This window comes from Miscanthus floridulus, chromosome 9 (assembly GCF_019320115.1).
Source record: "Miscanthus floridulus cultivar M001 chromosome 9, ASM1932011v1, whole genome shotgun sequence".
Classification (NCBI taxonomy): Eukaryota; Viridiplantae; Streptophyta; class Magnoliopsida; order Poales; family Poaceae; genus Miscanthus; species Miscanthus floridulus.
Window position 1 is genome coordinate 66,862,746 of NC_089588.1, and position 61,635 is coordinate 66,924,380.

Sequence of the window (61,635 nt, forward strand, 5' to 3'; positions counted from 1 at the left end):
GCTATTGCGTATTTAATTCTGTGACGGGTGTTTTATTCAAATGCTAAAAGATTCTAAAAACCTTTTGAAAATGAGTTTGAAAATTTTATTTATAAAAAGAAAAAGGGAAAATTTCTTCCATTCCTCCCTTCCTCACATTCGGCCCGCTGGCCCCTCTCTTTTTTTTCTTCCCGCGGCCCAGCACCGCAGCCAGCAGCCCAGCTCGCCTCCCCCTTTTCCCGCTCGGCCCAGCTCGCGCCAGCCGCCCGACCGCGCCGGCCCAGCCGCGCCAGCCCAGCCGCGCGCACCGTGCCGGCCCAGCCTCGCCGCACCAGGCAACTGCCGCGCCCAGCAGCTGACGCCCGGGTCCCACCTGTCGGCGCCGTCCCCTACCCCGCGCGGCTCGGCAACCGCCCGCTCCTGCCGCTGCGCAACCGCCGCCCGTGCCCGCTCCTCGCGATGTGGGCGCGTCGCCCCGCTCCTCAGCCTCGATAAAAAGAAGCCGAGCCCCCCCGCGCACTCCCCTACTCTCCCCACTCCATTTTCTCTCCCGCGTTCACGCCTCGGAGGCCACGACCGTCGCACGGAAGAGCTCCGCCGGCGCCCCTTTCTCTCTCCCTCCCATCTGTTCCGGGCCGTCCGATCTTGATCTAACGGCCACCGTTGGCCGATACCCCTTCGCGGGTGGTTTTGCTAAAGAGCCCTCCTGTTTTCACGTAATAGAACCCGCAGTCCAAAGCGCATTCCCCCTAATACGCATTCTTGTTTTGAAAGCGTAAAGTCATCGGCTTAAGTCAAAAGTACGCTTTCAGTATTTACAGAAATGCCATTTGAACTGTTTCGCTTATAAAATTGTCGTTTTAGCTCCGAATTGATCCATTCAAATCGCGTTAGCTTCGTAATTTCATAGGCTACATGTTAGAACTACTGTTAGTCAAGTTTGGAACTTTTTAATTTCATGATTAGAATTAATTAAATATAGGGCTATAGGAAAACCCGTTTTAATCACAACTTTCTCATTTTAGCTCCGTTTTTCGTGAACTTCGCGTTGACGTGATCGTAGAGAAACGTAGATTAGTTTTACAAACATTTTATCTTGTTTTCAATACTGTTGGTGTACTGTTCTAATGATAGGAATGTTTGCTTTGCATGAATGCTTTTGGAATGTTGTATGTTGCCGTGTTGGTCGCGTTCAGACGGTGAGGAAGACGTTGGAGACCAAGAACTCTTCGACGACCAGCAGGACCAGCACGAGTTTGTGAACCAAGGCAAGTATAACATGGGCCTTCCTTGATGTCCTATTTCACTTTAATCAATTACTCATTTGCATGTGTCTAATTTTGATAACCGTAAGGATATCCTAGTGATTGTTATCCTGTTCCTTGTCTCCTATGGGTTAAATGCATATGGGTAGATTGCTAGTGCTCTAACTGAACTTGATATACATATAGATGAATGATACTATGGAACAAAGTGAGTAACATGAATTATAACAACTGTTCCATAGGGCGAAAGTGCAAATGACCTTTGTTCATGTTGCTCCCGGCCCTCCATAAGGACTTATCTGTCGGCAAAAGCTGGGACTGACAGTGCAACCGGGAGAGTCATATGGCTCTGACTTTAGCTCAGTAATAGGACCTTTCCTAGCTGGTTAGAGGTTACCTTTTTGGCGCAAATGGGGCTTGCCACTTTGGGTATAGGGCTGCCTCTGTTCCTATGAGTATAGCCGCGATGGATTTGTGCCATAGGAAAGGGGGGTCCCTACATCTGCCTGCCAAGGAAACCTAGCGGCCCTAACTTGTTAGGGAAACCTATGAAATGGCTTCATAGTGTACCCTGCCCGCTCACCTTGGTAGTGACATGGGAGTAATTAACCCGGGCGTATGGGGATCATGACTCGCAGTGAATGTGCACCACCTCTGCAGAGGGTAACAAACTGTTATAACAGCCATGCTCACGGTTACGAGCGGCCCGGAAAACTCACAGAATAACTGGATACTTGATGATGATCGATTAAGTTGTTCTATGATGAAATATGGTAAACCTGACCTTGATATATGTTCTTATGGGTTTAAATGGGAGCTTAAGCATAACTTGATAATACTTGAGAATAAAAGTTTGACCTATTAAAAATGCTAACTGCAGTAAACCAGAGTCTATCCTTTTTGAGCTTCATAACCCCATGTTAGCTTGTTAAGTACGGAATGTACTTACACTTGTTTATTTTCTTTACTTGGATAAAAATCCCGGATGGGTAACAGATGACAACGGGTATGAGGATTTCCCGGAGGATTATTAGGCTTGTGGTCAACCAGTTGACCTTCCCTGTGATGACGGCCACGAGAGTTCATTCTATTATTATTATTCCGCTGTGATGTATGAGACTAAGTTCTATTATAACTCTGATGTATGAGACACTATGATGATACTATTGTAATTTGTCAGCTTGTGTGTGTGATTGATTCCTGGGCACACACGAGTTTTGTGCATTCAATTTTATCCTTAAAATTGGGTGTGACAAATTGGTATCAGAGCCGTGTTGACTGTAGGACGCAAGCCTAGTTAGAAAATGGTCGTTTTTGCAGCTTTGCTCCTCTAGTTTCTTGCTTACTGACTTATCCTTGTTATTTTATTAAAACATTTATGCTTTTCATACCTTAATCTATTATTTAAAATTGTTGATTCTAATTTCTATCTCACTTTAAATCTATAGATGTCTCATAATCCGAAGACTGCTCGACTCAGCACCGCCGGTTATCGTGCCATGTTCACCCCGCGTGCCCCACCAGCGGAGAGGGAGATTGTGATCATCTCCGACGATGAGGAGATGGCTACACCGACACCTACACCTACCCCTACACCAGTCGCTGTGCCCGTCTACCCTGTGGTAGCTACACCTGAGGAGTCGACGGCTACTTCCCCTACACCTGCACCCGCCCCAGCTGCCCCCGTGGAGGAAGATGAGATTGGCTGGAAGTGCAAGTACTACTTCAAGCCAGCTCCAGAGACAGCCTACTACCACACTCTTCTCACCCACGTGCTGGACGACTACTTCCCCGACTTGCACGCCTCCATCAGCTACCACTGCGCTGAATACAAGCACCCACTGGAGGCTACCTTCTGGAAGGTAGAGCTGGTGGTCACCGCATGGAATGATGTCATCAATGGACATGAGGTGGAGACTGTCCACAGTGCCCCTGCCAGGAGAGCCCATGCTTTGGATGGCATGGAGGATGCAGCACAGAACGCCTACATCCACTACCATGGTCGTCGCTTCGAGGCCATGAGGGAGGATCGTTTCAGGTTCCTTCCTCGAAATGATCATGAGGGTGTTTGGCAGGTTTTGGCTCCACCAGAGAGTGACCCAACTCTGGAGGCAACGGTGCAGCATGTCCACGCTATGCAGGGAGTGGATGATGAGATCAAAGGAGAACTACGTGCATCTCAGAGGGCGCAGAGACGTCTTCAGAAACAAGTGGATGAACTTCGAGCACATCTGGGATAGCCTTCCATCTACAAGAAGAAGCGCCGTTCCTTCACCATGATTGACACCGCTCCATAGGTGTTAGGTGCCTTGATCTAGATTATCACGTCGTAGTTCGTGTCCTTATTTAGTCTTGTTGGTCTTGTGAACTTGGTTGATTAGATGTTTGATTTGTGAACTTGGTTGAGTTGGTATTTTGCTTGATTGCTGGGAGCTTGTGGGCATGTCCACAACTTCTTTAGATTGGAACTTTAAATTTAGAATGAAATCTTAATGCAGAAGTATCATTTTACCTTATCTCTGCTGTGCTGATTTCTGGAGCAGCCTGTGTTCTTTATCTGGTAACTCGAAATCTGGGATGATAAAAATTCTGAAATTTTTGTGGAGATAACTGGACCTCTGTATCTCTCAAGTGTCTTTGGAATCACGTCAATATCTATTCTGGTTTGGGAGATCTAGCTGGCACAAGTTGATGTTCCTGCGCTGTCTGGAACTCAAAACAGTTTCGGTTTAGCTCTATTTTTGACTATGTGCGAGTTCGAATCTGTAAAAGTGGTCTAAGTGAAAGTTGTAGCTGATGTCCTAAGCTTTCTAACAAATCTTGGAGCACCTCTGTTGGATCTCTGAAACTCGAGTTATAACAGTTTTACTGAACTGCTGAATTTGAGTCTTGCCCAGAAAAATTTCAGCATTGTTTCATATCTCTTGTAAGTTCTCTATGATTGGAAAAAAAAAATCTCTAAACTTTGCACATTTGTTGGACAACAGATGGCCGCAAGAGGAGGAAGAGGCAGAGGCCGTGGTCGTGGGCGTGATGCTCTTATGAATCCGCCACCGCCACCTGTGACCATGGAGCAGATCTTGGGTATGCAAGCGCAGCTGATGCAAGCTATGATGCAGCGTTTGGACAATGAACCTGCAAGAGGTCCACCGCCTGTCCAGGTTAGGGATAAGCGTGGAGAGTTTATGAAAGGTCGTCCACCGGTGTTCACACATGCCACAGACCCTATGGAGGCCGATGATTGGTTGCGTGCTGTGGAGAAACAACTGAACATAGCACAATGCAACGACCTGGAGAAGGTGTTGTATGCTTCCGGGCAACTCCAAGGAGCTACTCAGGATTGGTGGGAATCATTCCAGTTTGGACGTCCCAACAATGCTCCTGATATCACTTGGCAGGAATTTAAGGACAGTTTCCGATCATACCATATTCCTGATGGACTAGTGGAACTAAAGCAGGAAGAATTCAGATCTCTCAAGCAAGGATCAATGACTGTGGCGGAATATCGGGACAAGTTCGCACAACTATCTCGCTACGCTCCTAATGATGTGGCAGATGACAAGGATAAGCAACGCCGTTTCCTCAAGGGACTCTATGATGGACTGCAGCTCCAGCTGATGTCTAATACTTATCCTAATTTCCAGTCTTTGGTGAATCGCGCAATCGTGATTGATGATAAGCGTAAGGAGATGGAAGCTAAGAAGAGAAGGCTCCAAGGGCAAGCTTCTGGAAGCAACACACGCCCACGTGCTTTTCCCCAGCAAGGTTTCCAGCAGAGGAATCAAGGACCAACTCATCAGGGAAACCGTGGTCAGTATCCTCAGCGGAACCAGTTCCAGCAACATCCTCAGTATCAGCAACAGTTTGGAAGTCAGCGTCCCCCGCAACAGACTAGCAATCCTGCAACACGCCAGGGAGTGCCTAACAATGCTCCTGTGAAGAGTGGCGCATCCAACAATCCCAATGCCTGTTACCGATGTGGAGAAGTAGGTCACTATGCTCATCAGTGTCCTAAGAAGCAGAACCAGCAAATACCTCAGAATTAGGCCAACAATCAGAAGTTCAACGCCCGACCACCTCTCACAGCGAAGGTGAACTATGTGTCATCTGATGCAGCTCAGGAGACGCCTAAGGTCATGTTGGGTACGTTCAGTGTCAACTCTATTTCTGCTACCGTACTTTTTGATTCTGGTGCTTCGCATTCTTTTATCTCCCAAGCTTTTGTTAGAATGCATAGCATACCTTTGTGCGCCATGAAAAACCCAATACTAGTGAATTCCCCGGGAGGTAGTATGCCCGCTTCTTATTGGAGCCCCTCAACTAGCATTTCCTTAAGGGGGGTAGACTTCAAGGTGAAGCCTATTGTGTTGAGAACAGCGGGAATTGACCTTATCCTGGGAATGGATTGGATGAAACAACACCGGGCAGTGATACAGTGTCAGGAGAAATCTGTGGTTGTGACATCACTCAATGGGGATAGAATCTGTGTAGAAGTAGTAGTGCAAGCTCAGCCTACAGCCACAGTGAATCAGCTAGATGGTGAAATCAATGAACAAGATCGGGTCGTGGAGGAATTTCTGGATGTCTTCCCCGATGACTTGCCAGGTATGCCACCTGACCGAGACATTGAATTCATTATTGAATTATTACCTGGAACTGCACCAATAGCTAAACGTCCATATAGAATGGGAGTTAATGAATTAGAAGAGCTTAAGAAACAACTAAAAGAGTTGCAAGAAAAAGGCTTCATACGCCCCAGTTCTTCCCCGTGGGGGGCACCTATAATCTTTGTGGATAAGAAGGATGGTAGTCAACGGATGTGTGTGGATTACCGCTCACTTAATGAGGTTACCATCAAGAATAAATACCCTTTTCCTAGGATAGATGATTTGTTTGATCAGTTGAGAGGAGCTCATGTGTTCTCCAAGATTGATCTCCGATCTGGTTATCATCAGCTTAAGATTCGGAACTCAGATATACCTAAGACAGCATTCACTACACGGTATGGATTATATGAGTACACCGTTATGTCTTTTGGATTGACCAATGCACCTGCATACTTCATGTATTTGATGAATAAGGTGTTCATGGAGTTTCTGGATAAATTTGTGGTAGTATTCATAGATGACATACTAATATTCTCCAAGACTGAAGAAGAACATGCGGAACACATAAGGATGGTCTTGCAAAAGCTTAGAGAACATAAGTTGTACGCTAAGCGGAGCAAGTGTGAGTTTTGGTTAAAGGAAGTCTCTTTTCTGGGTCATATTGTCTCCAATGGTGGAATAGCAGTGGATCCAGGCAAAGTGCAAGATGTACTGAATTGGAAACCACCAACTACTGTACGTGAGATTCAAAGCTTTTTGGGATTGGCTGGTTATTACCGAAGGTTCATTGAAGGCTTTTCCAAGCTAGCCAAGCCTATGACAGCTTTGTTGGAAAAGAATGCTAAGTATGTATGGTCGGATAAATGCCAGGCAAACTTTGAAGAGCTAAAGAAGAGATTGACTACAGCTCCAGTATTAATTTTGCCCGATTTAAACAAGAATTTCTCTATATATTGTGATGCATCCCGTTTGGGTCTTGGATGTGTGCTTATGCAAGAAGGAAGAGTGGTTGCATATGCATCCAGACAACTAAGGAAGCATGAGTTGAATTATCCTACTCATGACTTGGAATTAGCAGCTGTGGTTCATGCTTTGAAGATCTGGAGACATTATCTGATTGGACATAAGAGTGATATCTATACTGATCATAAGAGTTTGAAGTATATATTCACCCAATCAGATCTGAATCTAAGGCAACGTCGTTGGTTGGAATTGATCAAAGACTATGATTTGGAAGTGCATTATCACCCGGGAAAGGCAAACGTCGTAGCTGATGCACTTAGCAGAAAGAGCTATGCCAATGGAATTCAGACAACACCTATGTCAGCAGAGTTGTGTGCTGAAATGGAGTATCTCAACTTGAGCCTGGTCACTAATGCAATGGAATTGGTAATAGAGCCTACACTGGAGCAGGAGATACGCAAAGGTCAATTGGAGGATGAAAAACTTTAAGAGATAGCAGAGAATGTAGTGCTTGGAAAGGCACCTAGATTCAGAATGGATGAGAATGGAACTCTTTGGTTCGGAAAACGGATATGTGTACCGGAAGTGAAAGCTATCCGTGATGCAATTCTACAAGAGGCCCATGAGTCTGCTTATTCTATACATCCTGGAAGTACCAAGATGTACTTGGATCTCAAAGAAAAATATTGGTGGTATGGTTTGAAGAGAGATGTGGCAGAATATGTGGCTTTGTGTGACACTTGTCAAAGAGTGAAAGCTGAGCATCAAAGACCTGCAGGGTTACTACAACCAATGAAGATCCCTGAATGGAAATGGGAAGAAGTTGGCATGGATTTTATTGTAGGATTACCCCGCACTCAAAGAGGTTATGATTCAATATGGGTAATAGTGGATCGACTCACCAAGGTCGCTCACTTTTTACCAGTCAAGACTACTTATAATGGTGCAAGATTAGCAGAGTTATACATGGAACGAATAGTGTGCTTACATGGTGTTCCCAAGAAAATTGTGTCGGATAGAGGCACCCAATTTACATCGCAATTCTGGCATAAAGTACATAGATCTTTGGGAACAAAGTTGAATTTTAGTTCTGCTTACCACCCGCAAACTGATGGACAGACTGAAAGGATCAACCAGATTTTGGAAGATATGTTGAGAGCCTGTGCACTTCAGTATGGTGATAGTTGGGATAAGAGTCTGCCTTACGCAGAGTTCTCGTACAACAACAGTTATCAAAAGAGCCTCAAGATGGCACCTTTCGAGGCATTGTATGGATGTAAGTGTAGAACACCTTTATTCTGGAATCAGACTGGAGAAACTCAAGTGTTTGGTCCCGATGTCCTTAGAGACGCGGAAGAACAAGTGAGAATGATTAGAGACAATTTGAGAGTAGCTCAGTCTCGACAGAAGAGTTACGCTGATACCCGCAGAAGAGAGCTGACTTTCGAGATTGGTGATTATGTGTACCTGAAAGTGTCACCAATGAGAAGTGTGAGAAGATTCAATATGAAAGGAAAGTTAGCCCCAAGGTATATAGGACCTTTTAAGATCCTAGAGAGACGTGGAGAAGTAGCTTATCAGTTGGAACTGCCTGAGAGCTTATCCGGTGTGCACGACGTGTTTCATGTTTCCCAGTTGAAAAAGTGTCTGAGGGTACCAGAAGAACAAATTCCTTTGGAAGAACTTGTTATCAAGGAAGATCTTACTTATGAAGAGTATCCGATAAAGATTTTGGAAACTGCCGAAAGAGTTACGAGAAGCCGAACAGTAAAGATGTGTAAGGTGCAGTGGAATCGTTACACAGACGATGAGGCTACTTGGGAAAGAGAAGAGGATCTGAGAAAGACTTATCCCCAATTGTTTGAGTAAGCAATCACCCGAATCTCGAGGACGAGATTCATCTTAAGGGGGGTAGAATTGTAACACCCTAAAATTTGAAATTCTTTTAAAAATAGTAAATTTGATTTAAATATGCAATTATATGTGCAATTCAAATTAGGAAGTAATATTTCTTTTATAAAATTAAAAGAAAATGCAAGAATAGAAACATGTGATGCATTCATGCTATTGCGTATTTAATTCTGTGACGGGTGTTTTATTCAAATGCTAAAAGATTCTAAAAACCTTTTGAAAATGAGTTTGAAAATTTTATTTATAAAAAGAAAAAGGGAAAATTTCTTCCATTCCTCCCTTCCTCACATTCGGCCCGCTGGCCCCTCTCTTTTTTTTCTTCCCGCGGCCCAGCACCGCAGCCAGCAGCCCAGCTCGCCTCCCCCTTTTCCTGCTCGGCCCAGCTCGCGCCAGCCGCCCGACCGCGCCGGCCCAGCCGCGCCAGCCCAGCCGCGCGCACCGTGCCGGCCCAGCCTCGCCGCACCAGGCAACTGCCGCGCCCAGCAGCTGACGCCCGGGTCCCACCTGTCGGCGCCGTCCCCTACCCCGCGCGGCTCGGCAACCGCCCGCTCCTACCGCTACGCAACCGCCGCCCGTGCCCGCTCCTCGCGACGTGGGCGCGTCGCCCCGCTCCTCGGCCTCGATAAAAAGAAGCCGAGCCCCCCCCGCGCACTCCCCTACTCTCCCCACTCCATTTTCTCTCCCGCATTCACGCCTCGGAGGCCACGACCGTCGCACGGAAGAGCTCCGCCGGCGCCCCTTTCTCTCTCCCTCCCATCTGTTCCGGGCCGTCCGATCTTGATCTAACGGCCACCGTTGGCCGATACCCCTTCGCGGGTGGTTTTGCTAAAGAGCCCTCCTGTTTTCGCGTAATAGAACCCGTAGTCCAAAGCGCATTCCCCCTAATACGCATTCTTGTTTTGAAAGCGTAAAGTCATCGGCTTAAGTCAAAAGTACGCTTTCAGTATTTACAGAAATGCCATTTGAACTGTTTCGCTTATAAAATTGTCGTTTTAGCTCCGAATTGATCCATTCAAATCGCGTTAGCTTCGTAATTTCATAGGCTACATGTTAGAACTACTGTTAGTCAAGTTTGGAACTTTTTAATTTCATGATTAGAATTAATTAAATATAGGGCTATAGGAAAACCCGTTTTAATCACAACTTTCGCATTTTAGCTCCGTTTTTCGTGAACTTCGCGTTGACGTGATCGTAGAGAAATGTAGATTAGTTTTACAAACATTTTATCTTGTTTTCAATACTGTTGGTGTACTGTTCTAATGATAGGAATGTTTGCTTTGCATGAATGCTTTTGGAATGTTGTATGTTGCCGTGTTGGTCGCGTTCAGACGGTGAGGAAGACGTTGGAGACCAAGAACTCTTCGACGACCAGCAGGACCAGCACGAGTTTGTGAACCAAGGCAAGTATAACATGGGCCTTCCTTGATGTCCTATTTCACTTTAATCAATTACTCATTTGCATGTGTCTAATTTTGATAACCGTAAGGATATCCTAGTGATTGTTATCCTGTTCCTTGTCTCCTATGGGTTAAATGCATATGGGTAGATTGCTAGTGCTCTAACTGAACTTGATATACATATAGATGAATGATACTATGGAACAAAGTGAGTAACATGAATTATAACAACTGTTCCATAGGGCGAAAGTGCAAATGACCTTTGTTCATGTTGCTCCCGGCCCTCCATAAGGACTTATCTGTCGGCAAAAGCTGGGACTGACAGTGCAACCGGGAGAGTCATATGGCTCTGACTTTAGCTCAGTAATAGGACCTTTCCTAGTTGGTTAGAGGTTACCTTTTTGGTGCAAATGGGGCTTGCCACTTTGGGTATAGGGCTGCCTCTGTTCCTATGAGTATAGCCGCGATGGATTTGTGCCATAGGAAAGGGGGGGTCCCTACATCTGCCTGCCAAGGAAACCTAGCGGCCCTAACTTGTTAGGGAAACCTATGAAATGGCTTCATAGTGTACCCTGCCCGCTCACCTTGGTAGTGACATGGGAGTAATTAACCCGGGCGTATGGGGATCACGACTCGCGGTGAATGTGCACCACCTCTGCAGAGGGTAACAAACTGTTATAACAGCCGTGCTCACGGTTACGAGCGGCCCGAAAAACTCACAGAATAACTGGATACTTGATGATGATCGATTAAGTTGTTCTATGATGAAATATGGTAAACCTGACCTTGATATATGTTCTTATGGGTTTAAATGGGAGCTTAAGCATAACTTGATAATACTTGAGAATAAAAGTTTGACCTATTAAAAATGCTAACTGCAGTAAACTAGAGTCTATCCTTTTTGAGCTTCATAACCCCATGTTAGCTTGTTAAGTACGGAATGTACTTACACTTGTTTATTTTCTTTACTTGGATAAAAATCTCGGATGGGTAACAGATGACAACGGGTATGAGGATTTCCCGGAGGATTATTAGGCTTGTGGTCAACCAGTTGACCTTCCCTGTGATGACGGCCACGAGAGTTCATTCTATTATTATTATTCCGCTGTGATGTATGAGACTAAGTTCTATTATAACTCTGATGTATGAGACACTATGATGATACTATTGTAATTTGTCAGCTTGTGTGTGTGATTGATTCCTGGGCACACACGAGTTTTGTGCATTCAATTTTATCCTTAAAATTGGGTGTGACACTATAGGTGCAGTTCTAGGTAATAATTCAATAATAAACTCAATGTCACGGTCAGGCGGCATACCTGGCAAGTCATCGGGGAACACATCTGGAAACTCATCTACCATAGGGTCCTCCTTGTTGATGTTATCATCAAGCTGGTTCACTGTAGCTGTTGGCGGTGCTCGTACTACCACATCGACACTGATTCTATCCCCATTCGGTGCGGTCACAACAACTACCTTCTCTTGACACTAAATGACTACTTGTTGTTGCTTCATCCAGTCCATACCCAGAATCACATCAATACTAGATATTCTCAACACAATGGGGCTCACTTTGAACTCTACCCCCTTAAGGATAGACTAGTCGGAAGACAACGATAAGAAGCTTGCATACTACCCCCTGGTGAGCCTACTAATATAGGATCTTTCATGGCACATAAGGGTATGCTATGGTCTCTAACAAATACTTGTGATGTGAATGAATACGAAGCTCCAGAATTGAAAAGAACAGTGGTGGGAGTTGAGTTAATATCAAACATACCGAGCATGACTTCTAGTTCCACAAGTGTCGTCTCTGTAGACACATGATTCACCTTCCTATAATGTGATGGCTTCTGGTTGCTATTCTGCCTCTGGGGGTTTGCTGGCTTGGCTTCTTAGGGCAGTTATAAGACATGTGACCTTCTTTACCACAACGAAAACACTTCCTAGGAGTGCTAGGGGCACTAGTCTTTATAGGAGTATTGTTAGGCGCTCCCTGTTGTGGTGTCTGCTGGCCACTCCGCTGCTGAGGACGTTGACTGCCACTCTGCTACAAGTTCTGGTTGCGCTGAGGGTACTGACCATGATTCCACTGATTAGGTGGTCCCTAGAACCTTGGCGGGTGTAGGGGACCATGACGCCTAAGAGGGGGTGAATTAGGCAACTTTAAAAATCTAACTCTAAACTATGGTCTCTTTTTCTAACCCTAGCAAAACCTATGCAAAAGATAAACTATCTAAATGTGCAACTACAATTTTGCTAGTGTATTGCTATCTCTACCGCAAAAGGAGTAATGTAATCAATGTAGATGAGGAAACTTAAAGAGCATGGTAGAGATATGCAAACTCCCAATGATGACTCTAGTATTTTTACCGAGGTATCGAGAAGCGCGCAAGCTTCCCCCTAGTCCTCATTGGAGCCCCTCGCAAGGAATCCCTCGCAAGGGCCAAGCTCATGGTCAGGTAACTCCATGGATAGCCTCAGGCCTTCCCCACGCGCAAGTGGGTCTCTGATGTGCCTTCCGACAAGCCTCTCCTAGATGCTCCCCGCCGTCTTCACTATCAAGCTTCCGACCAAAACACCACGGGCCTTGTTCCCTTTCGGTACATGGTGGTGGCCACACCACAAACGCGGTTGTTGTGATCTCGCAAGACTACAAGCCCTCCAATGTACAACACTGGTGCTCGCTGTCGACGAAATATGGTCGGCAGTCTACCTAGGGGTATGCCCAAGGTAGTAGATTATTGGCAGACAGATGCGCAAGACCCAAACAAGACGGTGACGCAAGATAGACATGAGGTTTTATCTAGGTTCGGCCGCCAAGAAGGCGTAATACCTATGTCCTGCGTCTGATTTGTATTGCTGTATGTCAATGAGAGATGTTTTTTAGAGGGGTCCCCTTCCCACCTTATATAGTCCGAGGGGCAGGGTTACAGATCTGGAAACTAATCCTAGCCCGTTACAATTGCCATATGTGGCCAGATAAGGATTCCTATTCTAACCGACCAGGATCTTGCTTGATCGCCAAATCCGTCTTGACTCCTTACGCTGGACTCCGAACAGGTTGGCCGGGCCGCGCATCGTCTTTTGGTGGACCGAACCCACTGATCCAGGCCGGCCCAAGCCTAGCCATAAGGGTATAGGGGTTAATACCCCCACAGCTAGTCCCCGAGCATCATGTATTATGCTGCGACATGCCATTTTAACCTTCTCCGACAAGTAGGGCTTGAGTCCTTAACATCTCTGACCACCATCATCACCGGAGAAGTAGGTTGTCCGAAGAATGTATGGTGCTCTTAAGAAAAAAGAAAAAGAATTCTGTCCTGAGAAGTGTGCCCACTTGTATTTCTAAAAAGAAATGTAAGTGGTCTTGAAGCATAGCGTCCTAGAACATCAGAGGCATAGGGGTCGAAAAACAAACACATTCACCGCAAGGTGAAGTGTGCCCACTTAGTCCTCGAGCCTGGTAGTAGGTGACATAGGCACGTGGTGCCAGGGTCTAAAAAGAATTCCTAGTTTAGTTGAAAACCCAATTGCCGTACAGGCAAAACGAGATGCACCGGCAGGTGCATCATACCGACGTAGTCCCCGAGCTTGCTGGAAGGCGAAGTATGAGCCTTGTAGCAAGGTCTAAAGAAATGTCTCTCAACTGTATGTGAGTACAAACCACATGTAGCCAAGGAGAACCATTATTCAAGCAGTGGTCGGGACAGTCCCCGAGCACATTAATAATCCTTATAATCATTCAAAGCACAGGGGTCGATTAAACAAAAACATTCACCGCAAGGTGAAGTGTGCCCACTTAGTCCCCGAGCCTGGTAGTAGGTGACGCAGGCACGTGGTGCCAGGGTCTAAAAAGAATTTCCGCTGAAGTTAAGAATCCAATTGCCGTACAGGCAAAACGAGATGCACCGGCAGGTGCATCGTACCGACGTAGTCCCCGAGCTTGCTGGAAGGCGAAGTATGATCCTTGTAGCAAGGTCTAAATAAATGTCTCTCAACTGTATGTGAGTACAAATCACATGTAGCCAAGGAGAGCGATCTCCAAGAAGTGGTCGGGAGAGTCCCCGAGCACAGCAGTGGTCATAGCAGTTCCCGAGTACGGTAATGGTCGGAGCAGTCCCCGAGCATGGCAGTGGTCGGAGCAATCCCCGAGCATGGCAGTGGTCGGAGCAGTCCCTTAGCATGGCAGTGGTCGGAGCAGTCCCTGAGCATGGGAGTGGTCTGGGCAGTCACCGAGCATTGTAGTGGTCAGGGCAATCCGCGATCACGAGCGCTGCTTGTACTATTATTTGGTGTATTTATTTGTCTCCTTACTCTGCCAAGTTCAATCTGACACGTCTGGTCAAAAAAGCAGACAGGTATAGCATGGCACTCTGCCCTCTTACTCTTTCTGGCAAACAGTCAATGTGGGGCCTGTATGGAGGTGCGTCAGTGTGGGCCCTCTCACTTTATCAACGAAGAGGCGCGTACACTGGAAACGAAGGGGCACGTTTATTGGCATAGATCTCGAGGTGGTGTGAACAACTGTCTGCTGCGCGTGCGCACGCCTCCCAAGAATCTCGGGCGGATGAAACGACGGAGCTCTTTGTTATTTATAATATAGATCTGGTAAGTTACTTTTACCAATCCCCATTGCCATTCGCCGCCACAACCTTCTTCTTCCTCTTGCCGAACCCTATTCCTCCGAAAATCATCAACAATCCCCTTGCCACTGCATCCACCCCCTTAGTAAGGACAGACTAATGGCGAAGAGGGATGCCTAGAAGAAAGGCGGAGTCATGGCGAAGGAGTGGTGGAAGTCAAGGAGCAATGAGCAGACCATCGAAGATCTCATCGCCATGGGAGTGCTCCACAACAAGGCACTCGTGGGATGGCGTGCGCCGGAAGGAGAAAGCTTCCCCGATCCACAACTAGGTGAGATTGTGGTTTTTGAGGACTTCTTCAAACAGGGTTTTGGGATTCCAGTGCACCCTTTCCTTCAGGGTCTCTGCTTGTATTACGAGATTGGGATTTGCAATCTACATCCCAACTCGATTCTTCTTGTCTCCACCTTCATCCATCTCTGTGAGGCCTATGGTGGCTTCTAGCCCTATTTCGACCTCTTTCGCCACATGTTCTGTCTGTGGAAGAAAGGGAGCGGCGGCTTGAAGATAGCCGGAGGCGTCTACCTCAATCTGCGTGATGGCATGAAGGCCCAGTACTTGCACTGTCCCTGGAACACCTCGCTGGACAAATGGTACAAGAAGTGGTTCTACATCCGTGAAGAACCGAACACAATCACCCTGTGCGACGTGGGGCTGATTCCAGAGAAGAAGAATAGCTAGTTGGAGAAGCCCGAGAACTTGGAGCAGATCACCAAACTGCTCAGGATGATCCCGTGGGGAAGGCTAGATGGCCCAAGCGTGGTCGGGAACTTCATTAGCCGAAGGATCCAGCCCTGCCAGAAGAGGGTTCATCCTGGCTTCGAGTACCAGGGAGGCGCAGATCCAACGAGGACCAGGAAAGAGGCGCTCGACAAGGTAGAAGTCAAAGCCAGGATTGGGGAGCTGTTCAACCTGGCCGATCCCAACTATGTCTGGTTAAACGTCATCGAGCATGCCTTCAAGCTGGCCCAACCTCCCCTAAAGGTAAATGATGCTTCCTTGTAACTATAGAATCATGTTGTAACAAGAAATTGACTATTGTCTCCTCTATGTTTCTCAGTGTAATGGTTGTGACCGGGCAGCAGTGTTCGTGTCTCTGCCCCCTGGTGTGGATTGGCCACAAGTTGCCGGCCCAGCCGCCCAGACCAGCGCTAGGACCGAAGATGTCCACTGGGCGGCACTCGAGGTTGCGGAGGACGCATCGACCAGAGCTGTCGGCAAGCGGCCGGCTGCCAACAAACGGCGCCAAGCCATCTTCTCCCTTTCTGACAATGAAGCAGAGGATGCAGACATCTTCCGGCTCGTCCCTCGAAAGAGGAGGAGACAAATGGGGTCGACGGAGCAGGGTGGCTCCTCTGTGCCAGCAGTGATCGCATCACCGACCACTGCAACACAGAGGACGGGCGAGGGAAATGTCGAGCATCAAACCCCGACACCAGTACTGGTCATCGAAAAAGACCCGGTGGAATCCGCCGAGCACACGGAGCAGGCGCGATCGAAGAGACGCTCCTTCGCCATGTCATTCCGTGCCTCCAAGCTGTAAGTATCTCTAACTTTGATGTTAGCTTGTAATTTGTATGAAATATTATTATCTTCTGAACTTTTCCCTGATATATTAGGTCGGCGTCCACCGAAAATCCCAACCAGCTAGCCGGGTACGGCACGGCCTCGCCAGCAATGGCGGAAAAAACTGCCCAGCAGCTAGCCGTGGAGGAACCCATAGAGGAAAGTCCGCCGGAACCTCAGCAGGCGAGCGACCCGACGACAGTCCCTGAGCAGCTGGTTGAGAAGACAGCTGAGCAAAGTACAAGTGCTCCAAGCACAAACCCTGCTGAAGCAAGTACCTTGGCGCCAAGTGAACCAACCCATGCCGGGGAGCAGCAGCCGGAGTTGGCATAGAGAGCTCCTGTCGATACGACGGCTCATGAGAAAGCCATGGTGGTCGCGGAGACTGCAGCCTCCAGACCAGCGCTGCCCCCTGAACAGGAGGCTGAAGAGGACGAAGTAGAAGAGGTCTTGGGCCATCCCCAGGATAAGCGACAACATGTATATGTATCGCGCTAGCGGAACGACGAGTGGGTTATGCACGAAGAAATCCTAGAGGTCGAAGAGACCCTAAAAGTTGAACGAGCGGCAAAGCGTCTGGTGACAGAAGTCCAGGTATGTCTGGTTTAGCCACTTGACCCTGTTATGTAGTCGAACTGTCTGACTTAGCTTGTCTATATGCAGGACTTGATGAAAACCGCAAAATACCGAAAGAGGTGCTTCGACCAGATTGAAGGCATCACGGCGACCAATAAAGAACTGGCGGCCAAAGTGGAACGCTTGCGGCGCCAACTTGAAGCCACCAACCAGGAGAGGACAGAGCGAGAAGCACAGAACCAAAACCTGGTCGGCCAACTTAATAACAAAGAGCGGGAGAAAACAAGTAAGTTTTCATCTTATCATAGCAAGTGCAGGACTTGTGTTGTTGTATTCTTGGTAGTAACAGCTGTAATGCAGGTTTAGAAGCTGAAGTGACCCGCCTCCAAGGGGAGAATAGCCGTGTGACCGCAGAGTGTGGTCGCCTGAAGGAGGACAATGAGAAACTGGCGCGCGACCAGTCTGAACTCCGGGACCACACAACCAAGATGAAGGAGGATCTGAAAAGTAAGTATTCTAGACCACTTTTTTCATTCTGTTGCCCGCCTTGTCTTGTCGTGCCATTACATTTGATGTCTTGTATGGTGTTCAGTTTTAAAAGTCAATGCCAAGAGGCATCTAGAGGCCATGATCAAAGAGCGTGACGGCTGGAAAGCACGATGCCTCGAGGCCACCGAGGAGCGGGACGCGTGGAAGAACCGGTGCTAAGAAGTGGCAACTGGCATTGTGCCCATCCTCGACCTTATCGACCCGGTGCTCACAGAGGAAGAGCCAAGGACGCCCCAGCTCAGACTGGTCGAGAGATGCAGACAAGCGTGGGGATGGTTCCAAGAGTTCGTGAAGGAGGCGGGTGAGTACACGGGTGCCCATGTACTAAGCATGGTGCATGCCCACTACCCCCTGATCGATCTGAAGCGCCTGGAGGCTGGGTACCCGAAGGAGGTAGACCTAGACAAGGCAGAGGAGCTTCGGACGGCCCAGCTAGACTTGTCATCAAAGATAATTGGTGACATTAACCTGTGTGGAGGTGGGACAGCACCTGTACAGGGTATGCCATCGACAAGTTAGCTAGAAATGCCATCAGCTGCAAGCCAACCAACGAAGCCTGCGGTCTCGACCAGCCAAGCACCGGCGAGGCCATCCCCTTCAGCTCAACTAGCACAAGAGTCCCCAAGACTCGAGTAGGATATCAGAAGCGGCGAGCAATAAGTGCCATGTGCCCCGACCAGCCAATGTAATAGGCTTAGAGCTGTAGAAAGAGGACATAGTTGTGTTATTGTAAACTTGAGCCTCTTTAGGCAAGCTTGTAATAACGTAACTGTATATCATTATAAGCTTGTTTGCTTTGTATAAAGCGTATTTAAGCTTGATACTTTATGTTGGTGTAACTAAGTAAGAACATGTTAACGTTCTGTCTAGTTGTACCATTGTGCTCGACATATCATCCTGAAAAGTTTGTGCGGCCCTAGTTTGCCATGTGGTCGGAGTGTGAGGTCCGGTGACCTGTGCACACATAGACATGGACAAGTCAAACCAAGGGGGACCTGCCGATCACCCGTAACGTAGAGAGCGGATCCCATGCACGTGTTGGGAGGAACCGGAGACAGGACCTGCTCCAAAAACCGTAGAAGGAGTGGTGGTCGGCTTTTACTGGCTAAGGTAGAATAACCATAAAATTCGAAGTGACACATTAGAGTGGTCGGAGAAATCATGATTGCTTTATTGAATTAAATCGAAAGTACAAGGGGAGTACATATCTCAGTAGTTAAGCATAGAAACGTCTAAGCTTGTCGATGTGCCACGAGTTTGGTACGTCCATACCGTCCAGGTGAGCTAACCTATAAGACGTTGGTCATGTGACTTCCTTGATCATGAAGGGTCCCTCCCATGGGGTTGCGAGTTTGTGTACACCAGCCTGGTTCATCTTCCACTTCAGGATCAAGTCCCCGACCATGAAGAACCGCTCTTTAACATTTTTGTTGTAGTACCTGCACAAAACAGCAAGGTATTTGGCCGTACGTACATAAGAATCGAGCCTTTTCTCTTCTATGCTGTTCACTTCTAGCTCCCGTACTTCATTGACCTTGCCCTCGTCAAAGTTCTCTACCCGTGCTGATCTAAAAACTATATCTGGTGGGAGGACTGCCTTAGCGCCGTAAACCATAAAGTATGGTGAGACGCCGGTGTTACGACTGGGCTGAGTTCGGAGGCCCCATACCATGGCTGGTAACTCCTTGAGCCATCTTCCGGGAGATTTGTCGTTTTCTCTGTACATCCTCTTCTTCAATGTGTCCAAGATCATGCCATTTGCCCGCTCCACTTGTCCATTAGCTCTAGGGTGCACCACCGAGACGTATTTTACTACTATGCTCCTTTCATCGCAGAAGTCCCAAAAAGCGTTCCCGGTGAACTGAGTACCTAGATCGGTGATGATGCTATTGGGTATGCCGAAATGGTGGATGACCTGGTCGAGGAACGTGACTGCCTTTTCTAAAGATGCCTGTACCAAAGGCATGTATTCTATCCACTTAGAAAATTTGTCAATCAGCACAAAGACGCATGTAAATTTCTCAGGAGCCGGTTTGAAGGGCCCGATCATATCCAGTCCCCAGCATGCGAAGGGCCAAGAGGCTGGTATCGTCTGGATCTCATGTGCTAGTACGTGGATTCTCTTGGCGAAGAACTGACAACCCTCATAGTGGTGGACTAGCTTCTCTGCGTCGGCTACTGCTGACGGCCAATAGAACCCTGCTCGAAAAGCCTTACCGACCAATGTTCTTGAGGCTGCGTGGTTGCCGTAGGAGCCAGAGTGGATTTGGTCCAGGAGATGTTTGCCTTCTTCCTGGGTTATACACTTCATCAAGATTTCCTCCTTTGCGTTTTTGCGCCATAACTTGCCATCGACGAGCAGATACTGCTTACTGCGACGCATCAGGCGCTCGTTTTCTGTCTGATCAGTATAACCGCTGCCATCTGTTAAGTACTTGATGAAAGGTACTCTCCAGTCAGGCTCATGAGTGGTCGGAGGCGGCTCGGTTGTGCTCGGCGCCGGAACCGTAGCCACCAATTGCTGGTCCGGAGCTTTGTCGACCGTGGAATCTTCCTCTTCGATGGAAGGCGTGAGCAGGTCTTGGACGAATACATCATGTGGGATTTTGGCTCGAGATGATCCTTACTTTGATAGCGCATCCACTACTTGGTTCTTGTCCCGGACCACGTGTATGTACTCGATGCCATAGAACCTACCTTCCAGCTTTCTTATCGATTTGCAGTATGCGTCCATCTTTTTGCTGGTCGTGTCCCAGTCCTTGTTGAGTTGGTTGATGACCAGAGCCGAGTCTCCGTAGACATAGAGACGTTTAACACCAAGCTCAACCGCAATGTGTAAACCATGCAGGCATGCTTCATACTCGGCGGCGTTATTAGATGCTGGGAAATAAATCCTGAGGACGTACCGGAGTTGCTCCTTGGATGGTGACACGAAAAGAACTCCTGCTCCCGCACCATCAATGTTGAGAGAGCCATCGAAGTACATCGTCCAATATTCGTCGGATCCCGGAGAGGCAGGCGTGCTTAAGTCTGTCCACTCGACGATGAAATCGACGAGTGCCTGAGACTTGATTGTAGTATGGCTTGCAAATTCCAAGGAGAAGGGGCATAGCTCCATTGCCCATTTGACGATGCGCCCGTTCGCATCCTTATTGCGAATGATGTCCCCCAAAGGATACCTAGTCATGACCACCACACGATATCCGTCGAAGTAATGTCTCAACTTTTAGGATGTTATCAGTATGGCGTAGAGCAGTTTCTGAATCTATGGGTACCTGGTCTTGGATTCGTTGAGTACCTCACTGATGAAATAAATTGGCCGCTGTACCTTATAGGCGTGGCCCGGCTCGTCGCGCTCGACCACCATGGTAGTGGAGACCACCCGATTGGTTGCCACAATGTAAAGTAGGAGAGTTTCATCTTCTCTGGGAGCAGTAAGGACTGGAGGTGATGAGAGGTATTGTTTTAGCTGCGTGAAGGCAGCGTCTGCTTCCTCCGACCACTCAAACTTCTCAGATGCTTTGAGCAGTTTGAAGAACGGTAGTCCTTTTTCTCCTAATCTTGATATGAAACGGCTTAGAGCAGCCATGCATCTGGTAAGCTTCTGGACATCCTTCACCTTTTTTGGGGGCTTCATGTCTAAGACAGCTTTGACTTTCTCCGGGTTAGGGCGTATGCCATCATAACTGACGACGTTGCCGAGCAGTATGCTAGAAGGAACGCCAAAGATGCACTTCTTTGGGTTTAATTTCCATTGGAACGTATTGAGGGCTGCGAAGGTGCGTTCCAGGTTGTCAACAAGGGTACGTGCTTCCTTGGTTTTGACAACTACATCGTCAACATAAGCCTCGACAAGGCCGTCTTTTATCTCGTCATTGAGGCAGGCCTGTATAGCGCGTTGGTAGGTAGCCCCGGCGTTCTTGAGCCCGAACGACATAGTCGTGTAGCAGTAGGCGCCGAAAGGCGTGATGAAAGATGTCTTGATCTGATCGTCCTTTTTTAGAGCGATCTGGTGATAACCAGAGTAGCAATCGAGAAAGGAAAGCAGCTCGCAACCGGCAGTTGAATCTATGACCTCGTCTATGTGAGGTAAGCCGAAGGGGTCCTTAGGGTAGTGTTTGTTGAGATCAGTGTAATCAATGCACATTCTCCATTCATTATTCTTTTTGCGTACAAGAACCGGGTTGGCTAACCACTCCGGATGATACACTTCTTTGATAAATCCGGCTGCCAAAAGCCGTGTAACTTCTACCCTAGTCGCCTCCTTTTTGTCGTGAGCGAACCGTCGTAGCTTTTGCTTGATTGGTTTGGCCTTGCTGTTGACATTTAAGGAGTGCTCGATCAAGTTTCAAGGTACACCGGGCATGTCGGAAGGTTTCCATGCAAACACATCCACGTTGCTCCTCAAGAACCTGACGAGCGCGTCTTCCTATTTGGGATCCAGGTTGGCCCCGATAAGGGTCGTTTTGCTGGGATCACCATCGACCAGCTGGATCGCCTTGTGCTCCTTGGACCTGATGTTCTTGCATGGAGCCTCGAGCTCTAGGATCTCTAGGTGGTCAGCTGAGGTCTTCTTAGCGTTGAGCATGGTCTCGGCCATGCGAATAGAGAGGTCATGGGCCTCTACTATTTTGAAGCTGTCGTCCTCGCAGGTATAAGCTGCGTATACGTTGCCCCTAAGGGTTAGAACTCCTTTCTCGGTAGGCATCTTGAGCACTAGATACTTGTAATGAGGTATGGCCATGAACTTGGTGAGCGATGGTCGACCAAGAATAGCATGGTAGGTGCCGTCGAAGTCAGCGACCACGAAGTTGACGTAGTCGGTGCGGAAGTGGTCCGGAGTCCCAAATTGCACAGGTAACGTGATCTGCCCGAGAGGTGTAGAGCTCTGTCCGGGGAGAACGCCCTAGAACTGTGCCTCATATGGCTTCAGGTCCGCCTAGGCTATTTTCAGGGTGGGCAGACTGTTCTTGAATAGTATATCAATGGAGCTGCCGTCGTCGACCAGTACCCTGTCGAACTGAACCTTGTTGATACAAGGGTCGAGGACCAGGGGAAAATGCCCTGGCTCAGGTATGGCGGCCCATTGGTCCTTCCTACTGAAGTAGATTTCACGGTGAGACCACGGAGGGAGCCGTGGATCGGTGAGAAGGTTGTCGGTGTTTGCCACGTTCAAGCAAGCACGGGCAAGTAGCTTGCGTTCTCGTTTGGTCTCAATGGACACCTTGCCACCGATGATGGTGGGCACGCGATCGGTTGGCTTGACGTATTTCTGACGAGGGTCTGCATCGTCGTCATCGTTATCTTCGTTGCGCTGTTCCCCTGTGTCGTTAGGCTTGTCGGACGTATCCGGAGCCTGTTGACGCGTGTAGATAGTCTTGAGGACGCGGCAATTCTCCATGGTATGGTTCGACTTAGGATGGAGCTGGCAAGGCCCCTTCAATGCTTTGGTGTAGTCGTCTTTGTAGTTACGACGTCCGCTGCCCTTTTTCACGGTATTGACCTCGCCATCGTCTTCCCGAGCACGCTTGCTCCTGTAATCGTCACGGCGGTTGCACCGCTGATTACGTTGGTCATGGTGGTCGCGGGAGTAATTGCACTAGTTGCGGCGGTCAAAATTGTTGTTTCGACCACGATTGCTGCGGTAATCATCGTGGTGTGGAGGGTGGTCAGAGCGTGGAACCCTTGCTGCTTCTTCAACAATTATCTTTTTAGCGTCATCGGCGTCCGCATATTTCTTAGCGGTGGCCAAGAGCGCTGTGACTGATTCAGGTCTCTTCCAGAGGAGCTTGTCTCTTAGGGCGTCGTGGAAGCGGAGGCCAGTGATGAAAGCCTCGATTGCCTCGTTGTCGGAGATTGATGGGACCTTGATGTGCATCTCCAAGAAACGCCGAACGTACTCGCGCAGTGGCTCGTCTTTCCGATCTCGGATCTGTTGCAGATCGTACTTGTTGCCCGGTTGTTCACAAGTAGCGATGAAATTGTCGATGAAGGCTTGCTTAAGCTCCTGCCAAGAATCAAAGTAGTTCGCCGGCAAGCTGACCAGTCATTGGTGACCTGCATGACCAACAGCGACTAGGAAGTAGTTAGACATGACGTGCTCATCAGCCATGGCTAATCTGCACGCAGTTTCGTAGAGCATGACCCATAATTCGGGGTTTTCCTTGCCGTTGTACTTCTGAAGTTTCTCGAGCTTGAAATTCTTGGGCCATATGACTTGGCGAAGGTGTGGAGTAAACTGCTTTAGACCCGGCGGGCCATGGGTGGTGTCATACTCCATACGGTGATGGCTTTCGTAGGATGCTCGATCGTCGGCTCTCTGGTTGATGCGAGCACACAGATCACATCCACCGAGGTAATGGCGGAGATCGTTATTGCCATCACGGCGATCTCGATTGCCATCTAGATTAGCCCTGCGGTCGTGGTTATCGCGGCGATTATCACGGTTGTCCCGGCGGTCATTGTCCCAACGACGGTTGTCATTCTGGCCACCATCATGGCCATCGTTGTTGCGCGAGCCACGTTGGTTGAGTGGCTGTGAACGACTTGGGTGCTGGCAGCTATGGCTTGACTCGACTGATACGGATGGAGCCTGAGCTTGGTTTGCAATCTCCGCGGTCTGGGCCATAGCAGCCGTTAGATAGGCTTGTATTTCATCATGAACTGCTTGGGTTTCCGGGGTGTTCGGTAGCCGTTGCATTGTCGCCATGGCGACGGCTACGTTGGCACTTGGAGTCCTGAAGACTTGTTTGTCTCCCACCCTGTCGAAAGCATCATTGAGGTCACGTGGCTGGACCCTTATGCGTCATGCCTCCTGGTCTACTTCGGCTTCGATTTGCCGGCGATTAAATCGGTCAATGTTGCGTGCTTCGCATGTAGTCCTTTCTTGTTCTATTTCACCAACTGCCGGTGCTTCGTCATTGCTGACAACGTTGATCAAACCCCCTTGCCTTGGCGGGAAAGACGGGAATTGTGGGAACCCCGGGGCATGATCTGGGATATCCAGATCGTATTCGACGCCTTCATCTCCATGATGCAGGAGCTTGGTGTGGATGGAGGCATCAGATGCGGTGCCAGACGAGGAGCTGGAATCACCCTCTTGGACCGTGTGGATGGATCCTTCACGATAATCTTCAATCCGGATCATGTTGACGAAGTTGCGTGGCTTCGGCCGAGGTTGACGCATAAAACACAGATCCGAGCGGCGTTGTAGGTTGTACGCGTAGCTAGAGGCAACGTTTCGTAGGCCGTAGGGCTAGACCTGGTGGTTCTCCATCGAGGCTTCGTACTCGAAGAGTCGGAGACCCGTTGCGAAGGTCGGCTGGCGACGAGCGGAGCGCCCCTCAAGAGTAGATATGACCACGAGATCTGTTCCAAGTCGTGTAGGACAATGGGTCCGAGCTGGTCGGGTAGATCTGTTGTGGGGAGCGGTTACCTACTCATTAGGTTGACTTTGAATCGTACTTACCAGAGCTAGGGTTTTAGTGAGTTTGGTGCCGACCTGATCGATGGAGTCGAGCAGGTCGGTGTTGTCGATCTGCTTCCCTTTGTAGCGGGGAAGCGGATGACGGGTTGTCGGCGTGGCTGAAGGTGACGTAGGCGTGGTCGGAGCTAGATGTACCATGGTCAGAGCTGGATCCATCGTGGTCGGAGCCGTATCCGTAGTGGTCGGAGCCATATCCATCGTGGTCGAAGCCGTAGCCGATGCAGGTGAAGTAGTGGTCGACGCGGACTGAATCCACACCTCCTCCGTGGTCATGGCGATGGAGTCGTCGGAGCTGGTGGTCCAAGTGATCTGGCCGACGGTGAACGTGAGGTCGTTCGGCGTAGCCATGGAGCCGGAGATGATGACCATCTTGTTTGCTTGGAGAGCAGTACGCACACCCCCTACCTGGCATGCCACTGTCGATGAAATATGGTTGGCAGTCTACCTAGGGGTATGCCCAAGGTAGTAGATTATCGGCAGACAGATGCGCAAGCCCCAAACAAGACGGTGATGCAAGACAGACACGAGGTTTTATCCAGGTTCGGCCGCCAAGAAGGCGTAATACCTACGTCCTGCGTCTAATTTGTATTGCTGTATGTCAATGAGAGATGTTTTTTAGAGGGGTCCCCTGCCCACCTTATATAGTCCGGGGGGCAGGGTTATAGATCTGGAAACTAATCCTAGCCCATTACAATTGCCATATGTGGCCGGATAAGGATTCCTATTCTAACCGACCAGGATCTTGCTTGATCGCAAAATCCATCTTGACTCCTTACGCTGGACTCCGAACAGGTTGGCCGGGCCGCGCATCATCTTTTGGTGGACCGAACCCACTGATCCAGGCCGGCCCAAGCCTAGCCATAAGGGTATAGGGGTTAATACCCCCACACTCGCAAGCACCGAGTGGTAAGAGGTATGCAAACCTCACTAAACACTAGGCCTAAACCTAGAGCAAGCGCATAAGCGGTGGTCTAATCAACCTAAGCACTTCGCAAAGTACCTACGCTAATCACCTAATGAAACACTAAGCACTATGCAAGTGGAGATCACTAAAATGGTGTATCAACACCCTTGATATGTTTCCTTAGCTCCACACTCTTCATTTGGTCAGTTGGGGGATCTATTTATAAGCCCCAAAGAGAAAGTAGCCGTTGGGTCGAAATCCTGCTTTTCTGCTATAGACCGGACACTGATCATGTCCTGACCGGACACGTCCGGTTGTCCCGACCGTTGGAGCCATGATCCACCGATTGAACGCTGCCAGCGTCCGGTCGTAATTTCAACGCTCTGGAACCTTTTCTGTACTTGATCGGACGTTGCAGTTCTGTGTCCAGTCGATTTGCCACCAGCGTCGGGTCGCTGCTGCTGACGCCTGTTGCTGAGCCTCTTGATCGGAGCGTCCGGTCACTTTCCGCCAGCGTCCGGTCCAGCGTCCGGTCACCTCTGTGAGCTCGTTTCTTCGCGATCTTGCGTACGGCTTGGTTCCTATCTTCGTGCTTGGACTTTCCTTGATATCTTGGGTCTTCTCTTGTGCTCCTAGGGTCTTGCTTATGGTGTCGATCATCAGATCATCACGTCGCCTTCGTCCAAGTCACGTCTTGCACCCTATTGAACTACAAAACAATCACTTGTAAATTTATTAGTCCAATTTGGTTGTGTTGGTCATCAAACACCAAAATCTAAAGTAAATGGGCCTAGGGTCCATTTTCCTTACAATCTCCCCCTTTTTGGTGATTGATGACAACACGACCAAAGCAAGCAAATAATAAAAATTTGAAATTTGAAAACTATCTACTTGCTAGGATGCAATGCAAGGGGCTAGGTTATATGATGCTAAAAGATACTACTTGTAAGACTAAAAGATACTACATAAAAACTTATCTTGCCCTTGCAAATGTCCCCATGTGGCATTATGGATTTAAGCCTTGCTTCCTACAAATTCTCCCCATTACATAGACAATCCATAATCCACTATCCTCCCTTTCTCGGACCATTTCCACTTGTAGACCATTACCACTTGTAAATTATTATGATCTAGCTTTTGATCCTATAAATTAATGCTTGCTTTTGGTCCTCTAAATTCTCCCCCTTTGGAATCACACACCGAAAAGGAAGACATTAGTAGCACAAGGGAGGGTCAAACTTTGTGATCCTTTGTATGTAGAGTGGAATATGTCACAAAATTTGACTCTCACATTATATAGACTAAGCTCCCCCTAAATATATGCGTACATATGGTAGAAAGCAAGGCATATGCATATTTGGCAAATTATTGCTCAAGAGAATTTAATCTATATAATGCATGGAGAAAGCATATAAATATCAAAATGAAATCAACATGATGATATCAGTTTAGAAATACCACATGTGGAAACCAATTTGATTTCTATCACTTGCAATAGGTGGTGGATATTTGAAGTATGATGCTTAACTCCGGGGACTCCATTTTCCATGCAATGAGACTACTACACACATGATAAGCTTGAAAAGGTGTTAGTCTCAAAGCATCCAACTTGTAGAGTAACCTCCCCCTAAATTTGTGCACACAAGTGTGGGATACTTGTAGAAGTCATGCACATTGATTTTAGAATCAATAATACCACTTGAAAGATGACATCACATGAATGTGAGAATCATTTTTGAAGAGGATATTCGGGAGAAATTATCTACAATTTGGACTTTGACATATATTAGATGAACAATTATAAGACAAGCTATGTGCCGTGCTTCGAAACAATTTTAAACCATGTAGGTTTGCTCTAAGGGTTAAGAATGAAACCGAGCAAGCCTACCATAAGATATACCTAGTGTATGCATGACAAAAGATATAAGCATGCAAATGCAAACATAGGCATGAAAAGTAACTAGATGCTTAAAGATACCAATTTGTAAGAAATACCACTTGTAGGAAATGCAGATTGATACTACTTGAAGGAAATTGAATCTATTTACCTAACATGGGAAGGGGAATTTGGGTCCATAGTATTCACTAACCCACTTGGCAATGATTTTGTCCATCATGATGCACCCATGAAATGCACCCATACTTTGCCAAGTCTCTAAATTCTACGTAGTCCATTGGACTTCTCACTTCCCTTTCGGGATCCAAACCTTCTTGGTGCTCTTTATGTTGGAAATGATTTCCTTTGGCACCTAAAAGCATTTGACCCCATTGATGGCTTGCTTGTTCACCTTGATGGCCACCATCTTGTCATTTTTTCTTCTTCAAGAGATAAGGTGTGGAGGTCTTTTTGTCCACCTTGTTGGTGTAGGTGTTGGAGAGCTTGCTTGTTTGCTTCTTCTCTTTCTTCTTTGCTCCTCCCCCATTCTTCACCTTACACTCATAGGACTTGTGACCTTCCTTGTGGCACACGTAGCAAACCACGGTTTGTCCTTCATCAAGCTTCTTCACTCCCTTAATGGTGTTATCTTGATGAAGTTGGGCTTGCTTCACCTTGCCTTTCACTTGAGTCAAGTCCTTGGTGAGGCAAGCTACTTCTTGATTGAGTTGCTCATTCTCCTTTGCAACCTCTTGTGTACATGTATCTACAACAACTTTCTCAACACAAACTTGGTTGCACAAAGATGAGTCTAAACATAAATCATTACAAGAAGTAGAGACATCCTTTTTAGACATGTTAAAGATAGAAGTTTTCTTTTTAGATGCCTTGGAGGGAGTTGTACTGACGGCTTCAAGATTAGCAACTTTATTAGTTAGCTCATCACAATGTTTGCACATAGTTTCCATTTTAGCAAGCAAACTTTTATAAGCATCTTGTGATCTAGCTAACTTTCCTTTTAATTTTTCATTTTTCTGTACAAGTTGCTCATCATTGATTGTGCATGCATTTGTTGTTGCACTAGCCTTAAGTTGCTCAATTTTAGTAGATAGTTCAACATTGAGATTAGCAAAGTTCTCATATTGTTCAAGCAAAGTTTTGTATGCTTCTTGTGAACTATTTAGCTTTTCTTTTAATTTTTCGAGCTTCTTTTGTTGACTAGTGCAAACTTTAGCATAATTAAGATTTTGTTGCACAATTTCATCATAAGAAGGCATTTCATTATCACTATCACTCTCACTAGAGGATGAGCTTTCGTTACCTCATGCCATAAGGCACACACGAGAAGAGCTTGATGATGAGTGCTTGCGGCCTCACCTCTTGTGATGGTGTTCTTCTTCACTTGAAGAATCATCCCATGACCTTATTGATGTGAGGGCTTAGTTCTTGCACGCCTTCTTCTTTGTCTTGGGTGTGGGCTTGTTTGGACAAACTTCCACAAAGTTCCCCAACTCACCGCATCCATAGCATCCTCTCTTTCTTTGCTCATTTCTTTGACTGGTAAAAATGAGATCTTGGATTTGGATGGGCACACCCTTGATATTTAGCCTTTGGATCATCTTCTCCACCTTGTTGATTAGTTTGATTGATTCTTCATCAAGGTCGGAGGTGGAGGAGGAAGATTGATCATCTTCACTTGAATCTTCATCATCATCATCATTGTCCTGATCTTCTTCATCTTCACTTGAGGAGCTTGAGCTTGTCTCAACTTGCTTGCCCTTCATCTTCTTTTTCTCGCTACATGCGAGAGCTTTGCCTTTGCTCGATGAAGAGGCTTCTACTTGACCTATCTTATGTGACATTTTAAATGCCACTATCTTGCCAATGACTATGCCTGAGGTCATGGTGCTCAAGTCCTCCATGTTGTGAAGGATGGTGATGATGCTTGCATATTTCTTTTATGGTAGCATGGAGATGATCTTCCTCACGATGTCCGCATCATCTAGCTTTGTTAATCCTATTGAATGGAGCTCATTGACAATTAGATTCAAACGAGAATACATATCACGAACAAGCTCATCATCATTCATTGTAAAGGAATCAAAATTTTGTTTAGCTAGACAATGTTTTTGCTCACGGACATTAGATGTGCTGTCATGGAGCTCTTGAAGTTTTAACCAAATTTTATGTGTCGTATTTAAAGTGAATACTTGGTTAAACACATCCATATTAAATGATTCAAACAAGCAATTTTTTGCTCTAGCATTGAAATGCATTTCTTTTTCATCACTCTTGGTGGGTTTTTCAGGATTCTTAATGGGTTTCATCCCGTCACGAGTGACTCTCCAAACTCTCAAATCAATTGCCTCAAGGTAGCAAGCCATTCTAACTTTATAATAGGGGAAGTTAGTGCCGTCAAAGTGCGGAGGCCTAGAGGTATCCATCCCAACCACTCTAAATGGCGTCGGTTCAACGGCGGTTAAGCCAAAGGTCCAAATTGAGCCAACCGGCTCTTATACTAATTGTAGGGGACCGTGATGCCTAAGAGGGGGGGGGGGGTGAATTAGGTAACTTTAAAAATCTAACTCTAAACTATGGCAGCTTTTTCTAACACTAGCAAAACCTATGCAAAAGATAAACTATCTAAATATGCAACTATGGTTTTGCTAGTGTATTGCTATCTCTACCGCAAAAGGAGTAATGTAATCAATGTAAATGCAGAGACTTAAAGAGCAAGGTAGAGATATGCAAACTCCCATCGACGACTCTGGTATTTTTACCAAGGTATCGAGAAGCGCGCAAGCTTCCCCCTAGTCCTCATTGGAGCCCCTCGCAAGGAATCCCTCACAAGGGCCAAGCTCCTAGTCGGGTAACTCCGTGGATAGCCTTGGGCCTTCCCCACGCGCAAGTGAGTCTCCGACGTGCCTTCCGACAAGCCTCTCTTGGATGCTCCCCGCCGTCTTCACTATCAAGCTTCCGGCTGAAACGCCGCGGGCCTTGTTCCCTTCTGGTACACGGTGGCGGCCACACCCCAAAAGCGGTTGGTGTGATCTCGTAAGACTACAAGCCCCTCCAATGCACAACAATGGTGCTTGCAAGCACCGAGTGGTACGAGGTATGCAAACCTCGCTAAACACTAGGCCTAAACCTAGAGCAAGCGCATAAGCGGTGGTCTAATCAACCTAAGCACTTCGCAAAGCACCTATGCTAATCACCTAATGAAACACTAAGCACTATGCAAGTGGAGATCACTAAAATGGTGTATCAACACCCTTGATATGTTTCCTCAGCTCCACACTCTTCATTTGGCCGGTTGGGGTCTATTTATAAGCCCCACTGAGAAAGTAGCCGTTGGGGTCAAAATCCCACTTTTCTGTTACTGACCGGACGCTGATCACGTCCTGACCAGACATGTCCGGTCGTCCTGACCGTTGGAGCCGCGATCCACCGATCGGACGCTGCCAGCATCTGGTCACATGCCACCGGACACGTCCGGTCGCAATTTCACCGCTCTAGAACCTTTCTATACTCGGTCGGACGCTGCAGTTCTGTGTCTGGTCAATTTGCCGCTGGTGTCCAGTCCAGCGTCCAGTCACTGCTGCTGACGCCTGTTGCCGAGCCTCTTGATCAGAGCGTCTGGTCACTTTCCGCTAGCGTCCGATCACCTCTGTGAGCTCGTTTCTTCACGATCTTGCGTACGGCTTGGTTCCTATCTTTGTGCTTGGACTTTGCTTGATATCTTAGGTCTTCTCTTGTGCTCCTAGGGTCTTGCTTATGGTGTTGATCATCGGATCATCATGTCGCCTTCGTCCAAGTCACGTCTTGCACTCTATTGAACTACAAAACAATCACTTGCAAATTTATTAGTCCAATTTGGTTATGTTGGTCATCAAACATAAAAATCTAAAGTAAATGGGCCTAAGGTCCATTTTCCTTACAGCGGGAAGCCTTGCTAAGGATTGGTACGTGGACGGGTATTACTTCTAGAGGCCTGTCCCTGAAGCCTCCTCTTCTTGGCCTCCATCTATTTGCGCTTTATTGTAATAACAATGGCGCAATTCACCAGCGTCTAAAAGTTGGGGTATGTATTGGACATAAGCTAGAGCTACAGACCATCATATAGACCCTTGAGAAAATAGCGTTGCTTATTGGCATCATGAACCACCTCATTCGGAGCATAACGTGACAACTAAGCAAACTTGTCACGATACTCAACAGCGGACATGGATCCCTACTTCAGAGCTCTGAATTCCTCCTGCTTGAGCTATATCAATCTTTTAGGTATGTGGTAGGACCTAAAATTCTCTCTAAACTCCTGCTAGGTGATAGGAGGAGCATTAGCGGGACATCCATACTCAAATGACTCCCACCAGTCTTGAGCTTCTCCCTGGAGCTGTCCTGAAGCGTACAACACTTTCTGCTGATCATCGTACTGCGCTATGTTGAGCTATTTTTCCATTGCGCGAAGCCAATCATCTGCTTCCAGTGGATCAGTGGCATGAGAAAACATCGGGGGATGGCCCTTCAAGAATTCACCAAGCTTGTCACGCGGTGCTCCACCAATTGGATGGTTCTGCTGATTCTGCACCAACGCTTGCATAAGCTGTGTCTGCACTACCAAAAGTTGCTTAATTGTCGGTGGCGGTGGTGGTGGTGGATGTGGGGGAACACCTCCACGGCCTTGGCCTCTTCCTCTTTCAGACATCTGCCATCCAACACAAATATTCAAATTTTAGAGATTTTCAAGTTAGAATACATTCTGAAATTTTTTTGGACGAGTTCCAACATCAGCAACTTGGTAAAACAGTCATATCTCGAGTTACAGAGATCCAAATGAGACGTACTTTATATGGTTGGAAATCTTAAGAAATTATCTACAACTTTTATTCAGACCACATTCTCAGATTCTATCATTAGGTTACTAAAAAACATGACACATTCGAAACTGTTCCAGATTCCAGACTGCGTAGAAACTTTATCTTGAAACAGTGATATCTCACAAACCAGATGAGATATAGGGGTGATTCTAGAGGCATTGGAAAGGTACTTAAGTCTAGTTATTCCCATAAAAAGTTCATAGTTTTTGGTCATGTAGATTTTAATTGGCATTGACATAAGTGCAGGCTGCTCCGAAAAACAAATTCCGAGAGAACAAGATATACCAAACCCAACTATTTTTTTATTGACCTAAACTTTAATATTCTTAACTATGAAACTTGCGGACAGGCCCACAAAGTTCCAGCACTCATTACAAAGATCCAACTCACAATAAACATAATAACAAATCAACTAGGCACACCAATGTTCACACCGCACTAATAGACTCGACTAGACTCAACTTGACTCGTTCTACTATCATTTTATTACATAAAAAGGGACTCCAACATCTATGGGCGAGGTTTATGGGGAAGCTCCTCATACATCTTTGGTAGGTTGAGGCACACCCTTTGCTCATCTATCACCTATTGGTGTCTCTTAATGGTTTTCTACTGTTCTTTCAACTGATCCTCCAATCGGTGAATCTTTGCTACGGACTCATAGCCAAAGTGTACCATCACTTGGGTAGTTGGATCCATGCCCTAAGGGTCCATCATTGAACATCCCAATTCTAGGTGTTGGTGAGGGAGGAATCGATATTGGTCCTCCTTCATATCCTCAAATTGACGACCACGGAGACCTATGCAAGTTGCAGTGGCAGCATCTTCTATGGTATCCTCCATGGTGGCACAGTGAGCATGATGCGCATAGTTTGAGTCCAACAGGTATGCGCCTTTGTGTTCGTCCTTGATGGAGATGCACACCCTAGTCTTCCAATAGGTGTCCTCCAGAGGATGCATATGTTCATTGCAGATGTACTCCACAGCTGCATCCCAATCACCGTAGTAGGTCTAAAGAATCCCCATGAGTCGATGGTGTGAAATGGAGGATTCACACCCTGGCTTATACTAGAACTTTGTCATCCATCCTAGGGGCGGGATCGGCTCATCCTCTTCAACGGCGTCTTCCTCATCATCATCGTTGGACAGTAAGACGACCTCGACTTCTTCAGGTTCCTCCTGGACTAGCTCAGGCGTAGGTATAGGTGTTGGCGAATCAAATTCTTGTTCCTAGGGTTCCTTCTCCTCAGGCTCCATGGACAAACCACGAGGCGGGTAGTAACCTCCGATGCTGATGCAGGCAGTCTTACTGGCATGAGACATCTATAGAATTAGATTTAGTTAGATTAGAAGCAATAATTTTCATAATAGAGTAAGACAAAAGAAGCATAAAACTTTAGCAAATAACAAGAGTGAGATGGAAAGCATGAAATGAGTGAAGCAAAAGAAGCTAAAACGACCATTGCTAACTAGGCTTGCGTCATAAAGTCAACACACTCTGATACCAATCTGTCACACCCGATTTTAAGGATAAAATAGGATGCAAAATCTTATATGCGCTCAGAGATCAGTCACACACATAAGCCGACAAATTATGAATAGTATCATCACAAGTGTTTATTACATCATGAATAAGACAGAGTCTTCACATAAATATAGCGGAAGTAAGAAAAGATCTCTCGCGGAAGCTCCACATCACAGGGACGTTAACTGGTTGACCACAAGACTAGTAATTCTCAGGGAAATCATCGTTACCATAGTCATCTGTTACCCATCCGAGATTTTTACCCAAATAATGAAAATAAACAAGCGTAAGTACATGTCGTACTCAACAAGTGTAACATGGGGTTCATGAGGCTTAAAAGGCTTGACACAGGTTTAACGGCATTCAGCTTTTAGTTGTCACAATTTTAGCTTAAGAGCAGCAACAAGTTGTTTCAATTCCCAATGCAAAACACATGATCAATGTAAACATGAATAATGACTAGCATAAATAGATAATTCTTAGTGTTCTTCTATTCCATAAGGGTTTCAAGGCCGCTCATGACCGTGAGCACGGCTGATATACCAGTTTTATACTCTGCAGAGGTTGTACACTTTCACTGTGAGTCGTGATACCCATATGCTCGGGTTAATTACTCCCAAAACAATTCCAAGGTGAGTAGGCAGGGGGCACTATGAAGCCTTTCAAAGATTTGTCTAACAAGTTAGGGCCGCTAGGTTTCTGTGGCCTACGAATATAGGGCTCCCCTTCCGACAGGCACAATGACGCGCAGCCTATACACTGGCGGACAGAGGCTGCACTATATCCAACTCAAAACACACCACTCTTGCGCCATAAAGGTAACCTCTAACAAGCTAGAAAAGGTCCTCATACTGAGCTAAAGCCAGAGCCATGTAGCCCTCATAGCTGTACTGTAAGTCCCGGATGATCACTTATAGATAAGTCCTTAGGGAGAGGAATCTGAAGCATTTAGAAAGTAGCTAAACACTCCAACCCCCTGTTTTCAAGTTGCTAAAAAGTCATATTTTAATGTTTATTGCATATATCACTAGTCAAGTTACAAGATCATGGTTTAATTGAGCACTAGCAAAGCTACCCAATGCATATCCCGTAGGTGACAGTGTAAAAGTTCAATTCTAGGGAATCCCTATCAAGGTGACTCATGCAACATGAATTTAATGTATTAAAGTAAATAAGAAACAAGGATGATCCCATGCTATACTTGCCTTGAGCAAAGTACTCCTACTGATCCTGCTCGTCAAAGTAGTACCCTTGATCTCCCACGAATTGTTCACCGTCTATACCCGATAATCACAGCAACATACAAGCATCTAGAAGGAATCATGCATAGCAAACAAAAGCTATAGATTAGAACAGTACACCAACAGCATAAAATTAAGATGAAAAGTTTGAAAAACGAATCTACGTCTCACTACGAACACACAGACGCGAAGATCACAAAAATCGGAGCTAAAACGAAGAAGTTATGAATTAAACAAGATTTTCTTTAGTAAAATAATAGATTAAATCTAACCTCGAATTTTAAATGTTGAAAACCTACATAAAAGTAGTATGAACATGTAGATTATGGAATTATGAACCTAACACAACTTGAACGGATCAAATCGGAGTTAAAACGGAGATTTTATGGCTAAAACAAGATTAGTGGCAAAACTATAAATAAGTGAAAACGTATTTTAGATCTAACCGAACCAAAGTACGCTTTCAAAAGAAAAAAAACGAAATCTAGGAAGGCACTATGGACCACGGGTTAAGACTCAAATAATTATAAGGGGGTTCTTGCAAATCTCACAGCGAAGGGGTATCCTTCGATAGGCCACTGGATTAGATTTGGACGGCCAGGATTCGATCGGGCGGGTGAGAGGCAACGGCGGCCGGCCGAACAGGACGGGCGTGACGGCGCCATGGCCAGAACGGCGATGAGCTCGCCGGAGATGTTGGGTAGGAGCCTACGGTGCACGGTTTTCTGAACGGAGAGGCCTAGGAGAGAGAGGCGAGGGTGGGGAACTCACCGGAACCGAAAAAACAAGCGGGGAGAAACGGAGGGCGGCACAGCGCTCGGCGAAATGGCGACGGCTCTCCAAGCTCGCGGCGGTGCTAGGGTTGGTTGCCTTGGGCTCGAGAAGGGGCGGCGCTGGCTCTGGGGTTTGGATAGGGAGGCACGGGCATGGGGCATCCGGTTTTTATGAGACGGGGACGACTTGGGCGACACGGCAACGACGACGGTGTAGTAAAGTCGGACACGGCGGCGCGGTAGAGTCTGGCTCGGACTTGATCCGAAGGAAGAAGACGGCTGCCAGGTGGGCCAACACGGTCAGCGAGAGGGAGGAGAGGAGAACACGTGGGCGCGGCACAGACCTGGGCCGGGGCGAAGCTAGGCCGTGCGGAAGGAGCGGGGCGCGGGAGATGGGCCGGCGCGCGGAAGCAAGGCCGCGCGGGAAGCGGGGCACGCGGGATGGGAACGGGGCGAGCGGGAAAAGAGAGGCAAGCCGACTGGGCCGAAAGCAGGGAAAGGAGAAAGGAGGGAGGGAAATTCATTTTTTTTCCTTTTCTATTTTTTTCAAAGCAAATCTTAAAATGCAAATTCAAAACAATTTAAAGTTTGATTTCAAATCACACCACTCAAAATTTATTATGCAGCAGCATGAATGCACACATATGATTGTAAGCCAATATTTGATTTTATTTTTAACAAAATTATTATTTTTCTAAATTCAAATGCTCACAAAAATACATAATAAATCAAATTCTCCTATTTTAAAATATTGCTAATTTTAGGGTGTTACATGTCACTCTTTTGATGCTGGTCTTTGGTCTTCGGTTCAAGCTGTCGTTGTGCAGCCAATGTAAGTGCAGTTCGTAGGATGATGATGACACAATTGTAAGGTTAATTAGCTGGCTCCATGTGATGTTGGTTTTTGTAATCCTTAATCTCAAACCTGTGCCAATCTATTCATTTCCTTTGCAAACTTGAGATGGTGGTTCCTGCTCTCTGTTTTGTGCTTCTAACTTGAAGCCGACTATGGTTGCAAATGATGTATTTATGATGTCTTAGGCCTATTAGTAATATACTTAATTTACCTTAAGTACTGTTATTGTAATGGAACTCCATTACAAATTGGAATGAAGTTGTGCTCATTGCTTTGATCTATTTCCATTCTGCTTCCTCCATTTGGGCCGGGTTGACATTGCCCCACACCAAATGTCATCTCAAGTTAGTAGTTGGTGTTAGTTGGTCCTCAACCGGGCTCCCACATGGGAATCAAACAAGATCTTCATTGGATCCAGTCGGACAGGGAAACCAAACGAGCACTTGCACCACTATAGACAGGGCCGAGCCAGCCTCAGCCACCTTATCAAACATGCCCTAGGTGTGGGCGCGGATCACTCGCTGGACTAGCAAGGAGGAGGGGACCGCGGAGGGACTGCGCTGGACTTGTTGGTCAGATCGTTCGCCTGATTCAAAACAGGTGAACGTCTGTCCAAATGGAATTGGGAGTGGTTCACTAGGTGCGGGCACGGATCGCTAGTTGGATTAGTAAGGAGGAGGGGACCGTGGAGGGACCACGCTGGACTTGTTGGTCGGATCTCAAATGGAATTTGGTGTCGACGGATTGGAAGGGTGTTTTTTTTTCTAGCATGGCCCGGCCCAGCATTCAGCCCACTAACTCTCAGTCCGGGTCGCGGCTGAGCAGGCCTGAGTTCTGTCTGACTGAGCTCCCCTTATCCAGACTAAAACAAACCTGAATTCCATACCCACCGTCCCGTCCCTCCACCTATACACCTCTCTTTCCTCCCGGCAGCAATGGAGACGGCACTCCGGTGAGACGAGCCAAGCAGCCAGCCCTGGCTCCTCGATGGCGTGCCTGGCACCGCAGTTCATGTGGGCGCCGTCTGCCGCCGCCCACGTGCCTTCCTCCTCCTCGTCCTACTCCAGGTGCTCCGCGCTCCGCGTCCACTGCGCCGTCACCTCCGCCGTTGTCGTCCAGGACCGCACCAACGGCAGCGCGGCGCAGCTGAGGCTCGCTTACGCGGCTCCGGCGATTCAGGTGGCCCGCACTGCTCTGTTTTTGCTGGATTGTCTTCCGAATTACATATGCTGTACTGTCTTTGCCCGCTTTTGGTGCTGTGTTTAGTTTAACATGTGACAAATTGGGAGACTTAGTCCACTCCTTTGTTGGATGCGTTGATGATCAACAAATAAGAGTACATTAATCACTCTCAAACAATGCCACGAACCCATGACCATGAGGTGCTTTTCCTAGAACAAAATGAGTTCAGGGCCAACTGATTGGAGCGGCTAGTAACTGTAGCTGCAGGCTATTTATTGCAAAATCTAGCATAGCAAGTGCTAAATCCCACTGTTAAAAATGTAGGAACATTGAATAAGAAGTGACGTTGTACGAGTTTCAGTTCATGTCTGTTACTGATTTCCTACTTGGAAGACGAACATTTTATATCAAATCAGCAGGACTAATTTTGATCTGTGGGGACAATTATTGGTAATTTCAGTTCTGCTTCCTTGAATTGAGTATTTCTCTAGCAGTGTTGGAAGAAAAAGAAATGAAGCAGGAGTTTTAAGCTTCTAGAAGGAAGGATGAAATTGAGTCATTATATAAGGCAAACACAATCATGTTCCTTTATAGGCTTCTAAGCCCTTTTCTTTTCTTGTTGAAGGCTGCTGCCTTTCCAGCATTGCCTGTAGTGTGAGAAATTCCTTAACAGTATAGTAGAATGTAGAACATCACAATATTTGTTCACTTTTACTTTGTAATGTATGTCAGAGAAACTTTGAGGCAACTCTGGCATCAGAAGCACTTCTAAATGAAGAGGCGGTAGTAGAAGCCGCAGCCGCAGAGGCAGTTGCTCTTGCCAGAGCAGCTGCTGAAGCTGCGCAAGAAGTTGTTCAGATGGTACAAAAAAACAACCATCAGCCTATAATTAGACAAAAAAAGGGTGTGGACAACTACTTGGCAAATGAAATCCTTCGCACAGAGATGCAATCGAGCAGTCCTGACATGTATGCTAATAATCCTTTGATGGAGGATTTGGAGTCTTATGGTATCATGGCTTCTGAAGATGAATTAGATGCTTATGCACAGTACACTGAGAACATAGCTGTGAAATCTGCTCGTCAATCTGAGAGGAGAGCTAGGAGAACTAGAGCAGCAATAAAGGCTAGCACAACTCTCCGTGCTTCACAAAAGGCTGCATCATCCTCAAAGAAGAAGCGGTCCAAGGGTTCCTCATCTAGTATGAATCCTTTAGGTTCCTTGTGGAAGATGACTGGCAGGAGACTTCTTACAGCCAAGGAAGAGGTTGAGTTCTCAGAAGGTATTCAGGTAAGACTATATTATTACAACTCGAGACTATCTTTTAATTATCTGTGTACTAGTGAATCTTCTCAGCTGAGAAGTTAGCTTGACAGATTTTATTGTGTTCCATTAAATACCTAGACAACTGAACAACTGTGTATGAAAAAGAAAAAGTCTCAAGACTGTTAGCAATGCTTCCTATTCATCTTCAACTCCATGTTTTACTGCTGTATTTTCTGCTTGCTGGCAGCCTCCTGGGAACCATCCCAGTGTGTACTGCCTTTAGTGTTGGCTGTCGCCTGGGTTCCTCCCCTGGCTGCTGCCCTCTTAACTCTGTTTTCCCCTAGCTCTGTTTCTCTTCTATAAGTGTTCTCTGTAAAGTTGTCAAAGTTTCAATCAATAAAGATAGATATTCATTGTCATCGAAACACTCGATATAGGTAGGTTTCATGGTGGAATTTGGGGTCCCGTGTCGCCGGTGATTGTTGCGCCCGTCGTCACATTGTTCCTAACATTGTTTAAGTCTCATCTTTGTTTGTCATTCACCACTGACAATCATTGCTCTATTGAATTTGACCCCTTTGGTCTCTCTATAAAGGATCTTCGTTCCAGGAACATGATCGTCAGGTGCAATAGCTCCGGACCTCTACACCCTGCATCCTTCGGCGCCTACTTCATCCTCTTATGCCCTTGTTGCTGCTGCCCACACTACATTGTGGCATGGGCGTCTCGGCCATCCTGGACATGACGCTTGCTCTAAGCTCTCTAGTAGTTCTGCAATTACTTAACATTCTACTACTAGTGAAACTCTCTGTCATGCTTGCCAATTGGGCCGTCACATTTGGCTACCTTTTGCTACTTCTACGTCTCGAGCTCTCAAGAACTTTGACTTAATTCATTGTGATTTGTGGACCTCCCCAGTTGCGAGTGTTTTTTGGCTACAAATACTGTCTTGTCATTCTTGATGATTGCTCCCACTATCTCTGGACGTTTCCCTTACGCCTGTTTTGGCATATTTCTTCACTCACGAGACCACTCAATTTTGCTGCGCCATTAAGAGTGTTTAGTGTGATAATGGACGTGAGTTCGACAATTCTTCCTCTCGATCCTTCCTCAAGCATGGTGCTCCCTATCTCCCCACAGAAAGGCAATGCCAAGCGCATCATACGTTCCACTAACAACATTGTGCGCTCTCACCTCTTTCAGACTTCCCTTCCGGCTTCTTACTGGGTTGACCCTGCTACCTACTTATTAAACCGTCTCCCCACTAAAACTCTTGCATCTATTACTCCTCAGCATGCTCTCTTTGGCCAACACCCTACCTACTATCATCTCCGTGTGTTTGGTTGTGCTTGTTACCCCAAACCTATCTGCCACTGCTCCACATAAACTTAGCCCTCGCTCCACTCTGTGTCTTTCTTGGTTATTCCTCCATTCACAAAGGTTTCTGGTGTCTTGATCTATCCTCAAATAGAATCATTGTTTCTCGCCATGTCATCTTGGATGAATCTTCCTTTCCCTTTGCCAAGACACCATCCCCTCCTCCCGCTAATGAGTTTGATTTTTTACTTGAGTCTGAGCCTCAGGTGCCCGTTCTTGGCCACTTGCTGGTTTCTCTCCTGCAGTACTCCTCACAGTGCTCACTGCTGCCACCCTTCCAGCAGCCCAGCGGACTGCTGCTGTGCCTCCTACCATGTCACCGGCTGCTGCTGTGGCAACTACCACGCTACCAGCTGCTGTTGTGACCCCTACCTCACCGACCACTGCTCCTGCTCCACCTGCAGTAGCCCAGCCGACAGCTCCCGTGGGCTCTGGTGTTGGCGCCAGGTCCTCTCCTGCACCAGCAGATTGGTGTTGTCGCCTGCTTTTCCTCTCTTGGCTCCGGATGTGCTCAGAGCATCATCCTCGACTGGCTTGGGGCTGTACATACCCCCAGCATGGTGTATTACCTAGGTTTATACTTGTCGCCACTGTCTGTTCATGCACAATCCTCACTAAGCTCTGTGCCTCCTGCTTTGCCCGTTCCTGTTCCTGTTTCTCTGGTGGTCAATCGTCATCCAATGGCCACCCAAGAAAGGTTGGCTTTTGACAGCTGGTATACCATGCCGAGTCTCTTTCTCCCATTTCAAGGACTTATCGGAGTGCTCTCGCCGATCCTAACTGGCGGGCTGCTATGGAGGTTGAATTTGCTGCTCTCTAGGCCAATCACAACTGGGATCTTGTTCCACAACCTCCACGTGCTAATGTGTTGACCGGGAAGTGGATTTTTCGTCACAAATTTCATGTTGATGGCTCTTTGGATCGCTATAAAGCTCGCTGTTCTTCGTGGTTTCACACAGTGTTCACGTGTCTATAGGAAACACCTCACCCTTTCATATATATAGTCAAGTACATCTTGGAGTCCAAGTAACATGATATACATGTGTTAGACTACATATCTCTAATATTGTGGACCTTAATATATGGTCAAACCTGCTATAGTTTGGACAGTTCTCACCCTAGCTCTCTCTTAGCGGCCTGTTCATCAACTGGATGTCAAGAACACATTTCATAACGGGACCTTAACAGAGACAGTCTATTGTTGCCAGCCCACTAGTTTTGTTGATTCTGGTCTACCCAATCATGTTTGCCGCCTCAACAGTCCCTCTACGCAGTGGCGGAGCCTGAGCTAAAATCAAGAGGGGGCCAATTCCATAAGCTCATGCCACACCTAGCTAGATGCTACTACCTTCCAGCTTGCGCTTGCTCCCTAAACAAGAGAAGCCAGCAAGTAAGATGAAAAATGAGATGAAGTGCTTGTGCATATGTAAGACTCGTTTGATGACATCGTGGATGAGCTCCAACATCATTCATACAATGCCAGCCAATGCTTTAAGAAGAGAAATGCTTGCGAAACATATTTGTCTTTATGTAGTATAGCAATTGTTGTAGGCAGCAGTAGCCAACTGTCATGGGAGCTAAAAAAATCTATATTGCCTAATAGCAGTTGCAGCATTTAGAATAGAAGGTATTGCTAGCCACAGTCCACATCAAAGAGGCTATATATCTTAGTAAATTTCAGTCCAACATATTGCACCAAGCTAGCATGTAGTCTATCAAGTATCAAGCATTAGTAACAAATAAAAGTCACTTTTCTCCTTCCTACATGTAGACCAAGGTGAATTAACCAGGGAGAGAGAGAGAGAGAGAGAGAGAGAGAGAGAGAGAAAAGTCACTTTTCTCCTTCCTACATGTAGACCAAGGAATTAGAGAGAAGAGAGAGAGAGAGAGAGAGAGAGAGAGAGAGAGAGAGAGAGAGAGAGAGAGAGAGAGAGAGATTCAAAGACTTCAGGCGCATCTATAGCAGTGCAAGCCAATTTTTTAATCGAAGCACCGTGTGCTGAGTTCGGCAAGATGTGCTGGATAGCACCAGACGAAGAATTCACTCGAGCGTATTGCACTTAATAACATACGCCGCAGCTGCTCACGTTTTGCTCTTAAGAAAACTCCATTGACCAAGGGGGACCGCAGCCCCCTATGGCCCTCGCGTGGCTCCGCCCATGCCTCTACGCCCAAACAGGCTCCTCGAGCATGGTACAGTTGTTTTGCTGCATACCTTCTCAAGCTTTGATTCACTGAAACCAGCTCTGATACTTCACTGTTTATCTATCACCGCAGCTCTGAAACTGTTTACCTGCTACTGTATGTGGATAACATGGTGCTTACAGCGCTCAAGTGATTCCCTCCTTCGCCGAAGCATCTCTCTGCCTTGCAGCAAGAATTTTCCATGAAAGATCTTGGTCGTCTGCACCATTTCTTGGGCACAACTGTTGAGAGGTTAGCCCAGAAGCAGTATACCCTGGATATCATTCAGCAGGCTGGCATGGTCGACTGCAAACCTTGCAGCACTCTGTTGACACTCAAGCCAAGCTATCTGAGACTGATGGAGCTCTGGTCATAGATCCTACACACTATTGCAGCCTTGTTGGGGCCTTTCAGTACCTCACTTTCACTAGGCCTGACATTGCCTAGGCTGTTCAACAAGTCTGCTTACATATGCATGCCCCCCGGGAGCCCCCACCTGTCTGCTGTGAAGCGCATTCTACGCTACCTCCAGGGCACCATCTCCCATGGGCTTCTTTAGCCAACTGTTGCCTCTGAGCTCAGTCTACACTGATTCTGATTGGTCTGGTTGTCTTGACACCCGTAAATCTATCTCTGACTATGCTGTCTTCCTTGGCGACAATCTTGTCTCCTGGTCATCCGAAAGGCAGTCCACTGTTTCACGCTCTAGTGCTCAATCTGAATATCGGGCTGTAGCAAATTGTATTGCCGAAGCATGCTGGTTGCGTCAACTTCTCCAGGAACTTCACCCACCGCTCCCTCGCAGCACTCTTGTCTACTGTGGTGATGTTAGTGCTGTTTACCTCTCCAGCAACTCAGTTCAAACATCCGCGAACTTCATTGCCTCATGGGTGCTGTTCATGTTCTTCACGTCCTGACCACCTCCCAATTCGCCGACATCTTCACCAAAGGGCTCCCGGCCTTAGTTTTTTTCTTCAAAACCGCAGGAGAGCTGCCCTTCATTATATTAAGAAGAAAGAAGGGTCAAGAACCCTTTACAACTCACACCACACCCACTGTTTGACTGATTACATTCGCTCCCGGCCTGAGTCTTTAGGGAGTTTCGGTCCAGCCTCAACGTTCGTGCTGCCAATGTTTCGACTGCCGGGGGGGTGGGGGGTAGGTGTTAGCAACTTCAACTCCATATTTAACTGCTGTATTTACTGCTTGCTGGCAGCCTCCTGCCTTTAGTGTTGGGCGTCGCCTGGGTTCCTCCCCTGGCTGCCGCTCTCTTAACTCTGTTTTCCCCTAGCTCTGTTTCTCTTCGATAAGTGTTCTCTGTAACCTTGTCAAAAATTCAATCAATAATGATAGATGTTCATCTTCTCAAGGACAAAGAGCTTCGTCTTTGTATTTGATCAAGTATAGGATCTAAAGACTTTCTGGACTCTGTATATGATTGTACATTAATTGAAGCCCTGACGTAATTTCGAAATCTGCCATTGGGTCAGCCACTACATTGCTCTTTCCTGCCACAAAAAGGTTCCATTTGGACATAGATACACTCCAATGCTATTCTACCATTAATATCTGTGTTATGTAGAAAAACCTAGTATTCTCAATGTACTTCTAATGACAAATTTACTAACATTATACAAATGCTCAATCTCAATATTAAAAACCAATGGCCAAAATTTAAGTAGTTTGACTGCGCAGAACCAAACCATCATTTTTTTTTCCCGAAAATGCAGGAGAGCTACGCTTCTTTGTATTAGAGAGAAAAAACGATCCTATATATCAACCCCTCATACGGGGATCAGGTATGAGGGGGGATTTACATCACACTGGCACTAGTCTAAAGGAAAGGAAAAAACAGCATGACCGGCCAAGACCAAAGCTAACTCAAATTGTGCTCTAAGACCTGATGGATAAGTCTAGCTGTTATAGTCTTTGTGGGGCTGTTGTGGTCTTTGTGTTTTTAGGACAGCATCTTAGACTAGCATCTAGAGGACAGCATCTTAGACTAGCATCTTGGCTGGCTAGCAGCCTATAAATATGTATCCCCAACCCCTTGGGTTGGCATGACATTGAGAAGTAAACCAGAAAATTGTTCCAACTCCTAGTGTCATCCTCTCTCGATGAGAGTAAGAATTCTGCTACTTCCAAGAGTGAGAATTCAGCGACTAACAAGTGGTATCAGAGCCGTATTATCCTATAGCCTGAGCATCTCCTGCTCATCTCCTCTCCCAGCCACACAACAGCCCCAGCTGCGAGCAGCAGCTCCGGCCGCTCCTGCTCACTCCTCCCCCGCGCAGACGAGCAGCAGCTCGTCTGAAGCAGCCCTCTCCCCATGCAGCAGCCCTCCGGTAGCGTGTCATGTCCGCAGGGCAGTCTCAGCGCTCGGTCGTCTCGAGCACGCGACGTCGGCAGGAGGCCAAACTTGCTGCGGCAGAGGAACGCGAGCGAGCAGCGGCAGAGACCGCTGCAGCGGCGGCAAGGGCGTCGAGGCTTGCAGCAGCCAAAGCGGAGGCGGCGAATGCAGCGCGTGCGGCGACAGCGGAGGTCGAGGCTCTGCGCGGCAGCATCGCAGCTCCATTTCCGCTGACGACACTGCCGACGTGGACCTCGAGCTGCTAGAGAGGGAGGCAGCGCGGGCGGCGCAGTGGGCAGCCGCGCACGCCCACGAGCGTGGCGGCAGCCCAGACAGGCGCGGATGCACTCGCTTACCCAACAAGCGGACTGCCAAGGAGGCTTGGGACGCCATCGCTGCGGCACGCATCGGCAGCGACCGCGCCCGCAAGTCCACACTGCAGGCACTTCGCAAGGAGTGGGAGAACCTGGCCTTCAAGCCAGGTGAGGACGTTGATGACTTTGCTCTCCGTCTCAACACTCTGTTGCAGAAGATGGTGCAGTTCGGCGAACACCTACGGCGAGGAGAGAGCTGTCGAAAAGCTCTTCCGCTGCGTCCCCGAGAAGTACAAGCAGATGGCTCGCTCGATCGAGTCCTGCTGGATCTCTCCACGATGTCGATCGAGGAGGCGATAGGTCGCCTCAAGGTCGTCGACAGCGATGAGCCACAGTCCCTCTCGGGGCCCATCACCACTGGCGGGAAGCTCCTTCTCACTCGGGAGCAGTGGCTTGCCAGCCAAGGTGACCGGAGGAAGGGGGAGCCTTCTTCCGCGACAGGCGGCCGCAAGCGTGGCAAGCCACGCAAGGCGCGCAGAGACGCCCAGGCCGGGGCGCGAGGACGTGCCGAGGGTGATGCCCGCGGAGGCGCCCAGGGCGGGCCGCGCAGGCACAAGCCGGCACGAGACGACGCCTGCCGCAACTGCGGCCAGCTTGGCCATTGGGCCAAGGACTGTCGACAGCCACGACGCGGCCAGGCCCACGTCGCACAGGCGGAGGAGGAGCCGGCTCTGTTCATGGCACATGCCAGCATCGAGCTACCTCCAGCGGCACCGGCCGCAGCGGCTCTCCTCCACCTTGACGAGCCAAAAGCACACGCCCTCCTCGGCGACAGCTCCGGCAACGACAAGACTGACGGGTGGTGCCTCGACACCGGCGCCACCCATCACATGACCGGTCGACGGGAGTTCTTCACCGAGCTTGACTCTAGCGTCCGAGGCTCCGTCAAGTTTGGGGATGCCTCCGGCGTGGAGATCAAGGGCGTCGGCTCCATCATCTTCACCGCCGTGTCTGGTGAGCACAGGCTGCTCACCGGAGTCTACTACATCCCCGCGTTGAGGAACTCCATCATCAGCTTGGGACAGCTGGATGAGAACGGTTCGCGCGTGGTGGTTGAGGACGGAGTCATGAGGATTTGGGATCGTCGTCGTCGCCTTCTTGCCAAGGTATCCAGAAGCGCAAATCGACTCTACGTCCTTAACGTGCAGGTGGCACAACCCCTCTGTCTCGCTGCTCGTCGGGACGACGAGGCGTGGCAGTGGCACGAGCGTTTCGGGCACCTTCACTTTGAGGCCCTGAAGCGGCTCAGTGCCACGGAGATGGTGCGAGGCCTGCCGTGCCTCGACCATGTGGAGCAGCTCTGCGACGTCTGCGTGTTGACGAAGCAGAGGCGACTCCCCTTTCCCAGCGGGCGAGCTTTCGAGCCAAGGAGAGGCTCGAGCTCGTGCACGGGGACTTGTGTGGCCCGGTGACACCGGCCACACCGGGAGGACGACGCTACTTCCTGCTGCTCGTCGACGACCTCTCCCGCTACATGTGGGTGATGGTCCTCGGCAGCAAGGGAGAGGCTGCGGACGCCATCAGACGCGCGCAGGCTGCTGCGGAGGCGGAGTGCGGCCGCAAGCTGCGCGTGCTGCGCACCGACAACGGCGGCGAATTCACGGCGGCTGAATTCGCGTCGTACTGCGCTGACGAGGGCATTCAGCGCCACTACTCCGCGCCGTACAGCCCGCAGCAGAACGGCGTCGTCGAGCGGCGCAACCAGACGGTTGTGGGGATGGCTCGGGCCCTCCTCAAGCAGAGGGGGATGCCGGCTGTCTTCTGGGGAGAGGCGGTGGTGACGGCCGTCTACATCCTCAACCGCTCGCCTACCAAGGCGCTCGACGGCAGGACGCCGTACGAGGCTTGGCATGGGCGCAAGCCGGCGGTCTCCCACTTGCGGGTCTTCGGCTGCCTCGCGTTCGCCAAGGAGCTTGGCCACATCAGCAAGCTCGACGACAGGAGCACTCCGGGAGTGTTCATCGGCTACGCGGAGGGCTCGAAGGCCTACCGCATCCTCGACCCGAAGACACAGCGTGTGCGCACGGCGCGCGACGTTGTGTTCGACGAAGGGCGAGGATGGGCGTGGGACAAGGCGGTGGACGATGGCTCGGCTCCGACGTACGACGACTTCACTGTCGAGTACGTCCACTTCGAGGGAGCTGGGGGAGTAGGCAGCTCTTCTTCGGCGAGCGCGTCTACCCCAGTCCCCGAGCCTCCACCGACCCCGGCGCCCCTCCCGCTCCCCTCTCTCAGGACCTCGGCTGCGATGAGTTCTTCGCCGGCTCCACCACAGCCGGCAACGCCACGCACTCCAGCACCGACAGGACCACCTCCGGGCACGTCTACTCCACCACCAGCTCGTGTCGAGCACGGCCCGGTTGAGCTCGCTACTCCGCTCTCTCACGACGAGGAGCGCGTCGACGCGTACCACGACGGCGAGCCGTTGCGGTACCGTACGATGGAGAACCTTCTCGGCGACCAGCCGGTGCCGGGACCGGTGCCTCACGACCTGGAGGCGCAGTTGCACCTTGCGTGTGACGACGGCGAGCCTCGGTCGTTTGCAGAGGCCGAGAGACACGCGGCATGGCGCGCCGCGATGCAGTTGGAGATGGATGCGGTTGAGAAGAACCGCACCTGGGAGCTTGCTGACCTTCCTCGTGGTCATCGCGCGATCACCCTTAAGTGGGTGTACAAGCTGAAGAGGGATGAAGCCGGTGCCATCGTCAAGCACAAGGCTCGCTTGGTGGCACGAGGTTTCGTGCAGCAGGAGGGGGTCGACTTCGACGACGCCTTTGCTCCCGTGGCACGGATGGAGTCCGTGCGACTCCTCCTTGCGCTAGCTGCCCAGGAGGGCTGGCGTGTTCATCACATGGACGTCAAGTCGGCGTTCCTTAACGGCGACTTGAAGGAGGAGGTCTACGTGCACCAGCCGCCGGGATTTGCGATCCCCGGCAAGGAGGGCAAGGTGCTCCGCCTGCGCAAGGCCCTCTATGGCTTGCGGCAGGCACCGAGGGCGTGGAATGCCAAGCTGGATTCCACGCTAAAGGGGATGGGCTTCGAGCAAAGCCCGCACGAGGCGGCCATCTACCGACGGGGCAATGGAGGTAATGCCCTGCTGGTGGGTGTCTACGTCGACGACTTGGTGATCACCGGCACCAAGGATGCGGAGGTGGCGGCATTCAAGGAAGAGATGAAGGCCACCTTCCAGATGAGTGACCTGGGGCCTCTCTCCTTCTACCTGGGAATCGAGGTGCACCAGGATGACTCTGGGATCACGCTTCGACAGACCGCCTACGCCAAGCGCGTCGTTGAGCTAGCTGGGCTCACCGACTGCAACCCAGCTCTCACTCCGATGGAGGAGAGGCTGAAGCTGAGCCGCGACAGCACGACGGAGGAGGTGGACGCTACGCAGTACCGGCGTCTTGTGGGGAGCCTTCGCTACCTCGCCCACACACGGCCGGACTTGGCATTCTCCGTCGGCTACGTTAGTCGGTTCATGCAGCGACCGACGACGGAGCACCAGCAGGCTGTGAAGAGGATCATCCGCTACGTTGCGGGGACTCTCGACCACGGCCTCTACTACCCGAGGTGCCCTAGGGCGGCACACTTCGTCGGGTACACAGCGACCACGCCGGCGATATTGACACCAGCAAGAGCACGAGCGGGATCCTCTTCTTCCTCGGCAAGTGCCTCGTTAGCTGGCAGTCGGTCAAGCAGCAGGTGGTGGCCCTGTCCAGCTGCGAGGCCGAGTACATAGCGGCCTCCACCGCTTCGACTCAGGCGCTCTGGCTCGCTCGACTGCTTGGTGATCTCCTCGGCAGAGACACTAGAGCGGTGGAGCTCAGGGTGGACAGCAAGTCCGCTCTGGCCCTGGCAAAGAACCCCGTGTTCCACGAACGCAGCAAGCACATCCGGGTGAGGTACCACTTCATCCGAGGCTGTTTGGAGGAAGGGAGCATCAAGGCGAGCTACATCAACACCAAGGACCAGCTTGCGGACCTGCTCACCAAGCCCCTTGGGAGGATCAAGTTCCTTGAGCTCTGCTCCAGGACCGGGATGGTTCAACTCTCCCACAAGACGACGCACAAGACTTAGGGGGAGAATGATGGATAAGTCTCATGTGCTGGTCTTTGTGGGGCTGTGTGGTCTTGTGGCTGTTTTTTGTGTTTTTAGGACAGCATCTACAGCATCTTAGACTAGAGGACAGCATCTTAGAGGACAGCATCTTAGACTAGCATCTAGACAGCATCTTAGACTAGCATCTTGGCATATGCTTGGCTGGCTAGCAGCCTATAAATATGTAACCCCAACCCCTTGGGTTGGCATGGCATTGAGAAGTAAACCAGAAAATTGTCCCAACTCATAGTGTCATCCTCTCTCGATGAGAGTAAGAATTCTGCTACTTCCAAGAGTGAGAATTCAGCGACTAACAAGACCTAGGTTCTGCAACTTCTTGGCCCCAGCGAAACACCAAAGGCTGTGCTCATCATTCAGCTCACGCAGGATTGAGTTAACTGAAGGAGAGGCACCCTCGTACACACAAGCATTCCTATGCTTTGAAATAACCCAACCATCATTTTTACAAGAAAGTTTAGGAAGTATGATAAGACAAACTAGTTTGATTGCTCTATGATCAGAAACATTCTGATGTTAAAGCTTTATAACCATCCAGAAGAGCATATGATAATTGTTTTGATCACGTAATTTATTTATTTCTGGTTTGCCATTTCTAATCTGAAGAGGTCAAAATTTTGGAGGACAGGGAATCATGATACGTGATTTTCCAAAAAAAAATATTCATGTGCAGAAGATTTTTCTTCCTAGTTTTTCAACATGCATGGCCCAGGACTTTTGGATCTTGCAGTTGTATTGTAAATCTATGATAAGAATTTAAAGGTTCCAGAAACAATTAGTAAAGAATGTGAGCTCTTCACATTTCTGAAGCTGAAATTTTATCTGGTGTTGTTGTTTGGAAAACCGCTACTCACACATAAAACCATGGCTGCAGTTTGCGAGTTAATTTTGGAAACTTTGTACCTTCAATCTTGTATTGCAGAGTTAATGATGGAAATTGTGTACCTTGAACTAGTGCAGGATCTTTTGAAGCTTGAGGCGATCCAAGCTGAGCTTACAGAGTACAATGGTGGCCAGCCAACCTTCTCGCAGTGGGCAACAGCAGCTGGAGTTGATGAGAAAACTTTGCGGAAGTGCCTGAATTATGGTATTTATTGCAAGAACAGAATGGTAACATCTAATGTGAGACTTGTAATCTCTATTGCCAGAGAGTTTGAAGGCCCTGGAATGGACCTTTATGATCTTATTCAGGTAATACAACCTAATACTTTTTTATTGGAAAAATATTTTCTGGTGTGCCGTATTTAGCATCAACATTTTATTTTTAGGTTTTTTATCACAGGAAGGAATGCAGGGCCTTGTAAGGGGAGCTGAAAAATTTGATGCATCAAAAGGTTTTAGGTTCTCTACATATTCTCACTGGTGGATCAAGCAAGCAATGCGTAAATCTGTCTCGGAGCAATCCCAAATATTTCGCTTGCCTGTATGCCCACCCCTCAGATCCTGTTCTTTTCCCTATATCAGTGTTTTGATGAACTCTTTTGTCTCCAACTGTAGATCGCGGTTGGTCATGCATGAGTGACCCATATGTAGTTTAGAAAAATTCAAAGAATAGATTATTATCACCAGGTGAATCGTAGGGTGATTCGTTTTTGTTTCTTTGGTGCGTGATTACAAGTTTATCCAAAAAAAAAAGTGAGGTAAGGATTAATATGAAAATCTTTTGATGATGTTGACTTAACAGTTAATAATGTCTTGCTCCCCTCATCTTTTGACAAAACTCTTCCATATTACTGTCATATGAGCCCTTTTGTTTTTTTTTCAAGTTCAAATATTGTTGTGTCCATTATGCATCATGTTATGTTGAACTAGGATTTATGTTCCCAATGGATGAAAATATTTTCTATATATTATATCTATCAAAACCAGTTATCTCAGATGCTATATGTTAATCACACTAATTAATTCTGGTAACTAGGCTCACATGGTTGAAGCAAGTTACCGTGTAAAGGAGTGCACAAAACGACTTCGCCGTAAGCTTAGAAGACGACCCACCAATGAAGAAATTGCACTGGACACTCGTATGCCAATTAAACGAGTTGAGGCAGCAGTAAACCTCCCCAAGTATAGTGTATCCCTTGATAGTAAAATTGGTTCCACCGACATGACATATCAGGTATGACCATTCTATGCCTGTATCGCATTCTGTGTTTCTTATGTACCATAGAGCTCAGGTAACACACGCCTTTGGTTTTCAGGAGGTCACAGCTGATCCCAGTGCTGAGACAGCTGAAGAAATGCTCAACAGAATGTCCATGAAGAAGGATGTACACAAGGCACTAGATACTCTCACCACACGCGAGAAGCAAGTTATTGTTCTGAGATTTGGGCTCGAGGATGATCGGATAAGAACCCTGCAGGAGATTGGTAACATCATGGGTGTGAGCAGGGAGAGAATTCGGCAAATTGAATCTGCGCGTTTCGGAAACTAAGGAGCAAGAAGAGGGTGAAGGCTTTGAAGGATTATCTGGTGCCAGTGGGCAATTGGTGAACCGTTTGTTTGCACAGAATTTGTTTTCCTCTCTGGATTCCTCAGCTTTTTCTTTTTTGAGGATTCTTTACTTGTACCATTTTACGTGGGTCCTCATGTAAAACACACTATCAGAATATTTGCATTACAAGAGGAAAGAATAGTTTAGTTCCGTGGAAATGAAGTAATTCACAATTTCTTAGTTGCTTGTTATCTCAGAATTTAGAAATGAAATATGTTGGTACAAAACTGTGTAATGCCCAAATTTTAGAAGCGCTTCGTCATCTACCCTACGCCTAAAAGAATGTGCGATTCATTTTTTTCTCATAGATTGCTTCATAAAGAATGTAGAGTGTTCGGTTCACATAGTTACCATGATTTCAAAAACTGTTCTTCACTTTTTCTGAATTGTTCAACTTGGTTTGAAAATTGTTGCCTAGTTTTAGAAAGTATTGAGGCCTTCTAATCCGTCCGAATCTATATTGTTGATTGATGTGGATTGAGGTGGAAAACTAGTTAATTTTTCACACAAATCTACAACAATACTGCCTTGTTTGGCCATACTTGTATCTATCTCAATCGGCGGAAAGTTAACTAATTTTCACCTCATTCCACTTCAACACTTGTAGAATAAGGTGGATATGAGTGTAGCAAACAAGGAACAAGTACGAATTAAGATGAACTAGTGATTAGGCGCACCCTTGCGTGCATGTTGGTACCTATTGACGCCGAATTTAGATCCGGATCACAAACCAGCAAGGGTTAGCACGTCCTAGGTTGCAATTAACCTATCACATGCAGCAAATAACTCAATGATCAACAAAACCGATCTAGAGATCGATTGGGCTGATCTAGAGCCCATACACCTCCCAAGAGGACCCGATGGGGAGATGCACGCCTAGGGTTATTCTAGGGTCCATAGGGCCACCTAGAATGCCGATGAATCTCGTGGAGATATGCAATGAACAGCAGGATGGTTGGAAAAGGGCAAAACTTAGTTAGTAGATGTAAAAAAGACGATTCAGTGTTAGATCCTTCAATCGATCGTTATTCTCTGATATATATAGAGGGTGGTCTTATCCCAATAGTACACAAGTCCAAATTGTAATCTCCACGTTTGCTATGCCAAAACATGTCCAAACAACGATTTGGTGGTTTGGACTCGAACAAGGAAACCGGCCTAGCCGCTTCCCAAACTAGCTAGGTCGGTTTGTCGGGCTCACGAAGCCGTCTGGCCAGACAGCAGCAGGACCGGTGTCACGGGGTCAAAACCGTGGCAAGCATTGTTGTTCGTCGGGTGTCACTGAGTGTGTGTCTCCGGTAGCTCGGGTGGACTCAAGAACACAAAGAACACAGAGAGGATGCACGGTTTATCCTGGTTCGGGCTATCGAGGCCCTGTGTCTAGCAGCAAATGATCCTTATATTCAAGAGCACCAAAATAGGGGGTTACAACAGAGTGTAAGAGAGAGATTTAGTAGGGGGATCACTCGTTGATCCTTGAGCCTTGTCACTGGTGAGGTCTCCCCCCTCGTTGGAGAGGAGGAAGACGATCAAAGCGGGGGAGGAGCTCTCGGTACTGCTCTCGGAGTGGCTCCGCTCTCGATGTAGAGCTCGAGCTGTTCGGTGAGGACAGGATTGATCTGTTCGAAATTGTTCTTCCCCCTCTAGGACCTGACCTCTCCTTATATATCGAGGTAGGTCGGGTACATGACGGTTTTGGGCAGTTTAGTCTATGGTCTACATGCGCTGGAGTCCAGGGAGGTCTTGTAGCGGCTTGGATGGACCTTGGTGTTGTCGTGGAGCCGAAGAAGCCTTAGGTGTCTTCCGGCTCCTCTGTTCTGACACACTGAGTGTCAAGCTCTGTCAGCTTGGACCGGCCTCCACCAGGTGCACCTTCTAGAGGCTTCTTGGTGGTGAAGGTAGCTGGCTTGAGGGGCCAACGAGCGAGTGTTACATTTCTTAGCATCGCTACTAGAGATATAATCCCTAGCAACGACACTAGAAATGCTTATGGTATTTTTAATGTGACTTAGTAAGTGCGAGGACCTAGGGGCGCGGGCGCCGCCTGCGTCTTGCCTTTAGGATCTTTTTAACGGTCGAGTGACACAAAACACCCCATGTGGCAAACCAACACATAACACACAACATTGTACCAAAAAGGTATTAGTTAATGGGAGTAGTTTACTGGAATTTTTTATACAAAAATAACAGAACATGAGTATACAAAGTTTTAAAGTTTCCTCTATAAGTTCAACTCTTCGGCATATCACTCGAATTCTTATCGGAGTTAACTTGTAGCACATCTTGGATTCGCCCACTCCTAGGTCTACTATGCAGCAGCGAATTAAGCATTGGCTCAAGCCGACCGAAACGAAATTACCTGCAAAACAACTTAATAACAGCACCGTGAGTACATTTCGTACTCGCGGGAATTAATTCCAACATATAAATATTTAGTGGATGAAAGGGTGTTATTAAGAATTTGTACATTTGCAGAAAAACAATGGCGTTTATTAAAAGAATGACATGCTCAAGATTCACAACTAAATTATTTAATGGCTATAAGTTCATAGTAGCAAGTAAAGTGATCATCATTTATAAATATCATATCATAGTTTGGTCATTAACACTACCATGAGCATAGAAAGTAAGAACAACCAAAAGGTTCTGTCCCGAAGGATTTCAGGCTTTCAAACTCTGCAGAGGTGTAGAACTGTATCCACACGGAACAATGGGATGAACCACCATACCCGTGCGTGAGTGTCACCCCCAAAACTCCTATTTTGGGATGTGACTTGAAAACACTAAAAGCAAACCAAAAGATTTTTACTATTTTCTAAAATTTCCCAACTTTAGTTAAGTTTTTGACATTCCAGATAGGGTAAAATGTGAGTTTCTAAAATTTTGTAACTAATTTAATGTTTTGTTGCATTTCATGCCTTTGCATTGTGTTTATGTGTGGAAAATGAATTTCAATATGGGTTAAGCCCATGCTGACCCACTCTCTTTCCATCATGAATAGCAGCCCAACTTGTATGTTTTTCCGCTAACAGGCTTAGTCTGCTCTCTTCCTCTTGCTTTGGGCCAAACCGAACAAGCTCAAACCACCCCTCCTCTGTTTTCTCTTCGCTTTTCACGTGGACATGCAGCTCTCTCTCTTCCTAGTGTCACCTCATCCGCTCCCCACATGCAAAAACTGCAGCATCTAATTCCTCCTTAATACCACCAATATTTCTCTTCACTGCATGTGGAATGGACCATGCATGGCCAGTTAGCTTCTTGAGCTACACCGACGCTTCCTCCCTCCCTTTCCCATGCAAAGATAATTCCTCTCTTCATTTCCTTGACTCCATCAACTATCCCATCTTCTCAATTGCATGCAATGGCAGTCGTGAGTCTCTTTCTCTCTTCACCATGGCGCCATGCAAAAATAACAACATTAGTTCTCCACTTAATCACCTGGTCCCATGTCTCCCTTAATTTCCTTTTTACTCTATCAGTTTCCACCTCCTCTCAAATGGATGAGAAAAGGGCAGACATGCATCTCCTCCTCCTACTGCCCACGCCAATCCCTTCTCATGCAAAAATATGCACCTCTTCATTCCCTCTCTTAACTCCCAAGACAAAACTCTCTTAAGAGTGCTCCTTTACTCCATCAATTTATCTCTTTCTCTTCAATTGCAAGCATGCAGCAGCAATATTCTATCAAGATGCGGGCCCTCTCCTCTCCTAGTGCCGACCTCCCCCTTCCCTCATGCAAAACGGCAGCACTTAATCCCTTGACTCACCCCTCTTATGTGTGCACCTTTACTCTATCCTTTCAATTGCATGCATGCACATAACAACCAGCCACATTTCCTTCTTTCTCTCACGCACAATCGGAAGGATGCGCATTCCCCTTCACCTCCCTCCTCCTCTCCTATAAATGGAACACCCCCCCCCCCCCCTGCTCTCTACAATGCCTTTTGCATTCCTGCTGTTCTCCTCTCCCTAAAGATCTCTCTTGGGCGTCCCTCCCTCTTGCACATGAAGGAGAGGACAGAAACCACAGCCATGGCTGCCCCCTTCCTCCCTCTCGCTCATTTGCATCAAAACAGGGAGACCTTGCTGCTGCACGTCCCATCTTGATGCCAAGGATCTTCGCTGCGGTAAGATGAAACCTCGTTCTCTATTTTTCATCGTGAAATATTATCTTTGCTAATCCTCTATGTCGTGGAATCCGAGGAAACTCTACAGCACTTCCTCGGTGTGCCTTGTTGCCTTCCCAAACCAGCAGCCCCATCCCATCGATCGTCGGCTGCTTCGCTGTCCATCATCGGTGTTGGACGACGTTGAGCTCATCCCCGGCAACCATGAACCTCGATGTGAGGCCCTCTCCCCTCTCCCCATCATGTATACATGTCCCTGCTGAAATCTTGCAACATATGTCCATGTTTGATCAGTTTTGGTGAAGTTTCCTTTGCAAATGTGTCTCTGTCCTCGCGGCCAGCAGCACTGTTGTCGACGGCAACGGTGTTACCTGCTGATCCAGCAAGACTTATGATGAATCCTTTGAGTAGAACATCATTTATATACTTGCACACGTCTCTGAGAAATTTCATGGCCATAGGATCTAAGATGAAAGAGATATCGTCCTTTTTGTGCTCGCTGCCCCTGCTGTCCTGGCAGCGGTGCCACTCTGATTGGCATTGGTGTTCCCTGCCAATACATTAGAGTAACCGTCAAACCCTTTATGCAACATGTCCATCATATCCTTGCACATGACTCTGCAAGTTTTTGTGGCCATTCGGGCCATGATGGTGGAGATATCAATTCCATAGTGGTTTCTACCCCTGCTGTCCAAACAGCAGCCACCCTGTTTCTGTTGCAATCGCATTTCCTTGCCAACCAGCGGTCAAAACATCATTCCCTTTTGCCAAAACATTGCACAAACAGTTCATAACATCTCCACAAATGGGTTTCCAGTGGAAGCATCTATGACCATGGTCCTTTTGATCATAATCCCCGCTGTCCGCGGATGTGCAGGTTCATGGTGCACCGGTGTGCGATTGCGCTCCCCGTCAAATGTTTGACCATCTCAGCAAGCATGAGATAGCTGCGCATAATCACACCAAAGATATTTCTCAAAAGTTCAGAAAAATATATTCCTCCTATTGATAATCACTGCAAGCATGCCACCTATGTATATCGTTGTCCAGTCCTTGTTTTCTTTATAATCTATTCTATGTCTCCCAAAATACTAACATTATTCTCTCCCTAACCACACCGTGCTCAAAACCTAGTACCTATCCAACTTATGCAGTTCTAATGAACTTGTTTCTATTAATCCAAACTTCACCATGTACATCTAACTCCAATCATGTTCCATCTATACCATCGATCTCTCGTATCTTTTAAACTGTGGCTTTGTTTTTGGTAGTTTTTGCGCTCAACGATAATAGTTACAAGCCTACGTGTTTGAAAACCTTTATATCTTGTTTTATATATAATTATTGGTGTACTGCTTCTAGGTTTGTCTATGATTCTGGAGATGGTTGTTGCGATCGTTAGAAGAAGCTATACAAGGATGATCCAGAAGGAAAGTTGGACAAGTTTGAGCACTATTTGAGGCAACTGTAACATGAGTTCCCTTGTTACCTGATAATCTTATAATCACTTTCATATGCATGTGTCTAATATGATGAACCCCTAAGGACTTTACCTAGTACTTTTGATATCCTGTATTCCTTGTTCACCCTGGGTTTATGCATATGGGTAGTTGCTTAGTCTCCAATCACCAAACTATATAAAGTTAATCTTGACTAATGGATTATGGAATCAATATTAAAATGATGCTTTTTAGCAACATGGATAGAAGGGGGCTAGAGCATTGGGCCTTTTTGGGTGCTCTAGTCTACCATCCGTAAGGACTGAATCTTAAAGCGGCAACCCAGGACTTACAGTACAACCACGAGAACTACATGGCTCTGGTTTTAGCTTAGTATCTTGATCTGTTCTAGTTTGTTAGCATCTTACTGAAAGGGCAAGAGGGGGGTACCATGCTGCTTATGGGCCTTGTCCTGCCAAGGTGAGTGCTGGACTAGGATCAAGTGTGCCATTCTTGAAGAAAGGTGTCCATGACACTTGGGAGACTGAAACCTTAGCGGATGCTACTTATTAGAACGACTGCTGAAAAGCTTCATAGTGATCCCTGCCTACTCACCTTAGAAGTGTTAGGGGGTTGACGGGCCCGTGGCATACGAGAATCATGGCTCGACGGGTAAAGTTGTACAAATTCTGCATAATTCTTTAAACTGATATATCAGCCGTGCTCACAGACACGAGTGGCCTGGATCCTTCTTGATTAGTGGTTACTTGGATGGTTTGGGAATGATCAAATATTGAATAATATTACTTTCACTTGGGATGGTTTATCACTAAAGTAGTGACTCATATTTAATAAAATATGACCAACTAAAATTGATAACCACAATAAACAGTGTCAAGCCTTTGAGCCTTCATGAACCCCTTTGTTATACTTGTTGAGTATGGTGCGCTCACACTTGCTTTACAATCAACAAAAATCCGGATGGGTACAAGATGGTGGACCAGGTGATGAGTTTTCCAAAGGAGTTCTAAGAGTACTAGGTGAGTGCTCCCCTAGTCAACCGTCCCGTGGAGTACGGAGTCCCAAAGAGAAGATATAGAATAGTTTTCTGCTATGCTTTGTAATAGATGTAAGTCTTGATGTAACTATGTTTCGATATATAATAAAACATTGTTCTTGATATTCTCCATATTTATCGCTTATATGTCGTGTGGACATCCTGGGCACACATATAGTTAGCGCTTGGTATTCTTTGGAAAACTGGGTGCGACAGCGAGGGAAGGGTTGCCTCATGTCTCCAACCTTTCCCTAATTCGGCCGAATAACACATGAAAGGTTCGACTGGTTCCTGGTTAATGCCACCACCATCTAACTGGCGGCACGTTCTTGCAAGTTCCATGAATAGACTGGTTGCAATTAGTTACTAGGCTTGTCGCCCCCATATGCGACATGTGGTCTGTACGGGCGGTTACTCGAACTCACGTATCCCAATTGTGATGACCCAATATTTTTATCTCACCAATGCAAGTGTCATCCTCTTGACCAACTTGCACCAGTTAGACCAATAGCAGGTCACCAACAGGAGGGTGCCAACCAGCTTTCCCCTCATCAGGATCTTGCAGTTGAGTTACATATAGTAATCCAAGTAATAAACTAACATGTGATCTTGTGTATAATATTTCAAATACAACTCACAACAAGTCAAAGAATTTCCAAAATATCTCATTGTATTTGAATAGGAAGGTACAACTATAAGTTTGACTCCTTTCTAAAGTTGCTCTCTTATATTCACTCGTAGACAACCATCGGAGTTAACTTGCAGACCAAATTGGATTTGCTTGATCCAATAACTGCTTGTCATCACCTTGTCGAGCTTGGCTCAACTACACATACAGCAGATTTACCTGCAAAATGTAGCACCATGAGTACATTGCGTACTCGTAGGACTTAATCCCAACATAAATATTTGGTGGATGCAAAGGATAATATAGGCATTTGTGCATTTGCAGAAAAGCAATGGCGTATGTTAAAGAGTAAGATGCTCATGATGCATGGTCAAAATAGTTCAACCAATGTAGGTGTAAAACAAGTAGTGAGTAGCATAGGTCAGTGATCAACGATGGAGTTCACCTCAACTCAAATGTGAAATCTCCCACACTACAATGGGTCTAGAAGTAAGAATAACCAATTCCATCCTGAGGGACTTTAGGCTTTCAATAGACTCTACGCAGAGGTGTACAAATTGTACCCACATGGAAAACAAGATGAACGAACATACTCGTGCCCAAGTAAGGGTTGCCTCATGTCTCCAACCTTTTACTAGTGTGGCCAAGGGTGCTCACGAACAATCTAGAAGGATACCAAGGTGATGATTTCTTGTGCCCCCTTGCGCACCTTAAGGGCACCGATGTAATGGTGTCACATCTACACCGCATCACCCACCTCATAAAATCCTTGAGAAAGCCGGTCACCACTGCTACTTGGCTTACCAGCCCCATCCCCAGCATGTGGTCTATACGGGTGGTTACTTAGACTCACTATCCCAATGAATGATCCTTATTCCTTCATGAGCTACGTCACTTGAGATCCAACACTCACATTGATCTACCCCTCGCTTGAGTGAAAAGATCAATGGATGGAAACACTTAATTGCTTACTTGCTTAGACGATGGTAGAAGTCGAGTATGAGAAAGAGAACTCATGCTTGCACGTGTAGGATGCTACACCAGGATAACTAATTACTAAAAAGAATGAGGGTTGTAACTTATCTACTTCCCTAATCTTGACTAAGGACTCATCTCAACTTGATATAACAACATGATGATCAATTTGGTAATTCCTATTCATGTGAGGGGTAGGTCATTGTGAGTGTGGGATCTCAAGTGATGTAGCTCATGGAGCACTTAAGGACCGTGCATTGGGATATGTGAGTTTGAGTAACTGCCTGTACATACCACATGTCGCATATGGGGCGACAAACCTAGTAACTAATTACGACCGATCTATCCGTTGAACTGGCAAGAAGGTGGCGCCGATTAGATGGTGGTTAGTCCTAGGAACTAGTCGAACCTTTCATGTGATATTGGGGGCAAATTAGGGAAAGGTTGGAGACGTGAGGCAACCCTTACCCTCGCGCACGGGTATGGTGATTAGTCATGTTCTTCTGTGTGGATATAGTTGTACACCTCTGTAGAGTTCGAAAGCCTAAAGTCCCTCAGGACGGAACCCTTTTGGTTGTTCTTACTTTCTATGCCCATGGTGGTGATATTAATGGAACTTAGTCAGACTTGATTTATAAATGTTGATCACTTTACTTGCTACTACGAACCTATAGCTGTTAAGTAATTTTGTTATGGATCATGAGCTTGTCATTTTAATAAACTCCATTGCTTTCCTACAAATGTACAAATGCCTGATAACTACCTTGCATCCACCAAATATTTATATGTTGGAATTAAGTCCTGCGAGTACGAAATGTTCTCATGGTGCTGCCGTTAAGTTGTTTTGCAGGTAATGTTGTCTCGATTGATTGGAGCCAATGTTCCATTCACCGCTGCATAGTAGACCTTGGAGTGCGTGAATCCTAGATGAGCTATGAGTTAACTCTGATAAGAATTCAAGTATATCATCGAAGAGTTAAACCTAGAAATGGAATTCAAAAATTTTTTACACTCATGTTCCCTACCTTTTTAATATAATGATATCAGTAAATTCCTATAACCAAATTAGTT

At 47.3% G+C, this 61,635-nt stretch overlaps 2 protein-coding genes across 2 annotated transcripts; both read left to right on the forward strand.

Moving 5' to 3' along the window:
* The first annotated feature begins 16,095 nt into the window (after window positions 1-16,095).
* LOC136480046 (uncharacterized) lies at window positions 16,096-16,667 on the forward strand. Its single transcript, XM_066477717.1, has 2 exons — window positions 16,096-16,307; window positions 16,388-16,667. Exons 1-2 carry the CDS (start codon window positions 16,096-16,098, stop codon window positions 16,665-16,667), a joined length of 492 nt encoding a protein of 163 aa, XP_066333814.1.
* A 21,215-nt stretch (window positions 16,668-37,882) lies between these two features.
* Window positions 37,883-52,538, forward strand: LOC136483770 (RNA polymerase sigma factor sigB-like). Its single transcript, XM_066480936.1, has 6 exons — window positions 37,883-38,176; window positions 38,912-39,469; window positions 50,807-51,037; window positions 51,129-51,269; window positions 51,765-51,962; window positions 52,045-52,538. Exons 1-6 carry the CDS (start codon window positions 37,985-37,987, stop codon window positions 52,276-52,278), a joined length of 1,554 nt encoding a protein of 517 aa, XP_066337033.1. The 5' UTR covers window positions 37,883-37,984; the 3' UTR covers window positions 52,279-52,538.
* Window positions 52,539-61,635: the final 9,097 nt, after the last annotated feature.

Excerpts from the sequence above, each read along its gene's own strand:
- LOC136480046 (XM_066477717.1), top strand. The coding sequence starts at position 16,096 with ATGGGGTCGACGGAGCAGGGTGGCTCCTCTGTGCCAGCAGTGATCGCA. Across the intron at positions 16,308-16,387 it reads TCATTCCGTGCCTCCAAGCT|GTCGGCGTCCACCGAAAATC; the intron begins GTAAGTATCTCT and ends CTGATATATTAG.
- LOC136483770 (XM_066480936.1), top strand. The coding sequence starts at position 37,985 with ATGGCGTGCCTGGCACCGCAGTTCATGTGGGCGCCGTCTGCCGCCGCC. Across the intron at positions 51,270-51,764 it reads CCCAAATATTTCGCTTGCCT|GCTCACATGGTTGAAGCAAG; the intron begins GTATGCCCACCC and ends TCTGGTAACTAG. Across the intron at positions 51,963-52,044 it reads CCACCGACATGACATATCAG|GAGGTCACAGCTGATCCCAG; the intron begins GTATGACCATTC and ends TTTGGTTTTCAG.